At 38.5% G+C, this 72,089-nt stretch overlaps 1 protein-coding gene across 1 annotated transcript; it reads left to right on the top strand.

Moving 5' to 3' along the window:
- Nucleotides 1–14,946: 14,946 nt before the first annotated feature.
- On the top strand, nt 14,947–68,648 carry LOC145776925 (uncharacterized). Its single transcript, XM_082588166.1, has 10 exons — nt 14,947–15,224; nt 24,210–24,307; nt 24,820–24,936; nt 33,568–33,691; nt 34,427–34,564; nt 35,056–35,181; nt 49,101–49,244; nt 49,827–50,003; nt 64,264–64,605; nt 64,890–68,648. Exons 1-10 carry the CDS (start codon nt 15,020–15,022, stop codon nt 66,179–66,181), a joined length of 2,763 nt encoding a protein of 920 aa, XP_082444292.1. The 5' UTR covers nt 14,947–15,019; the 3' UTR covers nt 66,182–68,648.
- The last annotated feature ends 3,441 nt before the right edge of the window (nt 68,649–72,089 follow it).

Below are 72,089 nucleotides of genomic sequence, written 5' to 3'. Positions count from 1 at the left end.
CCCCTTTGTTGGCACTCCATTTCACCAAACTAAAGCCTCGGCTATCGAACAAGTCAATGGCTTGTTTAGCAATCTCACTGACCTCATCAAGGCTATTTCCAGAGAATATCAGATCGTCCATATACATATTTTTTCGAATGGCACGCAGGGTCAGGTCACTGGCTCCAGTGGGGTTTTGTTCAATCATCTTTTGAATGGCTAAGCAGGCGACGTATGGACTGCTTTTAATTCCCCAAGGGTGTACACAAAATCTAAACGGAATTACTTTGCCCTTTTCGATATCATTATTCTCAAACCACAGCAAACGGAACAAGTCGCGTTGTTCCATTGGTAATTGAATCTGGAAGAAGCACTTGGTTAGGTCTGCCATTAGACCAAACTTTCCCAATCTAAAGCGAGCCAGAACTTGTGTTAAAGGGTTTAATATGTCTGGGCCCGACAAAATCACATCATTAACACACCTACCCTTAAACTCAGATTTGCCGTCATATACCACTCGCTTTTTTGCTTGGGATGTCACAAAATATGGTAAGTACCACACACATGCTGATGAGTCATCGTCTTTTACCGGCTCAATGTACTCACTGGACTGCATTTCAGTCATCGTTTCTACTAAGAATATTCGAACATCAAATTGCTTTAAAGCCTTTCGTCGTAAGCTCAGAACACGGTCAAAAGCCAAAGAGTGGTTATCCGGTAATTCAAAGTCGGTTTTTAAAGGTACGGGCATTTCAAATCTCCCATCTTCAACTTTCATTTGCGTCTCAACAAATTTTTGTGCTATGACATCATTGCGGGACAGTTCTATCGTTTCATCTGTTAGGGTTAAATCCTTTATTACATGTTTTAAACGACTGATTTCAATCTCCTGCGCATCAAAACTGTCCAGACTAAGTGACTCCTCAGCGACGTTACCATTAATGGCAACACGACGTACTTTAGAATCACCAGAGATCATAGAACCTCGACCTCCACTAGCCAGCCAGCCCAGTGGGGTTAAAATAGCATGGGGCTCTTCCCGAGTCATGCCAACACGTTCTTCTAATACTCGCATTAAGTAAGCATGGTCATTCCCGATTAGAATATCGACCGACATTTTGTTAGGTAACGAAATCAATTCAACATTATCGAAATGTGAAAACCTATTTAAGTCTTGATGCTGCGGCAATGTTTCGACATGGTCACTCCAAGGTGCATTTACCACTGCTTCCACATCACCATACAGTTCGTCAGTAACTAAGGATTGGATATTAAATTTAACCAGATCAGAGTGTATTTCTTGTTTGCCTGCTAGAGTGTCCATGCGGAAGGATACATTATCCGTGGCTTTTAGATACAATTCTTTAGCCAATCGGCTTGAAACAAATGTGAGCTGAGAGCCTGGGTCGTGTTGACAGTAAACCAGAGTGGTCTCTCCATTAGATGGGTTTATGACCCGCGCAGCCGTGACACGATTAAACACTGCCCTCTTATGAGCGATGCTTACGCTACGATTAGTGACGGCAGGTGCCGTTCTAAGATCATTGCCATTGCCCGATGTTCCTTGAGGATTCACATAGGCGTCGTGCAGTAGATAATAGTGCTTAAATCGGAAATGTTCGCCGCAGCGCCTACAATTACATGATTGGGTGCAGTTTTTTGCTTCGTGTCCTAGACGTAGGCAGTTTAGACAACGACCAGTCGTGGCGATGACATCTCGGCGTCGCGACGGCGTCAAGTTTAGGAACTCAGGACAATTGGGTAGTCTGTGACGCTCTTGCTTATTCCTACTCTCACAATAAATACAAAGTATGTCCTTCCTCGTACCCTCAAAAGAGCGGCTACCAAACGTTTCTTCTCGGCTCCCAGAACAAAAGCCAGACCCGCGACTGCTACCTTGGGTGACATTTCTGACAGGCTGTGCTGAGGTTTGACGAATACGCATAATGTGATTATCACTTGCCGACCGTTTTGTATCTTTTCTAGCAACGACTTCCTCCATTAAGCGTATGGCGAAGTCCGTAGAGCGACACGTCTCTTCGCAATTTACGAAATCCATTAGGCTTTGGAAGCTTGGTTCCTCGGTGCTACCATATTGCTCTTTCAGATAGTACAAAAAGTCTTTCTTCGCATATCCAGGTAATCGACCTGCCAAGTCTAGTACAAAACGTCCTTCTAGCTGATGACGCTGGTTATACGCTCTAGCGAAGAGGGTACACTGAGCCAGCTCGTCTTTGAATTCCTTTATTGAGGAAGATGACATCCCAGATAATTTATTGCCATGCCGTATCCGCCGAATCTCCGGCTCCGCGAGAAATCCGCCTCTAACGCCAAAGCGCTGCGACAAGCGATCCAGCGACATATCGATCCTTTCCTTTTCGCTCCAACCAGAAGTATCCGATGTTAAGTTTGAAATGGTTTGCGCGGCGCTACGTACGCAGGCTGCCTGTAGCAAAGTCAGCCGATTTCCCTCAAATGGGCAACTCTCCATTAGTGATTCGATACGGTTTTTAAAAAATATAAATGGCATGTTGTTGCCGTCATAGTTGATCAATGCGGCCCTGTCATAGAAAGTGCGACAATTATGATATTTATAGAACCAGTTTTGTTGATCCTCAGCGCCTCTGTTTGCATTAAGCCCTGGCGGGGATGTCATAACATGTCTAGTTTCACGGCCATCATCTTTAACTAGTGGTATATTACATCTCTCACTTTTAAGATCTTTCCTTACAGTTAAGGGGCATGTTTGTGACGGTTTCACAACCTTCTCTCTATAAAAATCACGTTGATAATCATAATGAGGTTCTCTTTCAGCGGCCCCATGGGTCTCCCCGGGCGGTTTTGTCAAAACATTATCTTTAGTCCACGTTTTATACTTGTTTGTGAGGGCGTTCCCTGGAAAGAGTTTTCTTAGGGGAGTTTCTCTATGTGGCGGTTCCATTAAATTCTCCTGTTTAGCCTTGCTCTGTTTAGGTTGGGCATCTATGCTAGCGGCCCCATGAATGTCATGGGATCTCCCAGGCGGATTGACAATGTCAGCGTCCCACCTCTGGACCTTTTCTATCGCTGTAGGGATGTAGTCGGTGACTCCGAGACTACTGGCCGTAGGCCGTCGTTGCCCGCGCTCCGACCCTTGGTCCGATCCACATTGTGAAAACAATTCAAGCTTACTTTGCCTTGCTCTCAGTTCAGCTGCCTTGATCTGCACTTCAATTTCGGCTCTGGCTTCGGCTTCCTCTGCTTTGGCTTTGTTCACCCGCATCTGTTTTTTCCACCGCAACTTTTCCATTTCGAGCCGGATTTCAATCTCTTCTTCTTTTGAACGGCGCGAGCGACTACTCGAGGCACTGGTGGTTGATTTTCCTTTTATTGTACCTAATTTTGTATCTACCTTGGAGATTTGCTTCTGTTTTATGGTACGTTTCAATTCCTCAATCTCTAACCTGACCTGTTCTGTAGCTTCAGATATCATAGTGCTATCCTTTAGTTTATTCGCAAGTTCTAACAGTTCTCCAAAGTTGCCCTCTAACTCCGCCATATCAACCAAGGCCCGCTCTAGCAACGCTTCATCATGTACCATGGAGAGACCTCTCCTTAATTCTCCAACCCCCTGCAGCACCTCTCTTTTTTTGTGTCTGACGTCCCTGAGCACAGCTTCTGCAGTGAGATCAGCATGGGTAAGGCTGCCATGAACCCCCCGAGGATACACCTGCCCAACGCCCGGGTGTTCCGCCGCACCACCCCCAGACGCAGCGCCCCCTGTCCCACTGCCAACGGGAAGCGTACGAGACACCGGATGGCCACCGTCACCTTCCATTTATCAATTTAAGAAATTACACTACTGTATACTACAGCCTACACACAGTAATATCGACACACGTAACGTAATGGACAGCGTAACCAACATTAATTAGTAACTTACCGCTCTCTGAGTTACGGTGGAGCAAGCCTTTTGACAAACAATACAGTATTTTACACAAGTTATTATACACAATTAGGCTCCGGTACAACAGAGTTCCAGTTTACAACACAATTAAAGTACGGTTATATTAAAGTCCTTTCGTTGCAGGGATGTGCTGACCACCCCTTCAGAAGTCTTCCTTGGTTGAAATTTAAATTTGTTAGTCTTTAAGCTAGTCCTTTAGTTCTTGTTCTTTCAGTTCTGTCAATTTTGTTAGTTCTTTTAATTCTTTTATTTCGTTATTTAGATACTTTATAGTTCTTTACTTCAGTTGTCCAATTATCAGGTTTTTATTTTTGGTTACATGAGTAGGTGCTCACTGCCTACCTACAATCCCTCCTCGGTCTGCCTGAATCATACTTGCAATTGTTTCTTGTTGTTTTTTGATTTATTGAGCGCGAGTTGGGATAAAAACCTGATTTTGTATAAACTTACAATGGCTTTAACACGACAACTTAAATTCGTGGTACACATTCATTTCTCTAGCTTGCTTTTTTCGATAATGAAATGAAACTCAACACACAATGGCAAATACTCTCCAGAAACCACGGCTCCCGGCACGCGGCAAATGCGACAATCAGAAATTAAACGTCTTGGTCAGAAGGCGCGCCACGTAACGTATAACAGTGAAAGAACGCAAATTCAACGTTGCTTAATTCAACCAACCAAGTTACAAAATTCATCACAATTTCAATTCTAATCAAGAGGGCAATCGACCCGCCGGAACAATGACCAAAAATGACTAAAAATGATCGAAATAAATAAAAATTGACCGAATTTTTTCAAGTCATTTTGGACAAATGACCGAAAAGTCTCACCAAAAAAAAATCCCAGCTTATTTGATGTATATATAGAAGTTTAAAACCACAAATCTAAAAAATCAAAAATAAACGAATGCAAAGATTTTCTGTCGTTTTGTAGCATTTTGCGTATTGCAAACCGGATCAGAAGTACGGTAAACGTGGAGTGTTCAAAAATCAGTGAAATGTGTTGTCGTAGGCTTTTATAATAAACTTATTCACAGACCAACCCAGTACGAAATCAATACGTTTAAGATGTCATAAGAACTAAAACTAATACTGTAGCCTACTCGGTTTTGAAATTATTTAGCAGCAAACAAAATACGACAAAATTGAACAAATGGAATGCAAACACATCACATTAACAAACAAGGCAAGTGTATACTTTACGGTTTTCGGCAGGTGCAACTTAATAGAACCGCCCTGTCCACCGCTAACACATTCTCTACTCTCTACCAATGTCTCTACTCACTAATTAAAATTAAAACGAATATAGGTCAGCCTCTAAGTGATGATAAGTGATACTTTTATAATACCATTGAAATTGAATTTCTTTAAAATAATACTTTCTAAACCAGTCAAAACTTGCAGCCATAAAAAGGGCCAAATAAGGCCAGATTTTCTGGCCTTATTTGCATCAATTTTTGTAGGCCAACTGCAATTTAAAAAGGCCAGTTTTCTGGAATTTGGCCTAAAAAAAGGCCATCTGGCAACTCTGGTTCAAGAGACTTTGAAACATTGCTGTAAAATATCAAAAGAGGTGGAGCTTCAAGGATAATTTTTAGCCAATCAGAGCACTTGAAATCCAAAGTCGGTGTTGCCAAACAGTTCAGTTCAGTTTGTTTTTATTTCTGACCATCACAACGAAAAAACAATATATTATGACAAACATAGCAGAGGTCTAGAAAAAGGTAGAAGCGACAAAACGCGGACGTTAAAACGTGCATGATACCAAAGCAGGACAATCAGTTTCAAATATGGCACGGTCACAACACCTTAAAAACAAACGAAACTTTTAATATTTTAATTTTCGATCCGCAATTCTTAAGTGAAAAAAGTAACCGGGTCGGACAAACACAGAGGAAAACATATTCCCTCTTCTCTTTCTTTCATGTGGAGCTGAAGCCCTGCAGCCCCATGGCACCAGCCGCCACTGCCTGAGTGTACTTTTAAAACCGGACCAGGAATTATTTTAAAGGCCCAAAATTTTTTTTCAGGAGACCTACTGTAAGAACAAAGAAGACACTGCGTATTTTTTGAAGTTCGTTTGGGAGACCTGGATTTCTCATCCGTATCGGGCCCAAATTTTTCTCTCACCGGTCTTTGCACATGTCTCGGTGGACTCAAGCTGATAGGATAGCTGCCATAATCGAGAGCGAAGCCAGTGGCGTAGCCAGAAAATTTTTTTGGGGGGGGCCAAATATTCGATGAATTGAAGAGGACGACAAGTGTTTGATTTTAGCCATTGCCACCTGATGTGCAGTGACGTATCCTGGTGGGTTGAACAAGGGGAGCAATCAAAGTGGTGGGGGTTAGAGCGTGCCAAAGGCACGCGTATTCTAGGGGGGTCCGGTAGCATGCTCCCCCGGAAAATTTTTGCAAAATTACACTCAAGTAATGGATTATAGCGCTTTCTGGAAACACTTTTAGGGTAATATCTGTATGAAACTTATTAGCAGATAAACAGCTATTAACTTATTGAAGGTAGCTATTACACACAAACGGGCAAAAACTGTGGCTAAAATTAGAGAACACCAAAAACTCAGCAACACAAAAACTCAATAACTAAACAAAAACCCAACAGAGTAAGCCATTCTGAAATTGCTTCCACAAATTAGTTAAAAGAAACGTAAATCGCGTAAATGTTGCGCGATTTACGATTTTCAAAATTTATTGGTGTCTTTCTGTGTGTCTAAAACAAGTCCTTGGGGGTGTTAATTCAATTCAATTCAATTTATTTTTTGTTGCTGGCGCAAACATGTACAGAACGGCAAAGTAAACATACGAATTTGACACCAACAAAAGGGAAAGATGGCAAAACCTAAAGGTTTAAAATATACATCGATAAAACAGTGTTACCACTATCTTAAAATTGCACAGCCACCTAATAAATAGCCACAGCCACCTAATAATTAATAGACAGATGTCTTGGAAAACGTTATAAATTTCTACAAATTTTTTTTTTTTTTTTTCTTTTGTTGAAAGATGCGAAGTATCGTCTAACTCTATTGTTGCCTCCCTGATGAGGTCTGATTGCCATCGTATATCAAATTACCGTCTTCATTATAATAATTCTATGTATGCTATGAACTAGTTTTGATGGCTGCCATGTCATCTGATTGTTTTTATCGTTCTCAATACTTTCAGTTCTTCTAACTTGTAACGCTACCGTACCATTGTCTGTAAACTTGTAACAGTAGATAGCCTATTTATTGAGATTTTGTGCATTTGCAGTTTGTGTATTATTTTTTTATTTTTTTAAGTTATTTCGTTGTTGTTGTTCGTTATTTGTGCATTTGCAGTTTGTGTATTATTTTGTTGTATTGTTTTGGATATGGACAGCTTTGTCTGATGCAAATAAATTATTATTATTATTATTAATATTATTATATTTTCAACAAAGGGCTCAACTTCGGAATCTAAAGTTTGAAAATTTGTGGGGGCCATGGCCCCTTTCGCCCCCCTGGCTACGCGAAGCCTGTCTGAGTGTAAGCTATTCTTCACTTTTCATTTATGGTTTACAAGAGTATTCGCTAGTAGCCTAAATGCGACATGTTTTATTTCCTAGCTTTGCTAAGCAGAAGGTGAAGAGCTGGTAGGCTACAGACTGATACTTTGATTTCACTTTCAGTTGACAGGCAGACAGGAGTGTGTTTTAGTGGAGCATCCACTCTATGGAAATTTGGTGTAGATAATGTAAGATAACTTGAAAACAAACAGAGACGTGATAGAGATTCTCAGTTTGACTAAACAAAGTTTGACATAATTCCGTAGGTGGAAAAGAAAAGCGAAAGTTTGTAACCGTGTGAAGGCGCAAAAGACACAAAAATTCTATACAAGCTGGTCAAATTCAGCCGATCTTGTGCAAACGAAGACAAGCTGAGTAAGAAAGGGAGAGAAACAAAAGACAGAAGAGTCACAGACGTGTGAGAAAAGCGGCGGGAAAGAAGCTCAACAACAACAGTGCGACAACGAAAAGCAAACATCGTAGTAGTCCGCAGTCAAGAAGAAATGATAGGCGATTGTTCTGATGAGATTGTGCGGTAAACCGTCAACAACTAGGCGAGAGTTTGATTTTGTTGGCTAATTTAGCACTCCAGGTTGTGAAAAGTACTGGTCCCAATAAAGCAGTTAGTCAAAGTAATTTTTAAGTGACATACGTATTGGAGATGCATGATGAAGTTTTTGGACATGCTCAATTTTGTTGATTTGGTTAAGTGAATGAAGTCAAACGGATTAAAAAAATGCTTAGATGCAACAACTACAGGTTTAAATTTGCTTCTCAAGTTATTGTACTTTACATCATGTTAGCCTGGCCTGATTTTTATAATTTTGTCATTTTTCCACATGAGCTTTCAACATACAGCAACACACTCGATGTGTTTCATCAAACTTTCCAGCCTACAAATCAGTTATTTTTTTCATTAATTCAACATCTGCAGATATTGCATTAATGCAAAAAAAGCTGATTTGCTAGCTGGGTTGGGAGAAAACGCATGTTGCGGCTATTTGCCTCATTAAACGTACGCAGGCATATTTGAGGACAGGGGCTCTATCCACTTTTAGAATTCGGGGGGGTGATTTTTAGACAATGAGCTAAAATCGTCTTAGTCATTCCAAACCACTACAATCAGTGGGAGGGTGATCACCCCTCTCACCCCCCCCCCCCCCCCCCCCCTTGGATACAGCCCATGTTTGAGGAGTTCAAATATCTTGGTGTTTTCAACATGTCTTTTCTCTTGTTTGAAAACATGTTTTGGCTTATTTTTGACTGAGCGATTCATCGACCTTTAGACAAGACCTGTCATATCTTCAGTTGATTTTTGTTATTGGTTTAGTTACATCTTACCAATGTGCATTTTTGGACTGCTAAAACTTTTCTTTTGATTATATTCAGGTAGGTCAGGAGCAAAGTGAAGTTTCTTGTAGCAAGAAAAAGTTTTATGTTACACAAAATAGTTAGTTTGTTCTTAAATGAATTAAGGTAGTTTTCAATGAAGATATGCGCTTAGCTTTTCAGCTCATGTATGTGATTAAAACCTTGGACTCGGCAGCTACAACCCACGCTACCACCAACGAATACAGCTCGAAAAATCTTACTCGGTAATCTTGCTTTCCAATTCCACAGGTTCGCGTTACATAAATTTGTATTTTCCGAATGACTTGTAAATCTTTTGCGATGTTGTATGCAAGAATACAAACTCACAAATGACAGTTGTGGTACCTTGTGGCATCACAACTTTATCGCAAATTTAAAGAAGCTTGTTAATCACACTGACTGCGTACCAGTCCGTCGAGATGCCAGTGAGTGGTTTTCTTTTCAAGCAAAGATTATAATGTCTTAGCAGTCGCTGACAACTCCACTGTAGATTGTAGAATGGGTATTATTTCTTGAATCTCATGTCAAGAGCTTCTCCCGAAAGTCAGACAAGACTAAAACACAGATGAGTTAGAATGTTGTACCCAACTGGTCAGTTTCGTTTTTAGATCGTTTTAACGTCTGCAAGACGTTGATGACTATGTAAAAATGAAAGTTTTTAAGCTTGAGTGAGGGTAACAAGTTTCAAGACGTTTAGTTGAGTCATTTTGGCGAAAAGTATTTCAAATAACTTTGTTTTGCTTTGAGCTTGCCAAACTGGTGCCAGATGAAAGCATTTTTATCACAAAACAGTGATTTTGTTAGATTGACCACAATACAACAAAGCATACCAACTGCTTCTGGGTGGTGTGCCATGTGACGCCGTTAATCCGCCTACATAAAGATTTACGACTATTAAACTAGTTTTTGTTGCTCATTTTGTCTCTGCATTGTCTCGCAGTAATTTTTTGTGCTAGATTTTAAATGAATAGTCTTCTGGGAACACCTAGTTTGATTTATTATTTGAGAGATTGATTGAAAACTATTATCAGGATTTGAATTAAACAAATGATTTCTTTCAACGCACGCACTTGCTTGCTTTAATAAATTCTGAAGACTATAAGTAACGAACTTTTTAACGAAATAAAGTTTTGCATTTGCTATAAAGGTAATTTTCATTCACACCGCTCTTCAAGTCAATGTGAATGCTGCTCTTTTACTGCTATCACAAATGTATGTGAAATCCCACCCTCTTATCTTCCGACAGCCTGTATGTTATAAAAAAAAAAGTGTCAAATTCCTGTTTAGCAATTTACAAGTGGTTATTATGACATCGTTTCAACGTCGCAGTGATTGTTTGGTAACAACCATTTTTCTAGCTCGGTGGGTAATGGATGGCAGTAGGCTACGTCTCAAACATTAAAATAAACTTTTCCAATTTTAAGATTAAAAGGTTACAAATTGCCCATGTTAGAGAATGTTATTAAATTTTGACAGTTTCATGCAAAGCAGATGTTATTTCTGAAGCTTTTTTCCATTCTTGTGTGACCAGTTGTGCGAAAAAAAAACGAGAATAAACATTTCAGAAGTCTACTTTATTTTTTTCCAAAATAGACTGCATAGCCCAGTGGTTCCCAACTCACGGGTCGCGACCCAAAATTGGGTCGCCTGATAATTTTTTTGGGTCGCTTGTTTTTCAGGCATGTTGTATCTTGGGCGAAAAAAATAACAATAAAAAAATTTAAAACGTGATGAGATCGATCACAAAACTGGAAAATATAAACACTAGTCATGAAGCGTTTCATGTCGAGACATTGGAAAGCTTTGTAACATGATCGTAGTGCAAGAAGTTTTAACAATTTTTGCTTTTATTATTGTTATTATTATTATTAAATGTAAACCCAAGTAAAATTTCAGTCTCAAACATAAATTAACTTGACAAAGTTACGGGATATAATACTGTAACGTGCACTATACGTCACGAACGCTATGTCGGACAAACTATGACAAAGTTTTCTACACGTTGGACCACGCATGGTGTGGTAAAACGCATCAAAGACAAAGCTCCAAGTGCTGTATGGACTTATTGCTTTCTCCACAGAGAGGCCTTTGCTGCAAAAAAGCTGTCTCAAGAGCTGCACGAAGTGTTGAATGATGTGAAGTGTGTAAACTTCATCAAAACAAGTCCACTAAATCGGCATTTGTTTTCGTCTTTGTGGATTCTGATTATTATCAAGCATTGCTGGTGCACACAGAAGTGCGATAGTTGTCACGAGGTCGTGTCCTAAAGCGAGTTTGTAATTTGCGAGAGGAGATTGCTATCCTCCTGAGACAACAGAACTGTGTGAGATTAGCCAAGAAGTTTTTGCAAGAAGATTTCAAGGCAAAAGTTGCTTACCTTGCCGATATATTTGACTCAATGAATTTTCTAAATTTATCTATGCAAGGCAACGGTTTTACGGTGATTGATCGAGCCGCAAAAGTTTCTGCTTAACACAAAAAAACTCATATTCTGGAAAAGTTATGTCACCAGAGATGAGTACAATATATTTCCTCAGCTAACGCAATATATCTGTGGCAATGAAGTTGATTTTAAGCAAACGAAAATTAGACACCTGGAACAGTTTGCCAAAAAGTTTATGCACTACTATGGAGAATCTCTAACACTTAATAACCAAAATGATTGGATAATTGATCCATTTGTTGGAAAAGATCTGCCTCAACTTTCCATCCATGTTGCAGAACAGTTTATGGACATAACGATAGAAATAGCAAACCGTATTTCTTTTGCATCCTTCAAAGACAAATACCCCAAAGATTCTGCAAACATCCACTTTTGGGCTTCCATGTACAGAGTATATCCCACAATTAGGGATTCAAAAACAGATTCCATTTGCAACAACTTGGCTTTGTAAGATTGGATTTAGCGCCATGTGTGTATTGAAAACTGAACAGCGAAACCGGCTGGAAGTTAAAGCCGACATGCGGCTATGCCTAAGCAAAATAACGCCTCGATTTCAAAAACTCACTGACAGCAAGCCAGCACAGCTATCTCATTAGTGATTTGATAAACATATTATCTTCGGAAAAAGTTACTGCTTTTGTAGTGCTGTTTGTCAACACAATCTTGTATGGCTTTTAAAATATTACAATTTGCTTGGGTCGCAAGATTTTAACGAACTGAATTTTTTTTTTAAATGGGTCGCCTTAAAAACGAGTTGGGAACCACTGGCATAGCCTACCTCTTGTCTTATAGATTGTGATTTACCGAATGTTTGAAATTTTAATAGTTTAATTGGAAAGTATCATCACACTGCCAGCTTATTGTTTTGTAAGGGAGACTACAGCTTGATTGGAGTTAACCACAAAACAATCAGTTTCCCGTCAAGCAAGCCCCAATTTATCTCAATAAACTAAACTGGCGCAGACACAACAGATGTTTCTCAAGTTGTAATGTTTTTCCTCACCAAACTGCGGCTTGCGAAAAGCGGCGATTCACATGAGATAGCCTGCTTCATGTAGGCCTATGCATTGGGAAGAAAGGGTAAGAGTAAACAATAATGACACTTAAAATGAAACATGACACTGCATTGCTCCATTACATTAAGCGTTCATTTTTGTTGCGTTATGGCAGCTATTGCATGCCGAAGTGACAATCAACTTTATTTCGGTACTACTTCTGGTAATTTAAAAAAGTATGACTATTAAATTACGGGTCTGCTACTATTCGGTGAGTCCGATTCGGTGAGTTACTAACTTCTAACCCCTAACCCAAACCCCTAACCCTAAAACGGCAATGATAGTTAGGCTATGGTACCAGATAATTTTAAAAACAAATTGAAAAAATCCCCCGTTAAGGGATCGGACTCACCGAATCGGACTAACCGAATCGGACTCACCGAATCGGACGCACCGAATCGGACTAACCGAATCGGACTCACCGAATCGGACTCACCGAATCGGAATAACCGAATCGGACTCACCGAAACGGGCCATTCCGTAAATTACGGCAGTCAGGTGCACAAAACTGTAGTTTTTTATTAAGCAGATTTTTATCATAAATAAAAGAAGCTAACCTTGTCTACTAGCAAATGCAAAACCTCTTTGATATTAACCCTTGTGGATGTAAACTGCAAACTTATGATTGAAAAATACAGTAATACAAACGAATTTATTTTCACACGAGTCAGTTCAATCATAAACAGCTAAAAACCGATTTCGATCAGCTAAAAACCGATTTCGATCAGCTAGAAATCTATTTTTTGCTGTTTATGATTGAACTGACTCGTGTGAAAATAAATTCGTTTGTATTATTAAAAGACATGTAACCGAGTCGTTCATATCAAGCATTGTTGGTTTGACACCTGTCAGAAGATATTTTATTTTCTTGGTTGAAAAATACAGTAATTATCTTTTTGTGGTTTTCAAATTCCATCCTATATCTGCTTTGAACGTGTAGTGACTGTCTTGTTCACTATGCATGTGTTTGCAATCCGAATTTGTACTAAAACTTGTTTTCATAGTCGATTTATAACTTTAAGAATAATTGCAAGTGGTTGTTGTGGTCGTATTAAAAATGTATTGCTGCAAAATGATACGAATGTCTTCAATTGCAATCTCTCATTCATTTAACGTCTGCTATATCTGATCTGACTTAGTTTACCACTTTTTTCTTTGATGTTGTTGAGATAAAGAATTGCGAATCGGTTTAGCTTGTTCTGGCAAACTTCCTTCAATTTCTATAGTTTTTTTTCATCTTTTCAAGCAATTGCCACGTTGAGATAAAGAATTGCGAATCGGTTTAGCTTGTTCTGGCAAACTTCCTTCAATTTCTATAGTTTTTTTTCATCTTTTCAAGCAATTGCCACGTTGAGATAAAGAATTGCGAATCGGTTTAGCTTGTTCTGGCAAACTTCCTTCAATTTCTATAGTTTTTTTTTCATCTTTTCAAGCAATTGCCACTTTGTACATTGTAACTCGAATGCTACAACATTTCATTACTGTGTTTACTCTGACGATGAAAAAGTTGTAACACAAAATATTTCAGACTTTACATTTTTGCATGTCGCATTGATTTGCGTTGAGTTGTTAACGCATAATAATATAACTACTGGTACATTATATTTTAACAACATTTGCACACTATTTATGAAATATGATCCTTGGTAGAGTAAGTGGAGCAAATTTGAGAGTTTCACCTTTCTTGTTCAGGTGCTGGGTGAGAAGTGAAACTGACCATTATTTATAAAACGGATATCACAATCTTTAAAGGTATAAGTGGCTCTGTGAAGGGAGTGGAAATGTTTTTTTCATGCAGGTTATATTTAAATGACAGGTTTTGAAAAGAAAAAGCTGAGCTGCAGTTCAAAATGTCTATAGAAAACCAATGAAGTGCATGAGAGTAGCAATTATTTTGTACAAAGATACAATGGCATAATTTAAATAGCCTTTATCAAGGCCCAAACGGTAGTCATTTGTGATTTTAGTTCATTTACTTTGAGGTTATATCTGGTTGCTTTTTCGAAAAGCAATAAATTCTACCCTTTCTCTGCTTCGTATTCATCAGGTCCGTGTTATGTTAGTCGGTTTTTTATTTTTATATTTCATGTGTGTTTTTAGTTTCAATCCGAAACCACTTAGCACACTTTCCTCCTGGCCTATGTCTTTGTCCTCTAACCGGTTTTTGATCTACGTTGACTTGCACAGGTGTTTGAAAATGCGCGCAAGGTTGACTTTCTAAAATCTTAGATGAGATTAAGTTATCTGTTAAGTCTTTGGCGGGCACAGGATGCAAAGCACTCAGGGTTATTTTATTGAGTGGTTGAGCTTTTGTTGCGTCAACAACGTTAAAGTGAAAGCAGACGGTGATACAGAATAGCCTAAAATATGCCATATTGTAAAGACCTCCAATAACTGGCCTACCACATCCAGCATAAACGAAGCTTGACGTGAGGGAATGGGCGACTTGCGCCCGGAATGGTTGGTGCTCCACTTCAAAGTTTGTGTTTTTGATTGTGCAATGTACTTGTATACAAATACGACTTTTCTTCACAGTATCTATAGGAAAAAATATTGTCAGCGTAGGCTGCTGCTGCTACAAACAGTTAATGAAAACTGCATATAAGCAATTTGTAAATTTATCCTTGAAGACGACCAGTGCATGGCGACAGAACGGGCTCTATTTTTCGACAGCTGACGACAATGCGTAGTGACGATTCCACTTCTAACAGCGAAAGATACGACCATGCTAAAACATGCGGATATTTACTGGAGAGTTATGAGTTATTAGTCTCTTGCAATGGAAGAAGAAAACGGTCCATGGTTTACGTCTCAAGTTTAAGTCGCTTGTCCATATTTTTCTTGCTGCTGCAATCATTTGCGGGAACTACTGCCGACTACTACACAGGTAACAGTGCATTGCCCTTTGGAGAAGCAGTTTCTTAGTTTTATATAGACTTATGTTATGTTTCATAATATTTGATCAGCTTGAAAAACTTGCTATTTTTCTTGGCTAATCAATCTTAGTCTTTGTACAGGCGCGGATTTATGGGGGGGGCCCAGGGGGCCCGCCCCCCCCGAAATTTTGTGAAAAATTGTATGTTTCCGCATCAAATGGTTTGATATGCTTCTAAACAGCTGATATTACTCCCTCGGCATCACAATTGATGAAAATGGTTGTTTTAATGTCTATTTTCTAGCATATCGTATATGTCGTAGTATCATTGTTCACATCTGTTTAGCTTTTTCTTTCTTTTTAATTGATTTTCAAATTCTCTGGCCCCCCCCCGAAAAAAACTCTTAGATTCGCGCCTGTCTTTGTATGTATGATTTCAGCCAGAAAATCAGTCCTTTTCTTCATCGATTCAACGTTTGTAAACATTGAATTACAATCGTACCGTAAAGTGCTGGTTTGCAGTCTGGGACGTTGCTGAAGAATAAGCAGCCATTGCTTGTAAGCAGCCATTAGAAATGCGTGTTGCTTTAGAAAAGGAATAAATACAGCTACCGCAAAATGACTTGAGACCTACCTTATTTTTAAAGAAAAACACAGGTTTATTTGTTATAAACGCTTTTATTAAAAATAGTCACTTTTGTTAATATTTTGTCATATTGCCCTTGTTTTTGATAACCATTTGCAAGCGTTTGGGCATAGAGTCGCTTAAACTTCTAAAATAATCCGGTGTCAATTCCAGGCACCACACTTTTTTCAGCTCTTTAAGAGTATCCAGGTTAGGAGTTTTTTTTTCGGCCATTGTTCTCTTCATTTTGTGCCAGCAATTTTCGATGGGATTTAAATCCGGGCTGTTGCCAGGCCATTCAAGAACATTTATCTGTTGCTGTTCAAGGAATCTTGTTACTTTTTTGGCTTTGTGGCAGGGTGCACTATCATGCATGAACACCTCGGAGCCATGAATGTGGAAGAAATTGAGCATATGCTCCTCCAAAACTTGCATATAGAGATCAGCGTTCATTTTTTTGTTTTTTGGAAGAAAGTACAGGCCTCCCCTTCCCTTCTCTCCACAAAAACTTCCCCACAGCATGACTGACTGTGGGTGTTTAACAGTCGGAACCGTATATCGAGGATCAAAACGATCAGATGACCTTGGACGCCGCACCGTAGTAGACCCCATCTTAAAGACCTGAAAGTTGCTCTCATCAGAGAACATTACTTTTCTCCATTGTTCAGTGGTCCAATGGGCATATTTCTTAGCAAATGCTAGCCGTTGTTTTTTCATCCGCTCATTGATAAGAGGCTTTTTGGCAGCTTTACGGCTTGGAAGATCCAAGTCCTTTTGGAGGCGGTGCTGAACTGTCCGGATTTTTACATGCTGCAGCAGATCTGGATGAAGATCTTGCAGGCCTAATGCTGTTAAACGAGGGTTTTTTTGTAGTTCTCGTTTCATGATGGTGTCAGTTTGTTTAGATGTTTTTTTTCTTCTTCCTCCACCAAACTTATGCTTGGGAACTGTTCTGCATGAAAGATTTTTGGCTGCAGCCAAGAGCCTCATAATGGTTGCTTTTCCTCTTCCACTTCGTTTGCATATGACTTTTATTGGCACATTTTCCTGCCTCCATGCAAGAATACGAGCCTTCTCTTCATTACTAGTGTACTTTCCAGGCATGACAAGTTTACTACAAAAATATTTACTCACCTCTGAAAACTTTTACTTTGGATTCTCTTATGCTTTCAAATTAACTATGATTCTCCCAGAACTTCCTCTGAATTCTCATCACTATTTTATTCTAATAAAATGCCCAAAGCAATTCTACAGTAACATTTTCTTGCTAATAGCCCATTGTGTACGTATTATACATCATAATCATAATTGATTTGAGTGAAACAATTGCCTTTTATGCAATACACAATGGTTTAATACTTATTGCAATTAAAAACGTGTGAAAATGATCGAGGTCTCAAGTCATTTTGCGGTAGCTGTAAGTCGTTTTGTAAGAAAATGATAAGTCAAGAGAGATTTTTCCTTGCTGTGTTGTAGAATGAAAAGCAAATGAAATTTATTTTTTTGGTTTTTCTCAACGCACGTTGCGTTTGAATCCGCACAAAACAACGACTTTGGTATTTTGTTTGTGACTGCTGGATTACAACGTGGGAAAGTGAAGGGAACTCAAGCTAATGAGGGATTAGGGCCCATTGAAGTGCTTTGGATTACCTCGACCAGCAAACACTACATTTATTAAGTCGATGCAACGCAAACCCTACGTCGAAGCAATGTGTGGATAGTTGTATTAGCTATTAATAATCTGAAAAGTTTGGTTCTTTAAATAGCGTTTCGTACTAAAACTTTAGGATTGTCAGTCAATTTGCCTCCACCGTGTGATTTCCATTGCCGTTTTTGAAGTTGAATAGTTCAACATGTTCTATGAACAAGACGAATGTTCTAATTGCCCATATCACCTCCCAACTGGAAAATCAGTCTATTTTTACATGGTTTCGATGTCTGCAGACGTAAAAGCAATGTGATAAAAGACTGATTTTCCGGCTAGGTGCATGCTTGCAATACAGTTACGAGTTGTTTTTCTACTCCTGATAGAATAAAGATAAATTGAGTTGCCTTGAATGGTAGGTAACAGGTAGCCTTGACATCAAAGAACAAGGCATGTTCGCATCAACACTGTCAAAATATTTCGAACAATACTGCATTTGTTGCTGACTTCTGTGACCTTGTTTACAGACAGAAAAATGTTTTACTGTCACAAATTTTGGCAATGGAGGTGCATGACAATAATGTGATCGATTTCATCAAGCGTTTTGATGCTGCACGGTTTTCTTGATGTCTGATAGTTGTGAACGACGATTACGCACGCTCCTTTGGTTGAGAGAACCTGTTTTGTTTCCAGCAAAAATGCTGTTTTGGGAACTGCTTTTTATTGAAAGGCGTAGTTCATGCAAGTTGGTTTCACTCTGGTCAAAAATACTTGGGACAGCAAAATCCGTCATTTTTACATTGATTCAACGTCTGCAAACGTTCAATCAATGTGTGGAAATGATGGATTTTGCTGAGAGCTAGCTTCTCTGGATTTTTGGAGTCTAAAATCTACAGTACATGTTGAAATTTGTGGAAGGATTAACAATCCTGTTGCTTTTTAGAAACCTGTGCTTTCGCATTGATAAAAATGACATTGCTCTGTTGTGTGTGCAATCCAGGTGCAAAATGCAAGCTGGCTGCAATCAACAGGTGTTCTTGTGGTATGCGATCTTAAAACAGTAGGCTAATGCATGATTGGTTTGCAATCTCTCTGCCATTTTACTCCTTCAATCTGATTAGCTTAGCCATAGCGATAAAGGTCGCCGTGTATTTAGTTTATGGTTTGGGTTATTTATCGATGAAGCCTAACTCAATAATACCAAACTATTAACCAGGCAAGTTATGTTTGAAGAATGTTGATCGCATGCCAAAATAACATCTGAAGTCTTGAGATTATACCGCATACTCAATTAGTACCGGTACCCATCAAATACGTTGTGCAACACCATTGCCAGAAACATTTCAGACACAAAACATGAAATCTCAAGTTTATATTGTAAGATAGAGATAGGCATTAGAAATGTGTGAACTGCAAAATCTTTCAGTTTACTATACTTCTGCTCTGCGTTTTCCTTCAATGTGTTTCTTGATTCTCAACGTGCTAGTGTAGCAATGGCATAACTTTCAGATTTTACATACCTTTCTCAACAGACATTCGCGTTGTGAATGAAAGGACTCTTAGCTACCTCAGCTTTCTAAGCGGCTGTCATCCGCCTTTAAAATTGGATTTGCTTTTGCTGGTTCATTGTTGACTAGCGTTATATCACATCAATGTACAATCGATCAAGTTTATTTCGGTATAGTTCCAGATTCATTTCAATGTACAATAACAGAAGACATCACATAATATGTTTGTTCATTGGGAAGCTACACTGTGGAGCCACCGAAAAAAAAAGCATGCGGTTATTCAATAAATACGAGTGAATAATACTTATAGTTGATGTGATAAATCTGGCTCTTTGATTAAGTCAATCGTGCTGACTGGCGAAACGAGTAAAGCTGGTTATTATTTTCAACATCATTGGTAGCCTAGCTTGCATTTAACCCGAAGAAAAAAACGAGAAAGTTTGAGATGATACGGTACGTTGGGAGTTGATGTTTGACAGTGTACTGTTTGTTTTTTATTTGGCTTCGATAAAATGTTAGTCTTGCATTATCATGTTCATATTTGCTCATAGATTATGATATGTATAAAACATATGAAGAGATACCCAGTCACCTGCTTTGGATCGATTGTTAAATAGTCTTTTGTATAGGTTTTATTCCTCAAAAACTAACATGAAACAATAAGATTAGCTCCATAAAATTATACCCAATCTTCTTAGCCATCAAAATTAATACCATATTTTTTTCCTAGATTGTGTAAGTGGGTATCTTTTAAAGTTAAACTTTTAAAGTGTAACATAGCATTAACTTCCATAAATGATGTAAGCCTTCAGCATCCAAAATAACGTTTAATCTGATATTCATGCTCATGGCTTAATTTTCATCCATGCTTGTTTGGGCACATGGCTGGTGAAATCATGAGGCCCAGAACATGCTCTCTTAATTGAGTTACCATGTCTTGTCGTTGCTTTCAATTCGCAATGGTTGCTGTGCAGCCTACGTGATGTATTTCATTTTGAACATGTATTTTAGTTTAGAGATTGGAATATCGCTGTCCGCAGATCACACTTGACCTGTTTCACTAATTAATCTTCCTTGTCCAGCAATTTCGAAAACATTGCCTTACTTCAATGAAACCTTTTTATTGATTTTGTCTTGTACGTTCTTTATCGGACAGTGACCTAGCTTAGAGCATGGTAGCGTAGCAGTGTTGTTGGTACCCCGTCTTCAGTATATGACTGTTTAATATATAACGTTAGACTTGGATGAACTGATAAAAACTGCTGTTTGACTAGGCTGTTTGTAAAAGGAAAATATAGACTCAATAATCGTACTGTTTGTATTATTAGCACGTTATGGCTAGTTATTGGCGTTGTCTACTGTAATATCGGTACAGTATAACTTTATGTATGAAATTGGTTTGTTGAGATAATTTGTACCGTACGTCTGTCATTCGTGGCTTTTCTAATTTCTATTTTCTGTCTGGCACAACATGCCAGCGATATCGCTGTTCCAATCGTTTACGTAATTTCAGACTTCTAATCTTTTCGCACTTGCTTAATTCAGTATTCATAATCGATTTCATTTCTCACACCGTCGAACACGTTCACCGATAAATTGATTCCATCGCGGATAATTCTGCTGACGAGGTCCATTCCCGTTTCACTCATTGAATACAATGTGATATTGAAACGACGTACATATTCCTAATGTTTATGTTACAGTCTTCATTTGTCGGAGGTTTGATTGAAATCTGAGTTTTTGCGACACAAATGTACCATAATTTGTTCAAACGCCGTTGCACTAAGTAGAGATACATTTTATTGCGGAATATTGTATTTTTTTCAGTTTCCTGGCATCGCTGCGGACAATCAGATATTTTCAGTTGAATTTCTGCAATTTGCGTACTTGTTGCTAGTAGACTCGTTTTTCTATTTCAGTTACTTTTTCTGTTTAAGATTTTTTGTACACACAATGACAACGGGACTTGGTATGTCTATTCATTACGTCAAGACGAAAAACAAACAAGAGAAAAGCTTCAAGTGTTCTGTAAACTAATACACGACAAACAGCTCTTGAACGGAAATGCAGCGGGGTCAATTGGGTGGTTCACATTTTTCCTATGCTTTGTGTCACTCACTGTAACAAAATACAACTTGTTTTTTGTAGTTTCCATCGCCCTCCAACATCCAGTTTCAAATGTTGTGTAGTTTTCTAAAAAATGTACTGTTTTTTCAAATGAATGATAGCTAAAATGGCTTTATCAACAGTTGTATGTATATTGTATATCGTGTTTATGTGCTTGGTCTCGCACAAGGTAAATACAATTAACCGAATGCTGAAAAGTTTGGCTGTTCATCAGGACAATTATCGGGAAACGTCAGTGAAGCAATAAATCAACTTATTTGTCTTTGCTTTTACTTTCACTTTCATCAGATGAACGTTGCAACTAGTGCTAGATACAATCAAAACCAACCCTGCATTATTGATCCCAAGATACCTCTTTGTTAAGGTTGTTCAAGTGTTTTCACTGTTTTACTGTAAAATGTTGGATTTTACCATACAGTGCTTTGTCGATGAAACAATCATAAACGCCGTTGGTTGGAATATAAGCAAAAGTTGAAACGATTGTGAAAATGTCGCTGTTATTTACTGAGATTGTGATAATCACACGCCTTTTTTGCGTTTTCCATGAAGGATGATGAAGCGCTTGACGTCTTGCTGCTGAAAAGTATTAGATCTTTTGCTGCGTTGACAAATGACAACCGTCTTGTCACAACTTCCCGTATGAGCTACATATTCCAATTCGCAATGACTTTCTGTCGATACAAAGTATACGTAGAATGTGTGGATTTCTAGCCAGCAAATATGTCGTTGATTGCATTTATTGAACGTCTACCGACCATGATTTATTGTAAAAAAAGGGAGTGATTTGCTGGCTCACACTGAGGAAACTGGCATTTCGATCTGATTTTGCTATACGCTTCACTAATTTCTTCCGTTTATGCAAATTTGGCGTGAACGTTGGCGGTTTTGTCAGATTTTTCTTGATTTCTTTTTGCCAGATCTTTTTACTTGAATTAAATTGCGTTATTTGACGTTATTTTGTTGGTACCTAATTGACTTCTCCTTTACAAAGGTTGAAATTTTTGCGTCGCTTTAACCTTCCATTCAAGAGACGCAACTTTTGCTGGTTGGTCGTAAGAAGCATCTTGGGAGGTAATTCTTTGCCTCAATTTCAACCTATCAAGACTTTGTACTGGCATTGGCCTCCGTTTTTGCTTTGCTGAACAATGCTGTAACGTTTTTGTTCAGCCTTTTTTGTTATTTTGTTGATGCAACATCAGCTATTTTGCGGTAAAAGGAAACGAAACAACAATAACTTCAAATAGAAATCTTGGCAACGAAGCATTGTCGCTTTGTCTAAGATGTCATACTCATACCTATCAATAAGTGAATTCTATGTTTTGAAAATTCAGCCTGGATTCTTGATTGTTGTTTCTTGAAATGAAACGTCATAATAGGCAAGAAGCGTTGAAGCGTTAATGTGATTTTAAGATTGATTAAGTGCTTTTAGCTGCGGGTTTTCTCGTTATGGCTAAACAAAGTATGTGACCTTTGAATGGCACTGACGCTGCAGGTCGAAAAAATAAAACTGTTCAACAACTGCTACATTTTACTGCACATGGCATATACTCCGGAACTTATGCAATGCATGACTCTGAGACTTTCTGCAATCTGCAAAGCAGTCATAAAACTTGGCTTTGTTTTTGACTCAATAAGTCTAAAACTAGCAATATTAATGTGATAGAGCCATCTTCAACAATGATTTAATTTGAATGGAAAATTCTCTGCAGTTACAAGTTAGTTATCTAGCAGTTAGCCTATCTACAGTAGTTGCACTATCTTTTTGCATGCAATAAAAGTTGCAATTTTTCTAATTTCTGCAACACATTTAGAGGACATAACAACTGACGTTAAAAATTGATAGAAGTTGTATACGTTTGACTTAGTGCTTATTGGACTGCTTTTTTGACCGCAGTGCTGGAGCAATACGTAGCGTATATTTTCCCAAACAAAGCTATGAAACAGAGCAACAAGCTGCCCGAGTGTATTTCAGCCTGCAACACCAAGTATGATTAGAAATGTAACTACATTACTTCGATTCAACTCTTTGACTAATAATTCACTCAAAAACCAAACGCGGCTTGTAGTTTTGTGTTTTGGAAATGCGCAACAGCCCAGCGATGTCAAAAGCCACTTTTTGATGGTTGCTAGACAGCAAAATCTGTCGCTTTTACATTGATTCAACGTGTGCAGACGTTGGAAAGCCTCATTCGTTTTTGTGCTTTCCTTGTTTGCAGTGAAGATGGTAATGTCATGAACTCATAACTGACCTGTACACTTTTCCGTCAAAATGGTCACATTTGCGGATACATCAAAGCACCACTACCGGTAATGAATATCGTCGTGGCGCCAGCTGCAGCAGGTCATGAAAGGTTGCTTTGTCGAGCACGCGCAGAAAACGTTCAAAAATGCACATGCCTTTCAGAAAATGCATGATTTTTCACAGTTACTGTATGTCATAAAATATTAGTGTTGTTTATTTAACCATATTTCGTCCACAAAAAGAAAACGTTATCAATCAGAATGTACACGGCAAACGTTGAATCTGCAGACATTGAATCAATATATTAAGGTAGGACTGATTTGCTGGCCTGCCAAAACTTTACCTTCAACAGCTATCAAACATACTTGTCGATTCGACTGCGTACAATGATCAGTTGAATTCATACATTTCCAGCTCTTTCATGAGCCACAACATCAATGGAAACCTTTTTATTCAAACCCATTAACTTGTGACGTGTAGGCTACCTACTCTAGCCTACTTACCAACACTAATGCTGTCATTTCTTGTGCTGAGAAAATACCTGCACTGATACATTTGCTCTTTTTATTGGTGTTTTGTTAGTTATTATTGTTAATAAATATTAATTTAGACATGCCAACGAGTTTACCAAAACTTTTCATTGTTTGACTGATGCTGTGTGCATGTCAGAGACATGCCTTAAATATGTTTTATGCCAGCAGTCAATTTCATTTGCCAGAAACTAATTTGATTGATTGTGGGAAAGCTTATTTGGAGCTCTCAGCTTGAATTTCACAGGAGTTTGAAATGTGTAGCGCGAATTTACTAAATACGTTGAGATTAAGTCACTTTACGTTGTTTTTACATTCAGGTTACATCCAGTCAATCATTAAGAATGAAACCGAAAGTGCCTGTGAAGGTGGATACCTGAGGATACAATGTCCGGTTATGACTACTATAACTATACAGGTATGACTTACATCAAACACAATTCACTAAAAGCTTTAACTGGTTGTTTTATCCAATTGGGGTCATAAGAAGGTTTTTATTCAAATACTGTAGAATGTAGATCATTATTTAGTGTTAACGACGCGACGTTGTCTTATTGACTTATTATTGTCTTATTATCTTGCCTAACTTAATCTATTTGGTTTAGGGTTTACGTTTGTTAGGTGAGGGTTGTATAATGTACATGTATAAATCCAAACCTTTAGTCTAAGTAAAATTCTAAGTAAACCTGAGAATCGTACCAAACAAAATTTTTGGATCCATATCGTAACAAAGTGAAGTATAAATTTGAGATTTCATATCAAAACAGTATCGCTAGCTAGCTAGCCGCCCGTGAACTGGTTTGTACATTTCAAGTACATCAGTTATTCATTGTTTTGCATCACAAAAGCAGAAAACCCTGGTTGAAAGTCAGTTTATTTGTACCAGGAGTCGATCGTCAATATCACTCTCATGTTGAACTACTTTTTCAGAGTGCAATGTATGGACGAAAAGTGTCAAGTAGTGAAATGTGTCCTGTTTCTCCATCACTGTCAGCACACGGCTTGCTAGCGGAAGACGTCAACTGCGAGGCACTAACTTCAATGGCGGTAAGGTGGCTTGGTCAGTGCAAAATAAGTGGCTATCTGTATTTTGTGTGAGTTACAAAATTGTTGCACCCACCTGCGCAAGATTGAGCGCATGTCTTATGAGTTAGTTTATGCTACGCGGAACCACGTTAAATTAGGGTTATTTTTCTTATCTCTTAATTAAGCGGAAAAATACACCATCCATAAAAACGTGGTTCTTTGGTTTGCCTTTACTTTGAAACATTTTGCCATTTGTTTACTTAATGACGTACAGTAAGTCGGTGTAGTGTAGAGATGCAGCGAACCCAAAATTTTTATCCGCACACCGCACCGCAACTGACTCATCTATCCGCGCACCGCACCGCACACCGCAATTTATCTGGAACTTTGACACTGCACCGCACTGCACACCGCAAATTACAAAATTAAAAAAAAATATTTTAACGAGTTATTGTTTAGAAAGTCAATTGTAGGAAAAAGCATCCATGGCATATAACTGGTAACCTAGTACCAATACAGTTGTGCACTAATTGGCCAGGCTAACCAGATCATATTCTCTTATCAGCAATGCATCTAAGTTCTAAGACATAATACAAACTAAGACAAATAGAATGTTCCTGGATCCAGTATCAGGACTTTTGAACACTTTTTGTAAGCAATAATGCAATTATAATGCCAGTGGCTATATGAACTACACACACAAGAGTAAAACTTATAGCCTGAACTCACTGGGCTAACTGATATAGTAAATAATGCGGTAGTTGCGCTAGGCCTATAGCCTGGTAACTGAGCTTATCAGCTAGGCTACTAACCAAAAACATTCGTACAGCTTCCCTGACAAGCAAGCCCTAAAACCCTGTCAACTGCAAGCCATTTGCAATTTGCATTTGCATAGCTTTCCATCTTAGGGTTTCCGAAGGGAAAAATAACTGATCCGTGTTTCCAATTTAAATTTGAAGTTTCATAGCTGATTCTTGAAAAGTTGAAAGTTTACGTTTACGAAAGTTTAATTTCTTGAAAGTTTACGTTTACGAAAAATTAATTTCTTGAAAGTTTACGCGGCAAGCGGCGCGGCGCGGCTTTGTCATTTCAACCTTCCACGCGGCGCGGCGCGGCACGCGGCGAAAAAGTCAAAAGCGGCCGCGTACGCGGCGCGGCGCGGCTTGCATCACTAGTGTAGTGTATTAACAAACATCAAACTGTATTACCTTTTCATTTATTTAAAATAGCAAGACAGAATGGACTGCAGTGCGCTGACAAAACTGTTCCTGTTTTTTCATGATGTCCTGATGTTTCTTTTCGCGACTTGCGTGTGAAGCGTATGGCACGCAATTTGTTGCATAAGTCATTTACTGGCAATTCCGTAATGTCAATGTGCATGGATTAAGTCTCAGACATGATAGTCACTGCTGAACACGATTGAAATAATGTGAAAAAGTTTAACGTTAGTCTCTATCCGATCAAACGCTGCATCTCTTGGCGTCTACAACAACGGCCGATACCAGTTCACCCAAAATTTTTGGGATATCTTGTATTCTTATTCGTCTCGCTGAAACTGTTCCTCTGCGTTGAAAGACGAAGCCCAAATCTTTGTTTGCTTTGTATCAAGTGTTGCCACCCAGAGCACATAAATATTAAGTTTTTTTACTTTAAACGTATCCAGGACATTCAGATAACGCTGTTCTGGCTTAAATCGAGCCTTTTCATATGGAAACTCCATGACGTCTAATAACGTCAAATCGATGCGGTTTGAATCGAATTTTTCAGTGTCATGTTCAGATGGCATGGATGCCATGCTTGTGTGGTCTGCGAAGCGCAATTTTGAGCTTTCCAGTCAATAAAATTACTCGTTTATTAAATACAAAAAGGACTGAGTTTGTTGGCTGGGTTGGAAGACTGACGTTTTGAATTTCCGTAGTTATCCGATGATAAATTTTTGTTGGGCTTGTTTTTTCTTTTACCACTAAGAAACAGTTTAAATGCAACTGTTGACCTCATGGGGCGGTAGAAGTATGCTACTGATTTGGGCTGTTCGAATCGATTTTTGCCGAAACGAAACGAAATTCCCAGCAAAAAAGAAAAAAAATTCTTAGTATTTTCGTTTTGAGCGCTATTAGTCGGGCATTTTTCAAAGATGACGCAAGGTCATACGCTTCAAGTTCAAGATCCTTTCTATTTTCGAAGACATGGAACAATTCCAAAATGGTTTTGTTTCAACAACTTTGGCTAATCAAACCTGTATAGCCACATGTTGCTGCAAACTATTATTGGATTTGAGCAATGACTTTCCTGCAAAGGTAATGATGTAACAGCTCCATTGCGGTGTGTATCTGTAATTTATTTTTGTAAAAATTGGGCAAGTCTTGCATCTATTTAATAGTGTTGAGTGTGCCTGATTCAAACGCTTAAAGATGCTATGTAAATGAAGAAAAATGGTTTCTGGGTTATTATTGTTGCACGAACAGCAACTCATATCAACAATATAAAGTGCTTCCAATCAGTCATTCTGATAGTTTGCCAAAGTTCAAGACCAATTTTATATTTTTAATATGCAAGAAAAATATTGTGAACCATTATCACAGATGAGTTTTCGGTTTCAGACTTTGTAAATTACCTTTGCTATACTTATTTCCCTTGCAAACTGGTTTAGTTTTCAGTTGGGTAGTGTCGTTATCGGATCAATTGTTTAGTTTTTGTACTGAAATGAAAATGTAGAACTTTCAGTAAAGTTCATGGCACGCTTTTACACAAGGCACACAGCTTGGAATCTGCTATGCGCTGCCCTCATGTAATGTTCATGGACTTGACAATGTAATCTACATGTAGGTACCAATCGTTTGGTATTTTATTAATTTAAAGCAAGACACAATGCTAAGCGCTGTGATCAGTGGCGTACACAGGAGGGGAATATTGGACCATACCCTCCAACCCCTCCATATATTTTTTGTGGATTACATTTTTATCTAACACCTTGACTGGTTTCAAGTAACGGAGTCGCCAAGTTTCTTTGCCCCATTTGGCTATAGTTGCAACTTGCAATGCACAATCCATTCGAAGTAGCTTTAGCGATTGCGAATTGGAAAATTGGTATCGTTAAATACGTTGAATATGGTAATCCTATGCTGGCTGTTATAAACAAAAGGGCGTTTTTTTCTTAACAAAAAATAGAAATCGTTAAAATTCTACGTCCGCCTCTGCCTATGACCAGTGGCGTACGCAGGATTTTCTCAAGGGGGAGGCCATTGAATGTAGCGTAGCCAGGAATTTTGAAAGGGGGTTTGACGACCGGCGGGCGAAGCCCGACGGCGTTTTCGCGTAAGTCGACACCCATCGGCGGGGGGTCTGGGGGGCCTCCCCCAGAAAATTTTGAAAAATTACTTTGAATTTGGTGCATTCTGAGAGCATTTTCAACAAAAATGTGGGTATGAGTATTCCTGTAAAATGGTGCTGTCAGGTGGCATAGCAAAAGGATAAGATCATGTTTTCTTCGACATTTTTCGGAAATAAAGCTAAGTCTCTATGTTTTCTTGTTGTTAATTCCTGGCTGAGATGTTTGAATGTTTGGTATTGGCAAAACTCGCTCTGTTAATGCAGTTTTGTTTAAAATTAGGCAAGTTTTTTTTAGACTGAAAGCATCACTCTCAATATCGTGACGTCACACGCGTGCCAAAGGGGGTTGTAACCCCCACCCCCCCCACCCCCCCCCCCCCCCCCTTGGCTACGCCACTGGTCATTGATATCCCAGACGTCTTCATGATATCCCAGTTCCCAGTATGGTTTTAATTTAAACTTTATCCATTTCTGTCTCACTATACTAGGCTTTCAGAACACTATGCTACATTGGCATACCTGCGTGGGGTGGGATAGGTGGATTGGGCCTTGTATTTCGTATTGGCTTAGTCTATATTGTTAATTGCTTTGACAGAGCAATGCAAAACATATTAAATGCCTTATTCTACGTCGTTAACTACTAAAACATTTTTAAGGGGGGGGGGCCATGGCCCAATGGCCCCCCCCTGCGTACGCTAGTGCCTATGACATTGCAAGTTTAACATGGTTTCTGATTAGTCTTCTTTGAAGTCAATCGTCTTTGCTGCAAGGTTATCCTGCTTATCCCTGACGAGCAATGCGTTTTGCAGTAATTATTGTAGTTTCATTTTAAATCCAGACTAATTGCATGTCGTTCGGATTATGGTATATGTTTTATTTCTATGCGACGTTATCATTTTCATGTTTTTGTAAACAAACGTAAGTGCGAAATGTTAGAAACCCGTGACAAAGTCGCATTGCCTTGGTCAAACATCTGCAGTCAATTGATCATTCATGATGCGTGTCCCGCACCAGCTGTAAGCTTGTTTCACATTTTTTTGCTCGCTGTGTAAAATAGCACTCACCTGGCTGTAATTGGAAAAATCATTCAGAAAAAGATGAACAAATATCTCCAATTGTAAAAATTCTTGAAAAATATCTTCCATAGCAAAATTTTCATATTCTCTTTAACCGTTCAATGAAAAATGGATAAAGTTGCCAGCACGGTTCACTTTCAGCTTTTGTCAAAAGCCTGTTGGTTGCTATGTTTTGTGACAGCAGTGAACATCATCGAAAGTTATCCTGCGTAACTCTATGACGCAAACATGAAGAATACGACAATACTTAGGGAAGGTTCATGTGACAAAAATATACGCTTTTAAATTGAAAATATTTAGTTTTGTCATGTTTCAATTTCTTCCCTACGATATTTGGACAGTTAAAATTAAAAACATCGAAGTTCAGTTAAAATAAGACTTTGGCGCATATAGTATGACACAATATTTTCTTTACAACATTGCCGCACATTGAGTTGCGCGGTTTCTCGTCGCTCCTACAGGCAAAAAATGAATGATTATTGTTTCTTTATCGATTGAGCAACGTTGATTAGATCAAATAGAACGCAATTTCTGATGCTGCAAGCATATTTTCTCCGCTATACAATCATGCGAATAAGATCAGCCATTAGAAATCGTTGAAACAGTCCGTGACATTTCATTGAATCACAGGCTTATGGAAAACATCTCCAACCAGAAAATCAGCCCTTTTTTGTGTTGAATCAACGTTTGCAGACATTGAATCAATATACAAAGGATTGATTTGCTGTAGTGCAAAGCACGTGAATATAATAAGAATGTGACTTTCTTCCGTTTCACTGATATCGATCAGCTCACAGAACCTTGACAAAGCAGCTGTCTTTGAATTTTTCAAAATTGAGCGGCCACAGTCTGTTGTATTGTATTTTATGAAGATTTGAGATAAACGTATTTTAAGTGACTTGGTTTTTTCAAAATATGTTTGAACAAAAACCAGTTCTTTGAGTTATTTGAGCGTTGACTTGCACAGCATACGACAACGCACTCTGAACATTATTCAACATTTTACTTCTTAAATATGTCGCCTACAACCTGCAACATCTCAGAAGTGTAAAGTGATAAAATAAACACAACAAAACACAAACTTGTTACATCACTTGTTGAAAATGTGGTATGCTTGCTGCTATGTTCAAAATGTTAAAACATCTTAAAAACATACTGGTTAAAATTATGCTTCATAACTGACTCCTTGTCCACTCTGCTTCATATGTGTACTTTGGTGTGTTTATGCTGAAATTTAAATCGCAGAGTAACGCTTTATTCTGTTATTTATATTCCGTTCCTTGCTTCCATAACCAACCTAACAAAATTGGAAAGATGTTGAAAAATTTGTGGTAGGCTACATAATTTATAACCACCAAGTGTGCAATCCACGTATACAAGTGCACTGTGATATTTCGATCATCTGATTCGTTACTAGTCAGCAAAGCATATCTTTCTTTACATTAATTCAACCTTAGCAGATATAAAATCAGTGATATTCGCATGAAAAAGAACCGACTTGCTGGATTTTTATGAGACTCGGTTATTTTATTTTGATAAACAGGTTTGAATTGCTATGACAAGAGGTGCTTACCTTAGCTTAAAGTCACTTTTATCTCAAATTACGAAGTTATTTCTGTTTAGAATTGCTTTCAGACGCTAACCAACTGCTTTTAACGAGCCATGGTAACGACAGATGTGTTTGCTGACATGTTTGAAAGGTGAAAACCATCATTCCAAATATTTTATCACTGCATCTTCTTTGCTTATAGTGGGCAGTGGGATCTTGATGCGACAAAAAAATTTTGTTGACTCATTCTTAGCTCACCGCATATTGCCCTCAATACGAAGTCCTCGAATGTGAAATGACGTCAGAAAACGAAGAGTTGTTTATTTTTGAAAGAATGATTGATTCCTTTAAGTGAAAACCGCTGACCCTTGCAGCAAAGGGTCGTTGGCCGGTGTGTTGCCATTAGTGTATACTTTGTACCCACAAAACGATAGTGGTAGAATTGTATGATGTTGTTTGCACTTTAATGTGAAGTGGAACTTTTATGTCACATTTAAAGCACACATTCGGCGTACATTTGTTCAATTTTGTTTTAGTTATGTTGAGATATTTATCAACCGACAAACAAAAAAGTCCCTGTTCACATTGATTTGACTTGATTTATGTTGAATGAATGTAAAAAAGGACTGATTTACTAACATGGAACTAGCATGTGAATGCCAAGGAAATGCCAAGTCGATGTAAAATCAGTGAAGGCAAAGTGATTACATGCAGTAAAGCGTGATTAAGTTTTGTTGCCACTATCATTACTTCAATTTTTTGGTGAAGAAAGTTTTTTTCTGTCATCACTCACTTTATTCTCACACAGACTGCTATAGTCTGCATCACATTGGCGCCATCTTGTAAACTTGCAATCACGTTCCGTCAGTCACCAGAACGTAAACAGCTTTAGGGATATGTTTGATTCAATATACGATAAGTGGGCAGCAATTGTTAAAACCAAAACTCAAACTCATCAAGGTATAACCAAAATTGTTACTGGGTTTGGGTTACTCATCTTTTTGCAGACACAGTTTCTTCCAAAGAGTTATCAACCTCGCTACCCCCCCTAAACTCGCATGAGTTACTCTTGATTATACGAATTTAGTGATTCAATTTTAGCCTATTACATTTTACCAAAACAAGTACAGTAATGAACCCGCACATTCCCACAAACATTCAAGAGACCATCAACCTTCGGTAGTTTAATTTTTTTAATTCAATTGCAATGCTGGTTGATGGTAAAGCATTCTAGTGGAAAAGTTTAAATCACTGGAATTTCGAGTTTTACGAAAGCCTTGTTGCTGGCGTAAAGTAACGCAAGACTTTAATAAAATCTTTAACTGCGATCATTTCTGAAACTTGTCTGCTGTGAAGAAAAGTAAGCTTGCATAGCACCAGCAGTGACAAAATACTTGTTTTTGCAATTCGCTTCAGTGGCCTCGAATGAAGCCGTTTTTCGCTCACAAAAATTACCATTGTTTGATTTTGCCTAGCGGATTACAGCTTTGATTGCAATCGGCGGTTGTTGTTGAGAATCGAGACACGCCTTTTCTGTATTTTCCATTAAAGCGACATATTTTAAGCGTGTGAGATCACTTTAGCAAACTCAATGCTTTGCCCTGTAGAAATCTTTGATCTTGCAAAGGGCGTAATTTCATAATTTACGAAAGTGTACATCGATACCGTTCGATCTGTGTACAGAATGAATCAGCCGATTCTGTTTGAGATATTTTTTCTCACTTCTTCAATGGGAAGCTTTTCTCTCACACATACTTCATACTTCACAGTACATGTACATTTGAAATTCTTTAACTTTATCAAACGTGTTTAGACACTTCCCATTGGTTAATATGTGCACTCATAACAAGCTGATGGTGCCACATTTAAATGCTGCAAATTCGAAAAGAATCTGACTTGTTGGCTTCACCTGCCGATTCAGCAGATCTACGCGATAGCTATGAAGAAAACTTCTAGTTTTTGTGTTCTTTGTCATGATGAAAGAATATGCACAAAAGAGTTTGAGTGCTTACAAAACTCACGGCATAATAAGCCATTGACTGTAAAAGTTCTGTGGTCTATTTCACGCAAACTATCCTAAATAAGCGGGTATGGGTTTTTAAAATCGTCTATGTATATAAAAAAACGATTTGGCGATGGTTTGTGAGTAACTTAACTTTAATCTCAATCGTTTGACGTTTAGGATTTGCAGCAGCAAGAACAAGTTGCAATACTCCAAATCTTCCAGTAGGAGAAATAGTGTAAAAAGACTTTTAATTTTAAGACACCACCATCAGACAGTTCACTACTGTTATTTGAACTGTAAACACAAAATTTAAAACAGTGAAGAAGCGATCGGTTCGGCATTAGTGATTCAAAGCTTGTACAAATGTGAGAAACTGCTAGGACCGAAGACAATTGCTCAGACTGAAAGCAAATAAAAGAAAGAATCGTCATAAATTGCATCAGTCTTCACCATGTGGTCATTGTAGCAGCCTGCTGATGAGGCCCAGTAGGCCTAAGCAGCTGTTCACCGCTGGTCCATACCAGCTTGCAAAAGGTGTCATTTGACATGGTTTCAACGCCACCAGTTGTTGAAACGACGTCAAAATGGCAGCTTTTGCTGATGAGCTAATCTTTTTTGCGACATATTGATTAAACCTTGCCGATTAGTTGCGGCACAGTCGGAAACATATTTGATTTTCAATTTCGTTGCAGAAAACTGCGACAGAGTGCGAGGACAGACGGGTGTGTCAGCTTTTGGTTCATGCAAAAGTATTTGGTGATGATCCATGCCCTAACACCTCCAAGTATCTCACTGTCAAGTATAAGTGCAGACTGAGTAAGTCTTATACAGTCAAGCTTCTTGTTTGTCGTTTCATATGTTTTGTGAGCGTACCATGTTATTTTCACTAATATATTAATAATTGCTTGTACGAGCGTTTTTTCACGACCTAACTACCACTAATGAAATTGATTTCAAATGATTAACGGAATTGTCACATTGCTGGTGTGAAGTGGCTCAATTAAAAAGGTGATTTCCCAAAAGGGGAAATCGATGAGTCATCGCTACATGAACCAAAAAGAGACCATTCACGTTGTGATTTCATTCATTGACTGATTCGTTTCCTGTTGCTTTCTCAAGGCAACAAATCAACAACCATTGCGAAAAGTGCCGCTCACAACACCCCAGTCAGCAAATCAACCGGTTGATTTGCTTTTTTCTGGGACGCCACTCTGGCGACTACCATTTCCGACTTGAAATTTAAAGCTTTTCGTTTTAGTTTGCTTAAGGGATTGTTAACTGCTGGGCTGTCATGACTGAGTTTTACAACCATCATGATCAGCAAAGAGTAAATTGCTTTTTAAAAGTTTTCAATTCAGTTTGTTGCTGTTTTAACGGTCACTACAATTTTTGATTTATTGCGATTGCTGCTCTGTTTATTGCAATCATTTTCGTTAGGTCAAGTAGCCGATTTTTAACACAATCATCGCGTCTTATTTTTATCCTAACAACTATGCACAGTACTTAGTTTTCTGTCGTCGCAAAAATCAAATGGCAAGTTATGATTTTCAGTGCCTGACGAGTTGCGCACTAGGGCGTCCTGTCACGATGCAACAATGCGCCTTCGTTGCCCTCGCAAGAGAACGTTCATAGCCATTTATGATGTCAAACTGGAAAGCAACCCAGCCTGTGGAGACTACGTTAGTAAAAGTAAGTTTTAGCGCAAAGAGAAAAAAAAAAAAAGTTTTATATCGAAACACTCTATCAGCAAAGAACCATGAAAAATTATGAATTTTTTTCCTAATGTTCAAACAAATATGTATATTCAGTCACCATCTCCGCCTGAAGCAGACTGCGCATCAACACTGGTCATCTGCCTCCATAAGTCACGGTTTTGTGCTAGCTGTAGAGTAAATGTAGAATAATAATTTACCACTGAAATAAAAGCATTTCTATGAAACATATTTCTCCAACTGCCAACCTGAGCAACAGCTATGGATTGTAACAAAGCAAATTGTTTTCAGTACAGAAATCATAAAGCGAAATCTCAAATGCTAGGTTTGAATGCGATGCAATGGTTGTGTAATTCAAAATGCGACATTTTAGTTACAAACTGGAGCTTCATGTGTATTTCTTGTCCTAATTTTTCGTTACTTGGCTCAATGTGTATCCTTGTGTCAGCTTATAATTATATGCTTTAGATTGCAGCATGACACCTGATGACGCGTTTGATTACGTCACGGAACGTTGCCACAGGCAACAGAAGTGTGTTCTTTCGGGATCAGCTCATACCTGTGGCAATTTCTTTCACGTGGAGTATGCTTGTCGTGAGTAGGCTGCGGCTTTTATGCTTCGCTTAATCGTTGGCACTGTTGCACTTGTATATTGCTTGCGGGTGTGTTTGTGGATTTCACTTAATCACTGCAGATATACGCAAACAACAGAACAAAGTTTTTTTCAAATAACAGATCGGTTTCAAACTCGATTTTTAAGCTTTTAATGTTTGCTGAGAAAGTATATGACCAGAGGCATGATTGGCAGGCAATGAGAAAATATCTTGTTATGGCCGGTTTTAAGCTTTGTTTCACAATAAACCTTGCTAATTGGTGATATTGTGGTGGCCTTTGGTCGGAAAAGCATCATTAGCGTTGTTGTTTGACTTGACATGCGCTGCATGTACTGTATATTTTGGTTGGTCAGCAATTAGTCACGTGATTATTTGGCTATGATTGTGACGCTTTTGTCGTGTGCCACGGCCATTTGCACTCTTTCATTCATTTTCGTGTTATAAAAGCGTAAAATGATAAAAAGATGTCAAATTTAGTGCTGACTAATCAGTGAACTACTATGAATGCTTTGATTACGTGTTCAAAGAAGTCCAACTGACTGAACACTGCAATCACGTATTCAAAACTGGTTTCAAATGAAATTGTTTGAATGATGGACCTTTGATTTTATTGTTTCCTTCACATCGCCTGACAAATGGAGAAAATGGCTGTGATCCAGTTTGTGGTGTCAATTTTCTTCTCGCCGGCGAACAAAACATTGCCAACGCGTTTGGGCCATTTGCATGCGTCACCGCTGTCCGCATGACACAGTTGTTTACGTGTCTGTAAAGGAAATGAGAATAGGAATTTTTCGGTGAACTTCCCTCACTATCGGATTGTTTCACGGTTGAACAAGTTTAGGTCATTGTAAACAGCGACCAGAAATAAAAGAGTTCTTGAAATATTCTGGAGATAAACAGCCCGAAGTGAAACTCTTTTTCTAAAACTTTCTCAGTTGCTACTTAACAAAAAATCTGCTATGGTTTTTACTGAGTGCCCTGTGTGATATGAAGTGAATTTTGAACAGTGGTTATAACAAAAATCACAAATCAAATCAGTGAATCCAATTCTGAGAGCTTTCGTCTCATGGACCAAACAAAAGTGCTTATTCAAATACAACAAGTCGCATTCTAGCGGCAACAGCTCTCAAGGTAAACTTTCCGGTTTGACTAGTCATTTCTTTTTTATCAATTATTGACTGATTTTTTAAATACAGAACCACTCAGCTTAATAAATTCATCGATACTCTCCAGCTGCTCATTAAGTCTGATTGCCTTGGATCGTAACTTTTCTTCACTTACTGCAGAAAAGAAATCCTTTATGAATCTACCAAAGCACAAAATTTTCTCTTGTACCGTAGAGCTAACGAAAAAAATTAATGACTAAACAATTGATTGCATTTTCTGCTTGGTCTTTACTGTGTTAAAAGTGGTCGCATTGCGCATCACGTTTTTTTGCGCAACAACTTGACGTTGCCTGCAAATCTTGAGCTATCCAATCACATTTTATTGCGTTTTTGAGTGTACTCAAGCCGAGCAGTTCTATGAGTCTCCTGCGGTGGTTTGTTGTGGGACTGGCTCTAATTTCGCAGTTAAAATGTCTCGTATTCACGCCTAGTGGAAAGTGTTTGTACGACAAATACATTTTTCCTTCGTCTTAAATTGATTTCTATAACAGCAGTGATTGTGATGGCCATGAATATTCCGCTGATTTGTCATAATGAGATAGTTCATAGTTGAAGACAATGTCATCAACCACGTCTACGTAGATCATCAGATTGCTTTCGGATACGCCCTGTCATGTTCTGCAAGAAAACTTGTAAAATGTTAATGATTGTTTATGTGACCTCACTATGTTTCTCGGCACTCGAGTGTAGCAAGAATTGACAGCGATAAACACGTGTTTCGCGCATGAGGCAGGGCTCATCAGTATCGCACCACTAATTCTTGCCACCAGAAAGATCACTCCTTCTCAACTGACCTCACTATGATGTTTTCTTAGTCTTATTTGGAAATATCAGAAATAATTTGAGAAGTTTTTTTTTATGTAAGAAAATTGTTTGCTTCAGTTGTAAATATGATTCAAAACGTCTCTTTTATACAAAAGCAATTGATGCAATTAAGTTGTTCTTAGATTGTCATTATTATTGAAGCAGAGACCACTACACCCCGTGGTGGTTTGGCTCCAGGAAGACAGTGCATTTAAAATTTGTAAAATACTTGGAAGCAGACGCTTTGCGTGAGACATTTGAGAAAGTAAAACTGTTGATCTACTAAGGCTTCTAAGCAATTAAAAGTAGGCGTAAACAGAGTGAACAAAAGCATGTGGCTTTCCTTAACTTGGAGAAGTTCGCTGGCACATGAAAGAATCATGTTAACTCCTGGGCTTACACGAGGTGAATTATATTAACATATTTGCTGAGTAAATAAATCACAGTGCATTTTCCCACAACTCTACATGATCTTCTAATCCCTGAACGGCCTAGTCCGGTTTTCTACTTGAACTGTTGTTAGTTTAATTGACTTGGACATATTATTAAAGCTTTTAACGCTTCGAATGAAAAATAAAGATTCTTTCATTTTGTATTTCACGGTCGTCAGCGTTTGGAGAAAATTTACCGTTACATTGTTCGTAATCCAAGCAGGTGTAGTTGGATCATTCATATCAAGCCAAAGCAAACAGAAGACTTATGTGTGGCGTTTTTAGTTAAGCTTCACCCATAGGCCATAACTGAAGTTTTCAATTTTGTATGTGTAATGTGCTTTCCTTTTTTAAAAGTCTGGGGCATCCTGTTGCTTATTTATTAGAATTATATTATACTTAGTCAACTGTTGAGTTTCCCTTTTTATATAAAAAAATAAACAAATTCTGATACTGCATTTATGATTCAAGATCGACAGCCACCTATTTGAAACCACAGGCACAAAGTCTTTTTGATTGTGCATACAGAATCATTTTGCACTGGCTTTTTCACTTGCAGATACAGTACAAAGTAGCCTGCCATGCGATTTGTACAAACGAAATCAAAAACGGGAAACAATCGAAGTCGCAGCTTTTTTATTGAACCGCACAATCAATGTCCCTTCAACTCCTTATTTTTTGGTTTTGTATTGCGTAAACGATTTTCTGTGTCTCAGCAGCTGAGTGTAGCAGAAAGACACTGATAGACATTGTTGTTTTGCCAATGATGGGTCATTTCAATTCTTACCTCATCGTATTTTTGTTTTTGTTTGAAGATTTAAACTACCACTAGATGCCACCAAAGATACGACTATCTGCAGAAAGTTTTCTCAAATGGATCGTAGCATATTCAACAGCGATTTTATTTTTGCTATCATCGGAATGACGACAACCAATTTCCATCATATTCAGTACAAGCGGGTGGCTTTTTTTAAAACAACTGTTTGAAAAATTTTGTGAAAGCATTGACATATTGTTGTTGCGAATGTGAAAGCTCGTGCTCAGAATGTGAAAGGTTAGTTAGATAAGATTCGAGAAGATTTGTGTTTGCGAGCATTGGTTTTGTTTTTCGTAAAGTGTTTTAAGTGTATTTTAGCAGATAGAAAGATAATTGGGCATTATAGCCACAGCCCAGTCATGGATTAGCATTTTGGGGTTGGGTAGAGCACTGATGCGGGTAGCCAACCTCTAAAATTTATATAGTAGTAGGTATGTTTGTTTATTCCGTGTGCAAAGACCCAGATAGCAAAATTCGTCATTTTTACATTCAAAACCCAGCGTTTTTACATTGCAAAGGTTGAATCAATGTCCAAAGATCTTATACTGTATGTCAGCTGGGGTACTAAGAAAGCTGATTTTACACATGGTCACAAAAGTTAGCCCAGCATAACTTATTGCCCAGCGTTCCTCCAAGTAAGTGCTGCCAAAGCATTCATAATTTCATCATCATCATCATTAAGTTCTTTTCTCTCGTCGATGGTCGGAGGCAATGGGGCGCCAAGGTTCTCTGTTGTGAGATTTTTCTACTGCAGTTTTGTAATTAAGTCCTGACCAGTCTTCCATATCATTAGTCCAAATTCTTGGTGGTCTGCCCCTATTTCGTTTGTCGTTTGCTATTCATAATTTGAGAAAAGCAAATTTTTCTAACTACGGAGTAAAATCGATGACTGATGGAAATTTTAATGTAGGCCTAACGAAACATCTTATGTGTGTTTTTCGTCACAAATGAAGATATTTTTAGAACCTTAAAGTAGTGGTTAGACCACACGCAGCCGTCATGGTTAGTTAAAATTATGGTTAAAATCTATGTCAAGTTTCTCTACTTTGAAGAACGTTTTGAGTTGACTTAATTATTCTCTGTCTTCAAATGTTTTTCTTTCGGTTTTCATTAATACGCTGACATGTAATCGTGTATGCAAATAGCCCTTGGTTTAAGTTGCGATTTTAACCAGATAATGCTAAATTGTTTTTCATGACGTGATGAAGCCTTTTTCTTGTTTCATCATCAAAGCTATGATCTCCCCAAAGTATCTTTTCGAAGAAATCATTTTATTTTTACGTTGATTCAACGTCTGCAGTAGCAAAAGATAGATCTTCTGACTGCGTTGATCTTTTAAGCGATGTTTTTCCATGTTTCTTCGAATATTGTTTGGTCTTCATTTAGAATATTTTAGTCCATGGATTCTTTTAACCCAGGCCAAGCGTTACTTTTTGTGGCTGCGTATATCTTGGAAGTCATTGCGTTACCGTGCAGGAATAGACGTTGATGCGTGAACTACGTAAACACAGCAACCATGAGTTTGTTGCTTTGAGTCGAAATGAGCACCGCAGCGGCAAGGAATCGAATTCAAGACCTTTGGATGCAAATGTGCCACCATTATAAACCGTTGGTCCAATGGAATAACGCTGTTCAGAAACACGAAAAATGACACAAAATCTCACTCTTGAAATCTGGCGGACACAGCAACTAGAGGCAATATCGAAACTGGGAACTCACTAAGTCTTTTTTCTGCTTGAGTGTTTCTGCTGAGCAGACAATTGTTTCTTTTCACTGTACCTCTCTCGATTTTAAGAAATAAACAAAAAAGGGACTTTTTTCCTTTCATTCTCTTTTTAGTCAAACCAGAGTTCAACTTTGCAGGTGCACCTATCGCGTAGTGAGCCATTTACACGCGATTTCATTGAAAAGGTTAAGCCAACTTGGAGCGAAGTCTTTTGTGAAGTCATATGTACACATTATTTCAAGCAGGCAATTTTTCGAAGTTATAATTAGTTTTAAGGAATTGAACAGAACAGAACCAGTCAGCACTTGATGGACATATGACAAAGACTGCTTCATTGAAAGGTCACATTGGATTTTGCTAAAGTGAAAAGTTAAAAGCCTTTTAGCCCATGCTTTGATACCTTACATTGCTTACGATATTACAACGGAGATATACTTGATTTTGACAGCAAATTTCATACTTTTTTTTCACAAACTAAGTCGTGACGTTTTTGTTGGACAGTTGTAGTCTATGAGGGCCAAGTGATTTTCTCTTCTAATTACGTGGGCATTTACCATCATGGGTAGGCTTAGTTAAAACTTAGCAAAACCAGGCAGATTTATGTTAAAACCTTTTTCTTTTTATATTTTATATTTTCCTGAAGAGGGCAGAAAGTTTTGCCGAAAACGTTCGAAATTATGTATCTATTTCATTTCTGTATTAATTTTGAATTATGCAATTCAATGTTATTAAGTTGTTATCGATTGTCTGTCTATTTTTCTTTTATCTCATAATTTTTATTATTTCAAAAACTGAAGTATTAGATGAGGTGGCTGGCTACTGCCCAGAGCAAGGTGCTCTCTCTGAGCTTTACTATGTGGTGTAAGGTAACAAGTTTTGGGAAAACTAAGTTTAGAAATATCCTTCAAGAGATGCTGTGCCACACAAATCAATTTGCTGTGGTCTCATTATATTGACGTCAGTTTTCAACTCTTCAAATTATGATCAATCACTTACACTTTTGATGTTTTTCTTGACGACGATCACTGAGATAAGTGATGTCAAGACAGGATTGTGATTCCGCTTGCCTGAATAAACGTGCTTGGAGGTTTCGTTAACGTTAAATATATGAGTGGCATTAAAACATGCAATCTCACTAGTGGCGAGGTCAGTTATCTTTAGACCATATTTTATTTTCTTGTGGTTTCAGAAGAGAACCGATGACCTAAAATCCTTAACGGATTTTGAAAATTATTGTTTTCAGTACAAGATTCAATTGTAATCTAAAGAAAATGGATCGTTTTCGCATGTCCATTTTCGCTTGTTTTTGGCAGTCAAAAACTATCGTAATATTTTTCTAGTTTCAGGTTGCAGGTTACGAGTTTCTCTAAAATTTATCAGCGATGAGCAACAGCTTTCAGCATAATTATTTCTTGATTGAGGGTGGTTGATTGTATATATCAAGTTTCCCCCAGTTTTTCTTTACTTTAATCCACTTGTTAAACAAACACTTCACAAGTTCACCGCTTCATGGAGCCAACTGTCGTCTTTACGTTGATTTAATATTGTCCAGCATTGAAAAACTTGACAAACTGATCATCTTTTTGCTGTCGACCTGCGACTTGCAAAGTACAAAGACATGCGATTGTCGTGCGCTTGACCTCAGCAAGCATTTTACGTCACACAAAGAACCCCATTGATTTGAGAGGAAATGTCATTTTAGCACATTCCAACACAATAATACCCATATCCTCACAGAAAGCCGACACTGCTTTGCCATTTTTAGTCTTATTCTGGTCGAGCAATGGCGTCATTTTTTTTCGGACCTTGTTGACACGTTGCATTGCTTGAAGTTGGTGTTTATTTTGCACTTCATAGTTTACACAGGTGAAGGTTCAATGAGACACAGTTTGATACATCTCACCGTCTGCTCGAGTAAAAATTACACAGCTTTTTGTTTGCTAAAAGTTCTAAATAGCATTAGCCGGCATTGTGCTGCTTTTTAATTCGATTGCACTGAAACTGCATTAAACAATGCATTTTAAACAATGCATTTTAAACAATGCACAATGCCGGCTAATACAGTGCAAGCAAGGGTAACAACAACAACCTCATTCAACTTTTGACAATGTCAATGTTGACAAGACTTTACCTTGAGTGTTCCACGGTTTACTGAGAGACCAAACTTATTCTCAGGCCCCGATTTTACATCATTTCAACGTCGCCAGACGATGAAATAAACAATAAGTTTGGTTACTAATCACCGAAATGCTGATTGTGTAATGTGTAGCTTTCGTTGGTCGCTCCAGTAAAACCGTTGCCGTTTTTTGACCAACAGCACTCCTACGCTTTCTACCTGCAAGTCGAAAAAGTAATTACTAGCTCAGTAAATTGCTGGTTGAACAATTACCTCATACTACAGAGGGACTTGTATTTCCTCTCCTTTTTAGCTGTAATCCGTTTTTGTTTATAGAATATTAGAAGATTATATCTCGACCGAGGTCCATTTATGACGTTATGTAAGCACGGTTACAACAGCGATTTTATAAGTTACGCCAAAAGTTTTTCATCTTCACGTAAACACACAAGCAGTTCCGTCAGAAGCCTTAGTTAAGCCGACAGATTGCAGATTAGTTAATTATTGAGTGTTGCCATTTGGCTAGCTGATGCAATAACGATGAATCAATGTAGAAAAGCTAATTTGATGGCTTGCAGTTGTGTTTTTCAATATCTTATCTACATACAGCGCCGCAGACTATACATATCATTTTGCATATTGGAATTTCTTTAAAGTTGAATCTACACCTCAAATCCAACTGCATTTGTTTCATTCTGTTTTCTGCAACAACAGAAAACTTATTGGAGTATACTTTGAAACTTTTTAAGGGTTACTTTAGGCCCGTTGGTTTGGTGTCCCTGCTTGAGATGAAGTTTGCAGTCCTTTCAAAAATTGTAAGTTTATTGGTCTAACTCTGTGACCACTGAGCCAGCAAACTGTCAAATATTTCTAACAATACCAATACGTTGCCGAGTGACAGAGGCGTGGTTTTGCTTAATCTTTTATAAACATTTGTGACATTCACCTTTGTATTGGCTTCATTGGCTGATGACCAGTGGACTCTCTATTACAGTAGATGCGAATCAATGTAGAAAGGACCAACTTGCTGGCTGGCAGAAGTTTTTGTCGGATTCAAAAGACTTACTTTATCCACAGCAACTAGAAGAAATTCAACAGCTTTTGACGTCACCGTTTTTGTGATGTTTTCAAATTAGTCAAAAGTTATTGAATATTTCAACTTTACAAAGTAGTTGTTTGTACGTTTTTGTGGCAAAGGTGATCGAGAAAGAAACATCGGATTACGTAAGCGACGATGCTGTCAGCGTGTGTCTTTAGGGTCGTTTTCAAAAGTACCGACGCTGTCACGCCGGTACTTCAGCTGATCTTATTAGATATTATCATTAGCTCCTGTCCATTGCAGATAGGAATATATAAAGTTATGGAGTTATCAAATTTGCATCGGAAACACACAATTCAGTGGATCATTTATTATTATATTTTAGGTTCAACATTGCTAAGTTCTTGACTTGTTACTTAGTAGTATAGAAGTGACGTGATTAGTCGTGTTTTATTCGTCACAACATTAGTCTCCTGGACAACCTACAGGTTCATGGGATTGGGACAGAGAAATGAAAGTTGTAGTTTTTTGTATGCTGCTCTTGGGTAAGTGTTTACGTTTTCAATTTCTGTAGAAAACCTTTTGCACGACAGTTTCTACTACAAGGCTAAATCACATAATTTAAAAATGTGGCTTTTCCTTGTTATTTCTACGCACTTGGTGCAAGAAGTAAAAGTTGGCAATTGGAAACTACTGAAGTTAGAAGGCGTGGTTGAGCATTGCAATTCAAACACATCATTCTGCAATCCCTGGTGAGCAGTTGATAGGCCTACAACAAAAATGTATCAATTAATGAAAAGTTTTGTTGCTGTAGTAGTGTGTAGACGCTGTATGTACTGATTGATTCCATCAGCCAACTTTAATTAAAATACCATGAATCATAGCACAGCTTCTTATAGCCAGGATGCCTGACATTTATTATAGCTCAATGTTAAGGTGAAAGGAAGTCATAACATACAATCGTTTGAAAGGTTATCGTCTAATTGCCTCAATGAATCGCTGATGTAAACTTTGATCAAATGGCTCCGCATACAAGCCTCTTGTATGCTTTGACTTGTGCTTCTTTATCTCGCTCTGTCAAACTGACGCTGTGCAGCTAAAGCCAAGCGCTCCTCTCAAAATAAGATCTAGAAAGCATCGAGCCGACTTTCTCCATCAAGCAGATGCAGACTATAATCCTTTCTAACATAAACCTGGCGGCAAAGCACTTGTTCTGATCACAATGGATCTGCCTGTAGTAAAAAGTAAATTTAGAAATTAATCTCAACTCCAGCTGCCATACGCGTATGGACCAGTACAATAGTAAAGTGGATACGCTAGCTGCGTTATCCCAGATATAATCATAAGTACTGAAACTGCACCAATTTAAAAATGAAAATTGTTCTTCAATCTTTGTTGCAGTCATGTTGTGATTTGATTTAGATTTATTGTTTTCACTTCTCCTGTTTCAGCAGACAGTTTTGTGAATTGTTCAAGAATCTTGTGTTTATTAAGAACAATAGCTGCAGACAGAGCCTCTGTTTGGCTTTCTGGATCTCATTAGAGCAATGGTCCTCTTTAGAATAAGTGTGGTCGGTGCTTAGTCATCACTGTTCTGATGAGTCTAGGATCTTGTTAAGGTTCATACAATTTACCTTGTCAAACCTTAATGTCTCTAATCTTCCATTGAATATTCTTGCATTGAATCAAAGCACATTCGCACAAACTCGTATTGTCACGTTAATGTAGCAGTTATTAGCTTAAATAGCGCCGTGAAGGTTTTTCATGTAAAATCTTCTGAAGATACCACTTATGGTTAAACAGACTTATGGTTTAAGCCTTTAAGGTTACTTTGATAATAGTGATTCTATTCATTTGAATTTACTTAGCATCACGCTTGGCACTGAGTCTTTATTTGCGGTGTGATTACCATTTGTTATATTTTTTATAACCGACATCAATTAACAATTGATTACGCTAAAACTGGAGGTACATGCGGTGCAAGAACTGTCATCTTGTTGTTAAGTTGAGAAAAAATAATATTAACGTTTTAAGTTTAAAAGTACAATTAAAAGCAAAAATGACTGAAACGCTTGGTAAGTTTAATTTGTGAGGATCCACCTCAAGCCACACCTAGCCAGGAAATCCGTCTTTTTTTACATTGATTCAACGTTTGTCGATCTTGAACCAATGTAAAAAAGATGATTTGCTGTCTGGCAGGATATGAACTCGTGGTTTGCCGTAAAAAAGGTAAAGGTGAGTCCCATACTTGATTCAAGCCTCGGGGAACGAGAAGATAAGGTTCTCATTAGACTAAGCCTTCGGCACTAACGAGAGTAGGGTGGCCAGTTCTTTCTCTCAGCCGCCTTTCCTTCAGCAACTATGCCCACCCATACGTTTCCCAATTCAAACTGATATCACTAACGATGAAACCAGTTTGGTTTTCGAAACGTTTTTGTGATTTATGAGTGTGGTTTCTGTATAAAACTATTGCACTACGTCACAGATTCTTGACATATTCAGAAATTGAAAAGCATCTAGTCAAGGAGAGTAAAAAAATTCACAAAACTTACGGAGTTTTTTTAAGTGTTTGACAATTGGGGTTTGGTCATTGTATGTTGTTCTCGTGAGAGACTGCAGAAGATAATAATAATAATGTTATGGTTTTATTTATTGTCGCTCTACAACAGCTAAGGTCTTTTAGCGACAGGGCTCATTTTTAATTTATATCAGGTTTACGATGTTATCACATTATTACCCGACTCATTCTCACTGCGCTATGCAGGATAGAACACAATCGGTACCGTTTTTAGAGTCTTCGGTTTGACCCGACCTGGAATCGATCTCAGATCTACCAGCACCAGAGCCGAAGGCGAAACCACTCGGCCACTGAGCTGGTGACTGCAGAAGATCATATGGTTTGACAAATGGAATCTTGAAGTCAATTCAAGGGATTTAAAGTATTTTTCAATGGCGGCGTATGCTTAGAGGCAGTCTCAAATAGCTGAAGTGCGTGGAAAGAGATTTAGTGTTTTCTGACTGTTTAACTGTCTGGAATTTCAAATCATGTCATTTTATTTTTGATCATCGACGTGTCCGGGAAGAAAAATGTTGTTCTAGCTGCCATAAGCGATATACAAACACATCAGTCGTCAATGAATCGGAAAAGGTGGCAAAATTGGAGGTAGTGGATGATATTGTCGTTTTTTCTTTTGATTCACACCAGACAAATTATATCACTCCTTCTGTCCAATACCAATGTTTTGATCAAAGCAAAGTTAGCTAGGATAACAAGACCAATTGTTTAGTATTCGAATTTTTTATTATCTAAGCTGCTCGTTTTTGGTTCAATTACTAAACTGCCTTCTTACGTGGCATGTCACTGGAATAGTTAGAGTTTCAAAAACTTTTTGTTTAAAATCTTTTCGCCTCATCTGCAGTGTATGTAAGAACAAAGAGAAATCACCCATGTTCTAACCCCGAGCACGGATCAGAGATGACGAATTTGAGCCACCAAAGCAAACTCCCGAACATTCCTTGCAAGGGAATTGTTTAAACGTTAAATGTGGTTGACATGACATCACGCAACGAATCTTGCTCATTCCAATCAGCACATCACCTCGTTTTTACATTGATTGAGCGTCTGCATACGTTAAATCAATGCAAAGAACTGATTTTCTGGCTAGTACCCGCCTATCCAGGAAAAGTCACTTATTTTTGCTGTTTTAACTTCAGTAATTTGATTAGTGAGAGAGCGAAAATACTGCCATTATAGGAAACCTATCATTTGAAGCTATTAGGTTTGTTTGTTTTGTTTGTTTCCATGCAAAAACCAAATGAGCACGGACGTCGTTGTGTACATTCCGGGTTTCCTGTTCAGTCATGTACACTACAGTCCAGTTTTGTTGGTTCAAAAAGCGCGGTTTTTTCGTGACACTATCTCAACTGTTCTGGTAGTAAAGATCAACCGCCGTGCAAATTGTTTGCTGTTTCATAAATTCAGAAACTTTTGTTACGTTGTCTGCGAACAAATCGTCAGACAAGTCTTTGATATTTTTAAAAATAAGAAAGATTTTTTTGAGATTTATTGTCTCCAGCCAAATCCACGCGGTCGTCTTTCCCGCCCTCCTTGCTCTTTGAGTCAATCTTCGTAACGTAAACTTGTTGACAGACAATAGTAACCGCCGCAACCGAGAATGAAGCATCTCACTCACATTTTCGTTTTGTCTCGTTTCACGATAGCTCAACATCCTAAGAAAATCAACTCGAAAAGTCGCATATCTTGAATATCGAACGTGAATACGTATGTTTATAGGTAGTATATTGCGATAGATCAACGTACAAAATTTTGGAAACAAATTTTGCGAAGTTTGCTTTAAAAGTTTGTTAATGCAACCATGATGCAACCAAGTTATCGATTTTTGCTTTGAACCGCAGCTTGGCTTGAAATGCGCCATGAAATATGGTGTTACGCCATAGATGTTACAGTCAAATCTTTTACGGTGAAAAATTCACAAACATCCTACTTACAATCAATGTACCCAAATAGTCTCATCAGTGAATTCATGGAAATAGTCAGTTTCATTGTACGTTTCAAAAGCAGGAGGATGTACAATTTCTTTTTGGTATTTTTACTTGGCTTTGATTCTTGACATGAAAATGTTTATTTCTCTCGGCAGGTTGCATTGTTAAGACAAAACTGTCCAAACAAACAATTATGAGTTTCACTTCTGTATATCTGTTTCTTGGAAAGTTCTTCATTGTGGGTGGTCACCTGAGAGCAAAATTTTGAAATTACTTTTGTTGCATTTTCCGGCTTTCTAACAACACTACACCGCATTGGCGGCAGAGTGTGTTTTTCCATCCAATTGAATATGAAAAGTCCAAAACCATTTACTGCCTTTGCGCTTTTTAGAAAATCATGAAAAACACACCGGTTACTTTATTTTCATTTCAGCCAGTAAATCCTTATGCAAGCGTTTATTACTTTTAGATTGATTCAACGTTTAAAGATGTCTACAGATGTTGAATCAATGTAAAAGAGATAGATTTTGCTAACTGGGACATCCCGAGGACATTTATAGAGATTTTAGCGCTAGTTATCACATGATGTGATTTAGCTGATCTTCCTTATAACAGATATTTTTGAACTCATTGTGAGGTGATTGCTATCATCGCATGAGAATGCTCTCTTTGCTTTGATGATAATCTTGCTTTTCCCTTTCTATGCAAGGTTGCCTTCCACATGACTTATTTTACTTTTATCATATCCTCACGTCTTTGGTTTGCGAGGGTAAAATTTAAGTAACTAAAATCTACTGTACCGCTTTTCATTTGCCAATGATGTCACTGATTTGCTGGATCAGTTTTTGCTTTGAAAATCACTTAAATCATCCATTGACGAGTAACTTGAGTCCTCTATTAATTTTAAGGTGTGGGTTTACTTTGTTTCTGCTTGGAAACAGCCGTCTTGTTTTCTTTGAAGAGACGTGGAAACGTGAAATTTACGAAATGAAATAAATCAACAAGAAACAAGTTACCATTTCTAAAACGTTTTAGGATTTTGTTTAAAGCGGCTTAATGTGTAAGCCACACATTTTCCAAATGATTTCTCACACAGCTTGTCACAAGGATCAGTCAACATTTCCTAACGTATTGCTTTGGGGCAACAAGCACGTTACGAAATGGTTGTCTAAACATGAAAAAAAATCCATTCTGCTTTTGAATTGACTGTGTATTACGTTAGATTGATATGAAACAACAATATTTTGTGGTTATGTGATGCAAAAGCTCGTAACTGATTTTTTATTGTTTGTTTCAGTTCCCAAGCGCATTTTGACCAACCAAATTCCGTCGTCCGTCCTTTCAGCTGCAGCATCGCCCGATGCAGTTGATGACCTCACTGAAGCTCCGCCCACTACGACGTCATTAGTGGAGTCAACCAATGGCCGAATCATACCGAAAAGTAATTGGAATTTTGAAAACTATTGAGATTCACGTCAAATAAGTTCCCTCAACGCAAAACCGAAAAGTTTGTTGTTCGATATCGAAGTTCACAGTGTTAAGTTTCTAAGCAATGGTGATGAATAATATTCCACACCAGCTGTGCTGCCGAAAAACGACGAAGTAAAGCTTAAAAGTTGTGTGATGATTGAATCATGGCTTACGCCCAACTTGCTCTGAGAGCAGGTGATATCTTGAGTTCATCACATGGTCAGTAAAACCTATTTTGATGAAAACATTTGCATAAAATCCTACAGTTCCTAAGCTTCTCACGTCCTTAAACTCAACTTTCCAGCTGGTGAAACCAATCCCATTAACATCGTCTCAACGTCTGGCGATGTTGAAACGATGTGAAAACTGCAAGCTTTGTCAGTTAGTGTCCATCTCACATTCACTTGAACCTTGTCGAGCAACATTACACATATGAGAAAAACGCCACTGGAGAAGTTTTTATACAGATTGATTTTGTTGTTCCGATATTGCTAGTTTTCCTTTTGATGAATCAGTAATGTGAAGTTTGATTTATTGTTTTATTTTTGAACAGTCATATCTGTGCACCCTCCTGCTGAACAAGGAACCATGAAACCTCCAACAAACTTTTCAAACACAACCGCCATGAGACCCATAACTTCTAATATTCCAAACAAACAATCTCGTTTTCCTCTCACAACGATTGAAACAAAGCAACACCGATCAAAAGCACAAAACGGAACCAGATTTGGTGAGTAAAAAAAGTTACTTAACTTCGATTTGAAATGATGGTCAAACTTTGAAACCTCAAACATTGGGGGGATGTGTTTGCCGCTGGTAACACATCACAAATTATATACAGTACAAGGTTGCTTTGTGTTGGACGTCGCAACCTCAAGCGTTTGCCGCCGTTGCGCTTTGAAAAGTTATGAGTATTAGACGAACAAAGTGAATTTTGGCATGTAACTCCATGAAGTCCTATTGTTTCAAGACTTTGCAGCTACTCCATACAACACACTTTTCGTTTCGTTATGCAAAAGAAAAAACATTTTAAAGGTTTAGTTTGCTAGTAAGCTATCGTTAATGTGTAAAATAAAAAATCGATGTAGAACAGATTATTGTTAGAAGTCACTGTTGTGAAGTTTTTAGCCTGTTGCATTTTCTTTGTCATTTTTTGTGTGTGAAATAGAAATATTTTTGTGTTGTGCGTCACACTAAAGATTCAGCAAGCGATGGTTTTTCGCTTTCAGGACTTGTGTTACTTTTACGTACTCCATCGATTTTATCTTCACCCAATGTGTTGATTGTAGGAGATAACATCTTGTATCAAAGAAATGTCAAATAACTTTGATTTGCTGATAAACGCATGCTCTTCTTGTACATAAAACTCCACTTAAAAGTACCAACCAAGCAATCGCAATTTCAACGTCTCAACTCACAATTTTATTTCCTATAAAGCACAAAAAAAAACAAGTTAAACTTACTCAAGTCAAGTTGACTGATCCAGATAGGCCCTACGGCCTACAAGCATTCCATCATGACTTTTCCAGTCGTTTCTGTCCCAAGAAGCTGCAGGAGATATGGTGTGTCCATGGGTGTGTCTAAATTTGTCGCGATTAGCTTCTGTATGCTTGCCACAAATTAAAAATTAAGAAATTGAGATCTAATGCCGTGTCCAAAAAATTTCAATTGTCGTTTTTTTTTTCAAGTTTAAAATTAAGCGATTTTACTTTTTTTTTAAATTAAAAGTGCATGCGTTTAAATCTGAGCTGAAACAATGTGAACTACGTTTGACCAAACACAATAGAAATGCGGCTTATTTCCCATAGTGTTGGGCGATATTGAAAAAAAACAAAACGATACGATATTTGAAAAAATACTCGATATTTCGATACTTTTCGATATTTTTGTTCTAATTAAGAAAAGAGTTTCTCAGTCTTCGAAATTAGTGCCGTTAATTGCCGAGGTGATTGCCGACGCAGATGCATGAATGGCGCATTAGCGTCGGCAATAAAAATGCCGAGGCCAAACGAGCGCTTGTAAGGTTAGGGTTAGACATTCCTTCCAGTCGTTATGCCACAGCCATAGATTTGCTCCTTAGTCAACACCCTGATGGAGCTCTACGAAAGAGGCGTGTGGATGGGTATCCAAAGCACGAAAGCGACAAAACGTGGACGCTTCATTGCGAACGGCGAAGACAGTGTAGATTTACAGCCAAGCGATGAGCCTCTTGATGTGTCTGATTTCAGTAATGACACGACAACCTCATCCTCCGATACAGCATCTGATGATTCCGATTCTGACAGCTAGTTCTTCATCAAACAAACTTTGTGGTGTTGGCAGTATCCCAATTGTGCCGAAATTATGCTAGTGCATACGTAAATCGAGGAAATCTTCTCGCAGGGAACTATTAATTTGTTACCGGTACTTGGTTGAGCAATTAACGTTATTTTATGATAATTCAACGTCGTTAGATGTCGAATTAATGTAAAACAAACGCAAATTTCTTGTTGGGCATTGTTGTTACGCAATCTAACCCGCCGGGAAAATTAAATCGATTTGTGCTGACCGAACGTTAAAGCAACCCAAAATTAACTTAGCTAAAACCTCAATTGCAATTGAGGTTTTAGCTTTCTAGATATGGAACAGGGATCGTTTCAGAACAAGACTAGGTCAGAAAGCGAGGCAGGCTCCGATTCAGTTCAGCAGCAGCCTAGAGCAGTTAGCTACAAAATTAACTTACTTTTCCTCTCCGTGAGTCATTCAACGTGAATTACAGTAACAGCGTGCGTATCGCGTTGTTCGCTTTATCGCTACTTTTGGTATTATTACATCACAACAAATCAAACAGTGCGGTCGTGATAGACTACTCTAGTATATTTTTCGCTTCTCGTTTCACATGTTTTGGTACAAGTTTTTTCGTAATAAACGTTCACAGCAATTGCCGAGGCAATTTCAACTTTTGCCGTTTGGCATCGGCAACGTTTTTGTAGGGGTTTGCAGTTACGAGTTAGGGCTGTAATAGTTAAATATCGAACGATATTAAAATAAATATCGATATTGAAAAGATATCGTATCGTATCGAAAATTCGATATATCGCCCAACAAGCAAATTAGTTTTTTTTACATTGCTTCAACGTCTATTTCGACGTTCAATCAATGCAAATAATGACTGATTTACTGGGTAGGTCACTGTGTGACGTGCGTTGCATGATAGATCATACGTATGACTGTTACGTTTCATTGCCTGTGTTGTATCTGCAACAAAAACTATGATTCTTTGTTTGCACCATACCAATTAGTGTCTGGTCTGGCTCATCTGGAAATATTCAATTTTTTTCGAATTTTTTAACGCCCGCAGAGTGCAGACATTGATTTTTTTGTACATCTAGCGACGTCGAACCTCTACAGCATAAAAAGGTCAGCTGTTACTCGATGGTTATTGCTCCGTGATGACACTCGATCTCTCGCTGGGGTCGTCGCGTTCAAGTTTGTTTGGTTATGAAGCGCCATATAGAAGTTGTTTGTTATTCATGCAACACACCTACTTGGAATAGTCGAGCTAGAAACATTAGCTTCATGTTTGCATTGAAGATCACTTAAGACTAAGCTCTGTTCGTTTTCACATGGCTATTGTTTAGTTTCGTTACAGCGAAGTTTCACGTTTAGTGCATGCTCATGATCAAGAATTTGTACTTCACGTGAAAAAAAATTCTAATACAGCAGTGGTAAAGCCTGGACGTCGCTATAATAGCATTTGGACTGAAAGCCAAATGCTAGGCCTCATCTTAGCAACAAACAGGATTGCCATATTTGCGGTTTTAATGCCAACTTTTAGTAATTTGACGTTTTTTTACTTGATTCTCGTTAAAATATGGCACGGTTGCAACACCTTAGGCTATGGTAGTAATCTTGCTGTTGACAAAATCAGCCCAAAATGCATATTATGAAAAGCATCATCAAGATTCTGGAAAACCTGATGTTGTAAATTGGCTACTGCGCATTGATAAAACGAAGAATTTTACACTATTTACAGTGCTGAAAAAAAATTAAAAAACGCTAAAAATATATCAAAATGCCTAAGTCAAAATAGCCTGCCAAACGCATTAAAAAAACGTCAAATTTCTCAATATTGGCGTTGAAACCGCCAGTATGGCAATCTTGTTTGCTGCCAAGATGAGGCCTAGAGTTTGACTTCCAGTCCAGATGCTATTGCAGCGACATCCACGGGTAAAGCATCAAAGAAGTAGCAGGCGCAATACAACATTTCATACTTGGGTAATTTGATCCCATCGTCTACTTTGAAAACATTGAGAAAAATGTCGCTTATTGTATTACTTTCATATTTGTGTTTACCAAAAACGCTGATGCATCCACTTTTTCACAACGTTTTGACAAAAAATGAACTAAAGATTGCCATTCAGTGATTGACGCATGTGACTACAGCATAAGTTCCATTGCACGAGACGTAAACCATGCAGATTGTTTGTAGATTACACAATAATGTGGCATACTTCGACTGGGGGTCTTTGCTATTTGCAAAATAGAAAGCTTGCACTTATTCACCGGATCGGATGACGACGATTTCTTACTAATGTCCAAGAAAGCCTCAATTGAATCTTACAAGTTTTTTCACAAATACACTTTTTCAAGTTTATGTGCCAGCACTTTATAAAGAAGGTTTCTTCCCAATTTAACAATTTTCCTCAAGTTTTGGATGATATTTGGAGCAGTTGAGATCTAGATATCCATATCTATCCAGAGGTAAATCGCTTTTGCGCGGTGATCGAATCGGAGTCTTCAGAGGGACATGAGTGACGTATTTGGGGTCCACTTCTCGTTGGGGTGAGCCATCTAGCGACAGCAGCACCACCGGTTTCATTTTGTCAGAGGGCTTTTTAGGTAATGGTGGGGGTCCCGGTTTGACGGAGCTTTTCTCAGACGACGAATATCGATCCTCTGATGCCGCAGATATATCCAAGTAGCCGGACTTTTTCAATGTACTGGTACTGGAGTTGGCGGATGCTGCGGACTTGAACACACGAGACCCAACGACGTCGTGGACGGATTGGTCTGACCAACGGTGGTGCATGGGGGATCGAACGTCGGTGTTAGGGGTGAGCAGTTCTGGGGGTGGAGGGGGCAACTCGTACGTTATTGAGAAATTTGTATGCGAGTTGCCATTCTTGCTCTGTACCGTTCTGTCTTTTTGATATACTTGACCGACAGACGTTGTTGGTTTGTTCAAGCTGTTCAGTGGAGGTGAAATTTCATCTGAAAAAAAAAATTTTCTGGTCTAAATCCTATTTGTGTAAATTTCGTTATCAATTGAAATTAATCGCAGTAGCAGCAATATTGCAATTGTGAGCTTTCAGAAAGTTCAACCGAATAGCACGACTCAAGTAAATTCTCTTGGCGGGTTATGTGCCGAACTGTCCCTGACAAAACTTGATCACAAATTTTTTACCACACAAATTCTATCAACTGGAGTGCAGTTGACAGGCCATACCTTGATGTTCAGTGCTTATTCATTGCTTTTATTGATACCTTTCAATCAATAATGACTAGTCAATCTATTTTAGCTTGTGTTAATTTGTGTTTTAACGGAAAATTAATCAAGCCTTGACGTAAATTCTATTTTCCGATAATATTAGGCATATGCAATAGTAACGTTGCAATGGAAATGCTTTTTTTCTTATTTTAAAGCATTTCCGACTTGCAGTCGACACCAAGGTATGAATAATTCATACCATCAAACGTGCTTTCCGACCACATTGGGTCTTCTTCGTTTCTTTTTCGGCTGGAAACAGGCATCTGATAAGGATAAGCAATCTTGGTGCTCTTCTTTGAAGGTCCGGGAAGGTCTTCTTTCGGCACTTGATCATATTGTCGGGACTTGTGGATATTTGTTTGGGCCGGTTTTTTGAGTTTCTGTAAAAACTTTCTTAGCCCGTATCTGTCGTTGTTTGGAGATTTATTTGACTGTGTGTGATCTTTTACATCGTCAGGTGTCCCGTACTTCACTGATTGAACTGCAAAAACAACCTCTTACTTTCAAAGTTAAACATAAGTCACCAATTTAAATACTAAAAACATTTCCATTTATTATATTTCTAAAATGGTTGAAATCATGAATTGCAATGTTTTATCGTCAAATTTCGTAGTTTGAAATATTTCCAAGACTCCTTTTCATTCTTGTAAGTGGTGTTTCATCAGTTCTGTCCAAGTCGCCTACTTATATGTTTCTTTATTTTGTGTTGGAGCTTATTTTTGCAAGGGGTTATGTCAATACTGTAAGCCATTGCGCAGCATGCTCAACAATAGCCAATCAATATAGTCTACACACTACAGTAGGTGCGAAATTACTACAAGTGCTTGCTGGTCGGCATATTACCGTGGACTCGATGCATCCCTGAACTGGCATCTTCCTCCGTTTCAAAAAACGTGTTTTTCTTCATTGCTTCTGGAGTCGGAACTCTACTCCATCTCTTTTTTGTCTGTTCGCTTTGTTGAGTGTCCTGTTATAAAGATATTGCATTATTGCAGTAGAACAAGTTATCTACAGAAAATTGTATTACCGTTTTATCAACACCACTTTGTAATCAATCGGCAGACCTTTGCAACCGATACGGGTTGAAGTTTTGACTTGAACACATCCTTGCCAACTTGTTTGCCGTCAGGGTTCGTGATGGTCACTGAAATTCGTAGCGGGTGTTTTGTGCTTGCGGTGGGTGCCCGTGCTTTCATTCGTTTCGTCATGGGACTTTTCCTCATCGACTGCAACACATTTTTACAGATCTGTGGAGTCAGGCGAAAAATATACAACTCCGACTCCTCAGTTCATAACGGGCTGACTCCGGCTTCAGTGTTGCCAATTTTAGAGGATTGCCAGATTTTTCTGAAATTTTGTCCTTTTTCATTTAAAAAAAAATTAATTTCAATAAATTTGTAATTAAAGTTGAAACGGCGACTTTCATGAAACTGACAAGAACCAACACTTCTATTTTTTGGTAAAGGTTTGGAGCGCAATACAGAGAATAAGAAACAATATTTTGAAAAAGCGTATTGTGAACAAAAAATTTTATTGTTTATAATATGTTTTTTTTATTAAACCAGAGTCGAAGTCGGCCGTTTTTTTTTTTGACGACTCCGACTCAGGACACGCCAAAATTCCTCCGATTCCACGACTCCGACTCCGCAGCCCTGCATTTTTGAGCTGATAAATCATAACATGATTAAAAGGCAATCTTGTTAATGTTTCTCGGTTGATGGTGACCAGGTTTTCTATGGCTTACTACGTCATTATGGCGGTGGGATGGCGCAGAGGATAAGGCGCTTGCTTTCCAATAATGCAATTCTGGTTCGACACCCAGCTTAAGCTGGTTGATGAAGAACACCGCTCACCTCTACTTAGATAGGGTGTAATAAATTGGGTGGGCGTAGTTGCTGAAGGAAAGGGGGCCGAGAGAAAGGAACTGGCCACCTTACTTTTGTTGGTGCCGAAGGCTTAGTATCACGAGTACCCTATCTTATCCGCCGATGCTTGGATGAAGCATGGGACTCACTTATCTATCTTTGCTAAGTCATTACTTTGTTGGCTCACAATTAGCGCAAGATAAAGTGACTGATAACTATTAATTACTAGTAGTATTATTGATGGAAATGCTTGGCAGTTAGTTAAATAATACGTAATTTAAGTTTGTTTTTTCGCTTTACACTGAGACTAATTTCACACGAAGAAAACCAACAGGTTGGCCTCACCTTATTCTCTAGTGAGTTGCTGACAGTGGTTATTTGGTATTCGTTGCACTTTGATTCAACTTCGTTTTCGCAATCTGCTGCGTCTGCTTCTCGCTTGCTAGATTCTTCAGCACACGAGGGCTGTTTTGCTAACTTCGATTTTGAAGGAGAGATTGACTCGTAAAGATGCTCCGAGACCTTTTGAAATCTCTGGAAAACAGTGAGATGCTGCAAATGATCTTCTTTGCCATTCTTCTCTCTTTCTTCAGCAGCCTGACGAGCTGACGACTCATCATCCAAGAAAACATCGTTGGGATATTTTTCAACCATTTCAACTTCATTGACACGGACGTTCTTATTGGTTGCTTTTCTTCTTCTGCTACTTCGCTTTCTTATTTGGAAACAGACCACCACAACAAGAACAAGAAGCACAACAAGAAGGATTGCTATCACAATGATAACCCACGTGTCCACTCCGTTACTATGAGATGGTGATGCAGAAGCTGTGCAAGAGAAAATGTCATCGATTGAAGTTGTATATTTTTCAACAAGTAAAGATTTTAAACGATTACAGTTGCACTTTTTTCAGTTACACAAATCATCGTTGATGTGGTAATATATGGTCACTTTAGTTTACCATATAACTGATAAAATATGTTTTTTTAGCACTGTGTTGGAAAGAAAAAAGAATGGATTGGAAAAGCGTTAGTTTTCAAGAGAGTTAGGTTGTTAGGCTTCAATATTTTGCGAAAACAAATATAAACTCACCATCTAAGTCTTGGCATTCCTCTTCAACCTTTACTGCACGGTAGCAACCCAGGCCACGAAATATTGGAAAGAGGTTTGTCGAACACCACCGATGTCTTTGCCGATACTGAACATAGTTGGTATTTATAAGCTTATCATGGCACCACAGTATATTGTTAAAAGCTATTTTCAAGAACACTCTAGTTTTTGATAAATACGGTTGTGCGTCACCCATGCATGGTTTCTCACTGGACAGTATTGACAGAAGTCTATTGTAAGCCTCAGAAACAACGTAACCAATAACGTTGAGGCTTGAAATTGAGAAGTTTTTACATTAGCGCATCATCACATCGTCTTGTATACTGGTAGTTACTTGTTTGGTAGAGTCCCTCTTCACCCATTCTCCCCAAGAACCCCACTCAAGGTATGAATTACAGAGGAAAGTTGTATCCACCGCCGCACATTGACGATTTTCAAGATTTCCTTCGCATGTTACTTGAAATTGTTTACTTCTGTAGAAAAAGAAAATCTTTTATCAGTCGCATCTTTTCACGGTGCTACTGCACAACGATAAGTTTTAGTTTCTACTCACTTTACTATGACCATACAATACGAAAAGAGCCATTATCGTCGGACGTCGGTGTTAATTTTAGCAATTCCAGTATTCAATACTCACATGCCACAAGTAGCGTTTGGAAGAAGACCTTGTTTGGTCTTTGCTTCATCACATTTCTTGTACAGAATTTCCTTTTGAAGAACGTCATCGATATTTGCGCAATGGCATTGGCATTGCTTATTTCTTGCTCTGAAATACAATATCAACACGATATATTGGTGAACTTCTACACCAGAGCTTCTTAATGAAGCAGGTTTCCGTTAAGTCACGTTTATTGATAGGCAAACAATAATTTGTTCAGAGCCAGTACTTTTTTATGAGCATCTTATTGTTGATTTAGATCAAATATTAGCGCAAACGATATTGAAAATAAATCACTTCCGAGTCCTGCAAGCTTAGCAACAAGAGTTCCTCTAAATTTAGATTTTTTTCGTTTCTGATATGTCTTGGCTTTTAGTTGATAAATGAACTAAACAAACCAAAGTAGATGAAGCTATAACGTTTAAATCTCTTCACTGGCGACTGAATTACAAAGTTATACTATTTTATTCCACTCATACTTTGAATAAAATCTCTTGAGTATTTCTTGTGTTGAGTAAAGTAGTTTTAGCGTTATTATTTTATTAAGTATCTGCCAGAAGCGTAAGTATTTTTCTGACAACATTTTCATCCCTAATAGTCTGCTCACCGCGTTTCCGCCCCTTGATGTACCCCTACGTAATCAGTTGATAGCGCCGATGACAAAAACTTAACAAAACAAAGTCACACCTACCTGACATCACTACCACCCTCGGAGGGTTCAGGTGGGCACGGATTGTTTAAATTCCGAGAAGTTGGACATCCTTTTGTCTCCGTTTGCTTGTATCCTCCTAAGCTATTCTTGCAGTAGATGCTCTGAGTAGTTTTATCAGCCAAAAAACACCTGAAGAAAATTGTCACAACTACTGCTAACGCAGAGTGAAGTTTCTTTAAATTTTACCAACTGGTTTCTTCGTTAAGGCAAACTACTACTGATGTCAACGGCATTTAACTTACATCAAAGACCAATGTATCAGTTGTTCTCTTTTGTGAATCAATGTTAAAAAGGGACTGATTTGTTGGCTGGAGTAGACAATAGACATGTTGCTTTGGTTTAATGTTTTTAATGCTACAGTATAAAAATAGATAGATTACCTTGAGACATCTCTTTGTGGATGTAGAGCTTATTGGTTCACAGCAACACTTTTATCATTGATAGACTGTGTTAAGTTGCAAACTTAATTCGCGAAATTAAGTTGCATCAAAACCTAATGGCCGTGGTGACGCAATTAAGCATGATAGCTTATTTTTGTCATCAATGTCTCAAAGTTATCGGGTTCTGATCAAAGCAAAGACCTACCCCCGTTCGCGTTGGCGGATGCCTTTTGCACTGCATCTCCCATACTCCCCCCACTGTCCCCATTGTCCTAAGCAACCCCTCTCATCAGTACAGAACCTATCTTGGATCACCCGACAGCCTGAGTTAGTTGGACATTGTAATTCCACCTGCAATTTGATATGACAAAGTTACTCATGTCTTCCTAATACAGTATGTGTTTGCCATGTCTTCCTACTGCTGTAATATTTTCCATTAAATGTGAACGTTACGAAAATTAATTGAATAAGTTTATATGTTGGGGTCTAACTGGCCATGAAGATGTACAGTAGGCTACATCCCTGACATCAGCTATAAAAAAACGTCTAGAAAGTGTCTGTATTTTGATTTAATTTAAGCCATGAAAATATCACTGATATCTTTTAAACTTGCTGAACTAATACTGTATTACTGATTTGAAACTGTTGATTAAAAACGAAACTCTTAAGATAGACCAAAACGAAACTGTTAAGATAGACCAAAAGGAAGCTGTTAAGATAGACCAAAAAAAAAAAAAACTTGCAATGTTATGATGAGTTTTTGAAGCCGAACTGTAGGTGCCACGTCAGCAACCATAACGTGCCGCTCACCATACCAAGAGCCTTGATGCTAGCCACAACGACTATACTAAGATACAAGTGGAAAGTGTAAGTCGACTGTCCCAGTCACCGAGTCAGTCATTTTTTGCATTGATAAATGTAAAAATGGACTGGTTTGCTGCAGGGTTGTCGGTATTTTACCCGACCCAAAAAAACCCGGGTGGGTTTTTTCAAAAAAACCCACTTAAAAAAACCCAAAAAAACCCATAAAAAAACCCAGAGCATCATATTTGTCCAGTTTTTACTAGAAAATTGAAAAAATGAACAAAAACACTACAAGGCACTTAAAACAAACTTTAAATTAGGACTTAAGGATGTGATTGTGAAGTAACTTTCCAAGAATAAACTGAAAACGCAGTGGATATTGTACAGTACACAAAAATCAAGTAATACCCCTTTGTGTATACTACACTAAAACTCATGCAAGAAGGCCTTATAGTTAAACTGGTGAAAGTACTACTCTACAGTAGTCTGTATATATGATGTGAAATGCAATTTAGGAGGCTATTTACCAATTACAGATTCTGCGAAGCAGGACATTAAGGCGCGAACAAAACGGCGCGAGACAAAACGGCGCAGAGACAAAATGGCGCAGAGGCAAAACGGCGCATACATAACGGCGCCAAAGTCAACACAACAAGTTCAATTTATAGAACGATAATACTCTGCAACCATAACGAAAGTTTATGTGTGAATAAGGATTTTTGGAGCTGGTATACAAGTCCCCCCCCACCACCCTTGGCAACTCATGACAAAGAGGAATTGACCAAAACATGTTAACAAAATGAGGAAAAGGTTCTAAGCTTGTTACGTTGACTTTGGCGCCGTTTTGTTCGCGCCTTAATGTCGTGGACCGCAGATTCTGGATTCTAACGCTTGGCTGTTTCAGAGCATTTGCCTAAATGGCCATTGGCCACGCAATCGCTCAATTGCTCATCCATTACTATATATAATATATTTATAAATGATAAAAAATATTTAAACATGATGGCATAAATGCTCCTTGCCTTCAAATCTAAAGCAAATGATGCAATAATGTCATTTCTACCACGGTAGCATCAACTTGGTATAGAAATCAGTGGATATGCAACATCCAACTTGATCTTGAAATTAATGGATGATGCAACATTCAAGCAACAACAGCCTTAGTGCATTATTTTATTGAGTTATGCAAGCATTGTACTGTGAGTGAAAGGCACTTCATTCGTAAAAAGTAGTTTTGAGGTGAAATAAGCATGAATCTACCTTTTTTTGCATCTTTTTTAAAAAAACCCAATAAAACCCAAAAAAACCCGGGTTTTTTTAAAAAAACCCGGGCGGGTTGGGCTTTTTTAAAAAAACCCGGGTTTTTCTCAACCCTAGTTTGCTGGCTGGAGTGTTTGTTGGTATCTGACCTGTTCGATGGCTCTATCGCAACTGCCCGTGCATTCCTTCGCTACTCCAACCTGTCGGAGGTTCGATCCTGGGCACACATCAGGGTAGTCACAGCCGAATATATGTTCTCTGAAGACGCCATGGTCGCATGATTGATCGCCGCATATTCTGTGTAATACATGCAGTGTTATAATGATGTTGCAAGAGATAATGGCAGATAAGTAGGTGCGCTGGTGTGAAAATATTGTTTATCTGTGTACTGAAAAAAGATTCAAACCGTCAATGTTGCAAGCTGTTGTGTATGCGTCAGCAACGAGGGACAAAGCGAGATTGTTGTTTTCCTCAAAACGGAATATTTTCCCTACGAACCAATTTATGCCATTTTAATGCAATTAATATTTCCAATTCGATACTGAATTGTCATGCTCTTGGGATCTACAGAGCAAGCACAGTCCCCAGATAACCAATCTGAATAACTGCGATATTCGTATTTTGCAGTATTGGCCTCGTGATTGCATTGTTATGTGTTCCTCACATGGTAATTGCTCACCAGTTTCAAACCATCAACCCAAAACATTTTCTTGATTTTTCGGGCTATGGTCTACTCACTCGGAGCTAAATTTTTTTGATATAATCAAATCAGACGAAGTTTATGAAGTAATCGTATGAACGATGTACCAACTGACTTTGCGTGACGCTACGAGCATAGGCAGGCAGTCAAGGATACGTTGAATGTTCAAATATTCAATACGCATTGAATCCATAATTTACTGCTTTTGGTCTGGATTTCAAACTTTCCGAAAACAGCGTTTAGTGCCTTTCAACATTTACCTTGTTAAACAAAATCAAATACGCCGCCCAGTACCAAAAAAACTTTATACTCTTCCCTATAGGCTACTCGGTCACACCTTTGATTAGTTAAGCTGGAGAATAACTAAACCATTAGATAAAGTTTTGACATTTCGTCTAAAGCAGATGTTTTATGCTCACCGTGTACAGTATATTGCGAGGTGATCTTGCTGTATGACTCACCTGCTTCGTAGTAGGTTGCAATTGTTAGTGCATTGACTTTTAACATTAGTTTGCGAGCCTGACTCTATTTGCCACCGTGGCTCTGATGAGGTTTTGCCACTCATGAATAATGTGACCCACAAAAAATAGCATTTTATCATTTTGCTGTTTAATTTTCTAAACAACCTCAGTAAAAAAAGAAAAAAAGAAAATAAAAATTTCCTGTCTCTGCATAATTCTGAAAATAGAAAACTTGACCTGAAGAGAAATGAAGTTGAACAAGTAACAGCATTTCTATGAGACCGAAAATCCGGTAACTAGTTTCTCCACTGTCTGCTAAAATCTCCCTTGTAGAAGCTATCACATTACAAAGCTGATTCACTCATATTTGTTGCTTGTGTTCCCAATAAGTTCTGGCGCATCCGTTTCCGCTTCACCTCATCACTGCAACGTATCAGCAAGTTTCGAAGAAATTTTGCCCATACATAAACAACGTTAAGCGATTCACGCCCCACCACAGCCCTTACCACCGGCTGCTTTTTCAAACAAAATTATTGTAAACATCTTTTGTATCATCTTCTATTCGTTAATTAGGTTTGCCAGATGCCGTTGGCACGTGAAATCCTAATGAATTTTCTAGTACGTAGCTCTTGTCATGATGTTGGGTGATTTATTGCGGCGGTGATGCATCGTTACATGCATGATTTCCGTTGGACGAGGTTTATCTTGTTTAATAGAAACAAAAGCGATGGCAAAATGAAGGCTGAGCCGAACACCACCTGTCGTGTGAACATGTAAACTTATTTATTTCACCACACGATTAATGGCTGAAGAATTTTTTACTCGCATCAGTTTCGCCATGTTTCTATGTGGCAGATTTCGTAAAGGTTTAGTTTCTGCTTTGATGGACGTATCCACAAGTCACTGTTGTTTTTGTTACGATTCAGAATTGACTTTTGTTGCTGCACAGTGAAGTGTTTCTGGCTTATTTTAACTGGTGCCACAACGTGGTTTGAATTTAAAACAATTGGTTATTGGGAAATCGAAGCCTTCTTTATCCTGCGTCATTTGCAACTTTACCTAACTACTACTATTTGCTTTGTAAAAACATGCAGTTGCCACTGAAGTTTGTTATTAGATGAAGATAACGTGATGTTATAACTGTATTACAATACCAACAACAACAACAAACATAAATAAAGTGACTTGCGTTCTGGTGACTATAGGCTACTAGGTTACCTTCTTGATAAGTATGTTGCTTCGCTTTTTATCCTAGCTTAATAATAGTGATAAAAACGTGTGCTTATACCGAACCATCTTTTGAAGCTGTTGGCAGTGGAGAGTTTGCCTAATGCCTTGGAAAAATTAAGTATGTGATGGTGATGAACAAAACAACGGTTAGACTTCCAATTTTGCCTTATTTTGCTTATTTTGGTTACCTGCAGAGTGAAGAATTGGCCGATTTGGGGCGCCTTCATTACACAATTGTTATAATTTGTTGCATTCAACTTCTTTTTATGAACACTTTCAGAACAACCGTCAGGCAAAGATACTTCAAGAAAAAGAAATGCAACGAAGTCGCCACCCCCAACCTCCGCTATAGAGCGGCAGACTTCTCCGAAAAATAAAGAAGTCACGAATGCCATAATCTCCACCAATGAATTTCCCATGCCTGATGATGATCGGGACGACGTTGCAATTGACGCGGGAGTGACCCGCCCGAATTCCGGCCTAACTTACCAAATTTCTACGACCTCATCAGTGCATCCATCCAATTCAACAGTGGCCGTTGCTGGCGTTTTATCAAACTCCTCCATGCCCCAAGATATCATTGTGATCAGCGTATTAGCTCAACTTCTTGCATACTTTCATCGTGAGTTGAACGTTTTTACATTCCTGAATTTTTGCATTGATGCTTTACCTGTGATGTTCAAGAGAACAATGTCATCAGAGATTTAAATTTAAAGACTAGATGTAGTATGTAATTTAAGATTTGAAAGTAATGATTATAAATTGCTCAATAAAGGTTTTACATTATTCTTTAAATAATAATTTGGTATCACAAGCATAAATGAACTGGTTTACTTCATCTCTTTTAAGCCATAGCAGTTTTTAGTGGTGAAGATCATTTACTTTAACAAGAATTTACTTTTTTAGAAAACTCTGAGCGGATTCTTGTGGTGGTGTTGGAAAGCATCTGCATCGGACTTTTCCTTGCCGTGCTCTTTCTTCTGTTCCGTTGCGACCGACGGCAAGGTCTTTGTGGCTGCAAGTTGAAGAAGGAGGAAGCTGAGCAGGGTCGTGATGCTGAGTGCAGCAGCCTGATGGGAACCTCTCGTCGATCTCAAACCGAATCCTCCTCAACAAATCCCGGTAACATCTTCAACACCCAGCCGACACAGACCTTCGCATCCGATCACCGTGGCAATCATGTGGATTACATCAGCCGTGTTCAAGACGAACACAGACGAAGAAAGAGGCGATCGAAGACGCATACTCTCCTCAAAAAGTGTTGTTCCTGCTGCTGCACGAACGCTCCTTGGCAGCGCGATCATTCGGACTGTGGCGAAGCTTATCGGATTCCTCCGAGGGCTCCTCCTGCAAATGATGATGATGATATCATCAGCGTGGATGGAAGCAATCGCAACCGGTTCGAGGGACCTTTGCCTCACGCTCCTCCATCGTCGCAGATGGATGAAGTGGAAAATCGTTTTCCTCCTCTCACAGCATCGTCAGTGCCCGCCAGCGACGGTATACCTTACGCTGACGACACGAGCGAGTACGAATTTCAAGACAATGATCAGTCCCCATCTACAGCTAGAAGTGAACAAGAGCCACCTCCGCTCGTACGACCGACCAGTCTACAAGCGACGTTTCGATCTGCGCCGCCTCTGACGCAATATAGCCAACAGACGTTCAGCAACAACGGGGCTTTACATTCTCCGCTTCCAATCACGCAGAGTTCATTTCATTCTTCCATGCAGAGGCAGCAACACTATGATCCTCCCATACGCAAGAGAGAACCGCCGCCATTTCCTAAACCAGTGGCTTACGGCTACCAACCCCAAAATTCACAACATTCGCCTCATTATACTAATCAGAGGCCGCCTTATCCTCAGCATCCTTTCCAGCCGCCACAACACACGAGAACTGCTCATCAGCAGCCTGTGTCGAATCATCAGCGTCAGACTGCAACTCAACAGCGTCACCCGCCGGCTTTTGCTTCAAGCACGAACGATCCCTACGTGTCACTGCGTCCTCAACAACACCATCCCAATACTGCTCGAACGTTAAACTTGACCAGAAACGACGTAATGTCAGAAAGAAGACAATCGCTTTATGACAACTCGTTACCGAGGGACAGCCCCATGTATGAGTATTATCAACGGCAACAGGTGAACCGACAGGAACTGCCTGGAACCAGAAATATCAATCAGTACTACACTTGACAAACATCAAAATGGAATCAATGTTTTTATTTAAAGCCGATTGTTCTTTCGTTGTAGCCATACTTTGTGCAGGCCGCAATTTACGTCACAGCGTTACTTCAAGTTTTTCTATTTTTACGTTCTTAGTATTAAGATGTTTGGAAAATAGAAAGTTTTTCATCGCTTGATGCTAAATTTAAATTATCAGTAATTGAAATGCCCGTATGTACAACTTGATTAGCACAAACCATCTCAGGCATGACTGGTCACTGTAAACATTTTCTTTTCAATATATCCTTCTGTAAAGTTAAATGCTCAACCCATTGGGGGTGACATTCTTGAAACCAGTTCTTGCTTTTCTACTCTTAGCAGTTATATTCAACTCTTGGAATAGTCATCAACAAACAGCAATGCAGTAGCCTATTGCCAGGCCAAAATTTAACAAATGCGTGAATTTACAATGTTTTTCTCTTATGGCCTATGCCTCTCTTGCATATCGTATTTTTGTTTTGTTTTAATCGGTGTTTAGGCTAATTTATTAGCTTAGTTATTTATTCAATCAAAGTATCGAATTGCTTATTGCTTAGTTTATATTTGAAATAGAAAATGATTGGTAGTGGGCTTGACTGTTATTAAAGGCCAGTCGCACAATTCGGAGGAGGCGGGTAACAATTCTTAATAATCGTTAAGTCTGTGTTTTTGACCATCTGGGTCGTGTTGCCGACTGTATAATTGTCACCAAAATCCTACTGACTTCCAGTCCGTCACAGCACTGCATAGTCAAAGTGGTTAGATGAAAAATACCATCATCATGTAATAACGCGAATTTTCTCGGGACCTGCTCTAACTGAACTCACAATGTGTGCTTTGTAGTCATCATACTTAATAATCAAATCCGGATTGTCGCTTGATTTGTTTCCGCTATCAATAGGATCGGCATGTCATAGTTGCTTTTACCAATGAATCACTGGGTCGGTTTGGCATGGCGTAACTATCAAATGTAACTTTTGACGAGTTGCAACGACGTTTTTAACGCTCTCTGGCAGAAGCCACCCCATTCCATCCCATTATGTCGATAAATTTTGGTCTTAGTCACTCAGGTTACCATTGACGTGTAGGCTAGGACTTTTCATTTATGGTTGTTATTGATTTCGTGACAAGCTATGAATGAATGAATTGATTTCGTGAATTTTGTTTTCAAAATAGAGTAAACTTGCCAACACAACGTCACATTTAGCTTTAATTGACATATACTGGGTGTAAACGAACAAGCTGATGTATACAATGTCTCCTTGTTCTTCTATTCCGCCCGTGCTCTACTACTACCTTTCATTTTCAGGGCTTTCTGCTTTATTGTTTTTCCGTTACCATTACCCTCAGTTTGTTCATTTGATGCAGTAGCAGTGTATAGTCATGCCGCTTCAACGTCCACTTTGTGTCAGTGAAGTATAGTTTCATCATTCCTTGGGCAACTCTTTTGTTCGACTAAATTTGCAACAGTATCATCTTCTGAACGAGAGAAGCTAAGTCGTCTTTGGTGAAGGGATTCTTTTGATAAATTTAACCTTATGATTCATAGTTTTCTTCCAAGTAAGTTTGAAAAATGGGCGCGCTTTATTCGGCGAGTCTTTGGCTGGGTGCTTATCAATGTTTTAAATTGCTGCAATGTTCAAGGTGTCTTTGATTTCAATTGTCTCTTTGCAGTGCCGTTTCAGTGAATTGCTTGTTTTATTTCGCATGTAAGCTATTTAATTCTGAAGGACTGTACGCAAAATTTCATTGCTGAGACCTGTTTATATAGTGTAGCCTACTTACACGATCGCAAAAGTGCAACCTCCCCAGCTCTTTTCACGGCGCCATTTTGATAAAAAACCAAACCGACATTACAGTGATGATTTCCAGTCAGGAAATCAAACGGTTTTTACAATAATTTAACTTCTGAAAACGTTGAATTAATGTAACAGCTTGATTTTCTGTCAGGGTTGTCACTTTGGCAGTGTAAAACGCCTTTTTGCCACTTTCAAACCAGCAAGCCAGTTGCTTTTACCTTGATTCACCGTATGCAGCTGCAAACGTTGAACACAAAAACCACTGATTTGTTAACTGGGTCTAGCGTGGTTTTGTCTGCTGAGTTTTTAATCTAGCAAAGCTTGCCATTTTAAAAATCGTTTCGACGTCTAGCGGCTTTGCAATTATGTAAAAATGACTTATTTTGCTGACAAGGTCTATAATAGTTAGTCTATCATTGGATAGGTAGGCCTATCTCAACTTTGTATTTTGTCTCCGTTTAACAACAGGCATTTTTGTTCATCTACCGTATTTGTGTCGTTTTCTAAATTTAAATTGCTCTGACTACATCAAACCTTTTGAATCTCGTGCCTATTTTGCCTTCTGCTGATGAGACTGTTTCAGTGTACGCTGAGTTTGCGTTGTTTACATTGAATGAATGTAGCTTTTTCAAACTGATTTGCCAATAAATTAAAATGTTCTTGTCACTTTTTGCGTCGAAGAAAATGAGCGATGTTTGAATTGAATTAGGCTACCACCTTGTTTAACGAACGTCAACACCGGTTGCTAACAAGTAGACGCAGGTTGGGGCGCACCCATGTCTGTATTTGTAGTGTGAGGCCGATGGGTGCGTGTTGACGTCGGAGATGAACGAATGGAGTCTGGTGGTGCTTGACTTCCATTCAGAATTCCATTTATGGTCCACATAAGTCGCCACCGAGATGTCTTGTTCATCAGCTTCGTTGATCAGAAGTTGAGCGGCTGACACGAATGGGTGTCTTGATTTCAGTCGACGGGGGTGCTCGTTTGGGGAGCAGAGATCTTGTGGTGGAGAAGCTGGTGAGGTTCCAGTGCTCGTCGACAGAGTAGCTTCTTCGCGACGAAGCTCAGCAGGTTGGATGCCAGCGAGAAGGGGAGATTGTCTAATGGTGTGGAACGCAGGAATCCGGTCACTGTGCGCAGGGCGCTGTTTATGGCAGTGTCGATGTTCTAGCATTGAGCACTGCGGCAACAAACAGGTGCACAGAACTCTGTTGAAGAGTAGACAAGGGCTAAGGTGTGTCAGCTCTCGCGCTCCCGGCTGGCGCCCGCCAGGTGATTGAGTAGCGCGGCGCCGGTTCTCAGTTTCTTGCCCAGTGACACCAAATGGTGGCGGTTGATGAGCGATCTGTCTAGTGTCACCCCTGATTAAAATTAAATCGTGATTAAAATGTCAAGAGCTTTAGTAGTTGCGATCCCTAAGCCTCACAAGCCACCAGAGGACCCAAGGAGTAGTCGTCCGATATCCCTCCTCTGTGTTCCTTTCAAAATCCTCGAAACGCTGATCTATGCCGCGTCAACCCAATCATCAACCCGCTCCTTCCAAAAGAGCAAGCTGGGTTCCGTCACGGAAAATCCACCGTAGATCAAGTTCTTTTGTTAGGGTATAGCCTCCTGTGCAAGTGTACTGTATTTGTTTACCCCTACTCATGCATTTCATAACTACATTCATTGCACGGAAATAGCTCATGGCATCACTGCACAAAACCTTTGTGCTGATTGAGCTTTGATTGAGCTTTTCTTGGAAATTCTGTCGTCTCTCATTTTCGTTCGATCGTAGTCTTTGGCTACTGATTTTAACTTTAGCAAATATGAGATTTACTGATTTAATTTGAATCTCTTTGACTACCACAGGCTGTTTGAAGAGCACTAAAAATAACACTAAATATACACTCTGCTTGCAATCACCATAATTCTGGTCTTTGTTTGCCAAAATACACGGGTCTGTCCAGAAGGTCTGTCGAAAGATGGTTCGGAATTCAATGTAGGAGGGTCAGACAAAGCTGCTGTGATGTCATCAATTCTTTCAGTGTTCAGCCGAACTTTGAAAGTGAGATCATTCTCAAACAAGTAGAAGGCATTGATGAGGGAGTTTTAGTGAATGGCAGCTCATTAACTTGGATAAAAAGGAAGCCTAATAGAGCTCTGGACCTATTTGGCAAGTGAAAATTTTAGGTGATTGAAGATTATGAAGGATTTTTACCAAAAAATGTTTCCAGAGATAACAAAATTTCCAAATTTTAATCTTTTGAATATGTAGGCTGGTCTCATTATCCAAACCTCCCAATCCCAGCAGACAAAGACCCCATTTTTCAACAAAAACGAAACAAATTGGGTCAATTGCATTTTATTTTTAATCTTTTGTTCTAGCCTATACTGTGAGGTTACGTTCAATACCTGATACACTTCACTTTTTTGTTAATATTCAGTGCCTTTGTTTTGCTGAGATGTAACCTATAAGCAGTGTTGGGCGCGATAACTCATTTTTCAGCGATAACGATAATCGATAAACGAAAAATACCTAAAGCGATAACGATAAACGATAAATCAAAAAAAAGTTAAGCGATAACGATAAGCGATAAACTATCGCCGATAATGTCCGATAACGATAATTTTTTTTCTTGATTAGCGCTGCCCCATCCCATGCAGCACGAACTGTTTTCATCAACATGACGAAAAATCGAACATAATATACTGTAGATGGACAAAACTTTTTGTAAGTTATGCATGAATAGAATCGCAACAGCGGCAGTAGGTATCGAATCTTCAACCTCTTGATTCAGAATCAAACCACTGAGGTAACCGCCGTGCTTATAATTATACCTTCAGATACCAGTTGGATGCTTTTATCAATTGAGTTACACTGCCGCTTACGTGCAGTAGGAAAAATAATTAAATCAAACATAAAAAATTCCAAACTTTGTATTTTGCTTTCTGCTTAAAGGGCTGTATGCAGCAAAGTCAGCAATAATTGAAAAAATTCCAAAAAACGTAAAATGCTTGAAAATTTATCAGTAATCTTAAGTGTTATTGGCGGGTAGTAAAAATGTGCATACTGTGAAATCCATCTAGCTTGTCAAATTAGTCGTGTTTGTTTAAGAACAATAACATAATTATCGTAATTTACTGATAATTTCAGATAATTTTTTTTTGTTTTCTTTGTGAACACCATCATAAAAGCAATGGCAGAACGCTGAGTTGTTGTGATAACAATTACAATATAGGCACTGTATTAGTGGGAATAAAAATATTTGATTGAGGTAGGCTAGGTCGCATAGGTAAATGAGAAAGGTACTGTATTTAGCATAATTTTACCATACTAATTATACTATTATTTTAATTATACTGTATTTAGCATAATTTTACCACGCAACTCGATGCGCCTATTGTCATGCAAAAACTGCTACAAGATGCAAAAAATGTGATGTCGGTCTGCATGTCAAATGCTTCAAGCAATATCATATTCCGCAATGACTTGTTTTGTTTGTTTGTTTATCTTTATCCTGCATTGCGGGAAAGCGGACTTGAGCGCTATGCATCGGTGTACGCCTTCTGACATACACCTGACCCACGCTGCAGCCGACTGCAATGTCTGTTTCCGGTTGTCTACTTTACTTATGACTTAAATTTGGTACTACCCATTACTCGAAATCGATCACTAGGTAGAGGCAATTATCGTAAAGTTTCTTGCCCAGAGAAACAACAGCAAGTGCGCGGGTGGCTGGAGTCGAACATGCAGGCTCTCGACTGCGAGCCCAACGCGCTAACCACTCGGCCACGGCTGCCGAGTGGTTTCAGTGATATTGTGTTACTTTGCTAATTTTCATCTTCATATTTTTTGAACTTTTATTTTAATAAAATGCTTGATGACAATAGTGACATGACAAGACATGAACAAGACATTTTTCATTTATCACTTTGAGCGATAAGTAAAATGTAATAACGCTTAAGCATTATGCACAAGAAACTTGTGAAATTTGATAACGGATTTGCCTAGCGTCTTATAGGACGTTTTTTTTCAAAAAGTACAAACACAATTAGGAAAAAAATAATTGTGATATGTTCTTTAGGTCATAATTATGCAATATTTAAATTTTCCGAA

The sequence above is a fragment of the Aplidium turbinatum genome, chromosome 9, assembly GCF_918807975.1.
Source record: "Aplidium turbinatum chromosome 9, kaAplTurb1.1, whole genome shotgun sequence".
Classification (NCBI taxonomy): domain Eukaryota; kingdom Metazoa; phylum Chordata; class Ascidiacea; order Aplousobranchia; family Polyclinidae; genus Aplidium; species Aplidium turbinatum.
The sequence above is the reverse complement of the archived record's forward strand: the minus strand, read 5'-3'. Positions and strand labels throughout refer to the sequence as shown.

Excerpts from the sequence above, each read along its gene's own strand:
- LOC145776925 (XM_082588166.1), top strand. The coding sequence starts at position 15,020 with ATGCGTAGTGACGATTCCACTTCTAACAGCGAAAGATACGACCATGCT. Across the intron at positions 24,937-33,567 it reads AGGCACTAACTTCAATGGCG|AAAACTGCGACAGAGTGCGA; the intron begins GTAAGGTGGCTT and ends ATTTCGTTGCAG. Across the intron at positions 35,182-49,100 it reads TCACGTGGAGTATGCTTGTC|TTCCCAAGCGCATTTTGACC; the intron begins GTGAGTAGGCTG and ends TGTTTGTTTCAG.